This window comes from Lissotriton helveticus, chromosome 6 (assembly GCF_964261635.1).
Source record: "Lissotriton helveticus chromosome 6, aLisHel1.1, whole genome shotgun sequence".
NCBI classification, from domain to species: Eukaryota; Metazoa; Chordata; class Amphibia; order Caudata; family Salamandridae; genus Lissotriton; species Lissotriton helveticus.
The window spans coordinates 1010277480-1010349568 of NC_136067.1; positions in this window are offsets into that span (position 1 = coordinate 1010277480).

The following is a 72089-nucleotide window of genomic DNA, read 5'->3' on the forward strand; positions in this document are numbered from 1 at the left end:
TTATCTCGGGGTGCCCAGTCCCACTTGGGTACCCTTGCGTGTTCTCATCATAGGGAGCCCACACCAGACTGCCCTGCCGGCTTCCCTCACAGCCCGCACCTTCGCGTGTAGCCGTGGGAGCTGGCAGTTTCTTCTTCCCTGTCTGCTCCTTCAGGGAGAATTGCACTCAGTAGGGTCCACACGCTGCCCCTAGACATGAGCGCAGGGGCAGGCCCACCACCACTCAGGAGGGGCACGGCAGCACTCCTCCAATTCTGCTGGTCCTCTCGGGCCTGAAGTAGGCGGTCCAGGGCCCCTGGCTTCCCTCACGGGGGCACTACATTTCTCCTCAACTTACTCTGGTGCTGGGGACATGGAGCTGGGGACCCTCTTGGTTCTGGGGAGGAGGCCCCACGCACCGTCTCCCCAGGGTGAAATTCCCTAATTCCTCCTTGCCGCAACCCCTGGGCCCACCCCGAGAGTGTGTCAATGACCAGGCACTGGAGCTTCACATGCATTGGGATTGGTAGTGGGGGCTCAAAGACCATATCCTTTCCCAGTTGATAGCTCAAGCCTGTTAGGTCATTTTACATTCTTCGGGGCTCATTTTCCTCCTGATGGCGAGCCCTAGCCACCTGGAGCACTTTCATCTGGCTTCCTGGCCTCTAAGGTGATGAAATTTGCTGGGAGCTCGTTTCATTGGCTCCCTACATCAGCTTTGTCCTTGGTTTCCCCTAGATCTTCTCACCTCCTTGGCGCAGAAGCATAATCTTTGCTCCAGCTTGTCCTCAGGATGTGTAAGAGGACCAACCTCCCTGGTCATGCGGAGAAACACATTGGCCTTGGGGGCAACTGTAGTAAGAGTCCTGGGTCCAGATGAATGTCATGTGGTTCCACCTTCCAGTTCTCCATTGCTGTCACCGCCAGTCCTGTCGAGCAGAAATCATAACCAAGAGAGAGCCTGCTCCGTTGGGCAATATCTTTTAAGTGGGGATGATAATTTCCAGAAGTGAGGCACCTCTGAACTATCCAGGGGTGCCAAATCACCACTCTGCCCATCCCAACCTTTCCTACACAGCCCCCTAGGACATTTCAAAAGGGTGTCACCCAGGAGTCGCTTGCCACATATGCTCTGGGGGCTCAGGTCTCCCACTCACTGACATCACTGCCAAGGCCTTTCCCACTAAGTCCTAAATGGAAACACTCTATTGTGTTGGCTCCAGAGGTCTGGGCTCCCTCCCTTGTTCCATGGGCTTGGGTACGCCCATACCTGGTACAGTGTGACAGCTGATTGATGCAGAGCATTCCGCCCCACCCCTTTGGTCCTCCGGAGGTGAGTTACGCACTGCTCCCTTTGTATGGGAAATACTTTGTTTCTGGCCGCTGGAGGGAAATGAAATTAACTTGGCACAAGAGGCTAACAAAAGGCCTGAGCCCTGATCCTGAGCTGAGCAAGAGAAATATGACAAACGTGGGTGACCCGTAAGCTGTATAGATATCTTTTTGGAACTGGCAGCATAGATTTTCTCACACAGGTTACCCCCCAATTTGATATGTCTCTGTTCTCTGTAGACCAAAGGGAAGTAAAATTGTGCTCTAAGGCAGCCACCCCATAGTTATTTAATGGAGTGTCACTGTAGACAAGACAATAAACCACACTGACTTTCCCTATGAGTGGTCTACCTCACGTCAAGATCCAATAATGCCCCTCTTCTCCAGACTACTTTTTCGCAGTTACCGTGCTGTGCATGACAGGAGTCTCCCACGCACATGTTCATATGTAACCAGTCAAGTGCCCCTTACACTTGCTCCGCCGCATCGGTCTTATCTTAAAAGGTGGATACTGGTGGTAAACATGAGCAATCCATGTACAATAAGCTTACCGTGGGGGAGTCACAGGTTATGAGTCTCCTCCACAGTAAAAGGTAAAAAAAATTGTTGATCAAAAAGCCAAAAATCTGGGCAAACTACTACATGGGCCGAACACATCATTTCACAATTACTTTAGGTCCATCACAGAAATTGATGTTTTCCAATTTTATAAATACAGAATTACATGTACATTGACTAGACCTCAGCATGCTTTTATTGAGTAATTGGAGGAAAGAAGGTAAGATATTGAAATAAAGTCAAGAAGAGGAATTGGGGGGGCTTGGAGAAGGAAGAGAAAAGGTTGAAAGCTGCTGGGATACATCTGAAGTTACATTTGGATGGTCAAGAAGGGAAAAAACTCTGTTTTATGAGAAGGAAGGAACATTTTATGAATACTCAGATGGTGGTTTGGAGTGGGGGTGTATACAGAGGTTTGAAGTAATAGGTAAGCAGATTTTTGCTGGAAAGAATCCTGTTGTTCCTGGAATTTATTATGTTTCCAGGAGCACTGCTTATTTTCAACTTCCCACAAATTAGCTTTAGTGTTTCCTTAAGTGTACCATGTAGATGAAGTAGGTGATAAAGCTCTAGTCACTCATGGAAGAGTCAGATGTAGTGCATCACAAGTAATTGGTGACATCTTTAGTGCCTATGATTCCTTCTGTAGGAGTAGTTTTAAATGATCTGAAGATTAGAAAATTGTCTATATTGGTGGACTGTCTTGCCACAAGACTGCATGTGCTTACTGCTATTAATAAAGGACTTGTAGCAATGCGGTCAATGGTTTTACAAAACAGATCTGCTTTAGATATACCACCCACAAAATTGCATGCCACACATCCAACAGTACAGCACGTATATGGCTATTAAAAATAGTGAGATTAATACTTTTGATACTAATATATCAAATGTTTCCAAATATTTGAAAGAGTTGAAAGTACCTGGGAAGCCACACTGAAAGGATTGTCTGTGGTTGGGAGAAGGCTTAGTGGTATTGGTAATCAACTATTAGGAACTATATTGACCCCGATGCTAATCATTGAAATTTCATTTATATGCTTGATTCTTTTCATAAGTGGAATTAAACTAATGACTGCAAAGAATGGATCGAAATGAAGAGACGGCAGCAGATGATAAAAGGCATTGGGTGTAAAGGAAAGAGAGAAGAGGTGGAGTTTGAGGAGTTGCAGAGTAATATTCGATGAGTTGATGAGTTAAGGGATTTAGAAGAGCCTGGACATAGGGTCTCCAGGATATTTAAGAATGTAACGTATGATGACTTTTCAAGTCATTAGAAGGGAAAATGTTGGTGCTTTAACATTTTTAAACTCTTTGCATATACATTTACATTATTCTGCAGTATGCATACATAATGCACTGTGTGATTTTTACCTTAGAGTTGACCTTGTTTCATGTAGGTCCCAGTTTGAAATAACTCATGTCAGTTGTAATGTTTTCTCTAGTGTGTGTTTTTTTCGTCTTTCTTATTTCAGGACTCAAGTTGCACCAGATATGTTAATTAAAATGCATCATATTATTTTGGATTCCATTTGAATTTGTATCTGTGTATCTTCCTTGGAGAGCTGAATAATGACCCCCACACCTGCAAGTTGGAACATTCTCACCAAATTGTATCATCCCACTACAAGGGATCCAGCTGAAGGTAGCTAGGAAGAAGATTGAAACCTTGATATCGCAACATGATAGATCCCGATTGGTTCTCCTCATGGAAACTGTAGAGAGTGAAGATTAATGTGGAAGATGTTCTTGAACGATGCATTACTTTGTTACTTAGATTCAGATTTCCTATCCACTCTCCTCAGAGGAGACTGTTTTTTTTGCCCTTGTCCGATGAAGTTAGTCTATTGGATTGATTCCTTTTGCAATTACTTGATTCTGCATTTAGAGGTTTTGCTTGTGACACCTTCTGCCTGACATTTTGCAAATGTCCCAACTTCTCTAGTTTAGCAAATTAGGAATCTTTCCTTCATGGGAAAGTAAGTCTTCTTTGATTACTTATGACAACTTCAACAGTTTCTCTTTATATTTGCTATTTTGAAATGATTGGAATTATAGTGACTAGTACATTTGTGTATTAATTACTGACTTACAAATAATTTGAAAGATTTGATTTGCAACTGCTAATCTGTTAATAAACCTTCATGGTTTGCAAACCTAACACTCTCTGTCATTCTTGTGCGGTCAAATGTACTTCACAATATTGAATGTATTTGATTTATTGTGTCACACCTCAGTCTGGGACTGAAGGTCTACCCTCTTGAATGCAGCGTGCACTTGAGTGTGCGCCAGAGATCTGCTAGGTGGAAATCCACTGCACCACCTGTGAATGTGTGGTGAGATTAGGTGCAGCGAGGCCTCCCTAATAAAGGTCCCCCATGCTCCACTTCCCCCACCCCCGAAGCTATTATTATCTGCTTTTGCTCGCCATGCAGAATGGTGGTACATTGAAGGAATAGAACTAAACAACAAATGATCCACATCCTGAAATAAAACTCACAGAAGTCGGATACTTTTACATTGCCTTTCTTGTTCCTAAGTGTTGCCATGTTTACGAATTGTAATATTCTTCCCGATTTTTTTCTCTCATTTTCACTATTATATATTTGTGCAGCAGATTTTCAATTTTCCTAAGTTTATTAACAGGTAAAAGAAAGCGGGTATGTCTGGAGTTAGGGGCATGAAAATGTATAAAACACCCTCCTGCAAACCCATGCACTAGTGGGTGTTTACATATGTTTTTGTAAGGCCATTCTCACTGCCTTGAAATTGTTGAAAATCTACTTCTAAAAAAGATTAGAGTAACTGTGAATGGTTATGGGAATGGATGAGGAAAACCCCTAAATGTTATGGCAGTGTAGGGGGGCAACAATACACATGGCACGCCATGTGAAGCAAAAAAAAGAAAGTGTTAAATGTGCAAGTCCACCTTTCGTCCTGACTTTGGCGCTCATTAGAAGTGGAGTAGATAATAACAGAGCTACCAATACAGGGGGTATTGATAACTCCAAGTCACTTTATTTTTCAAAGGTTCACCTAAGCTTTGGCAGTTTGTCTTTTGAAATAAAAACTGCCAACTAGTTCATCATGCCACCATGCATCAATGCCCCTGCCATAGCAGCAGGCGAAGTTTTGGAAACCTCTAAATAATGATTATCCTTAGATTTAGCCCAAATAACATTTGCAAATTTGGGAATAATGGTTTATGAGATTGCCCAACATTTACTGGGTGTCTAGAGGAATTAAGTATCTACTAGGAAGAGTAGTAGAAAAAAAAGAAAAGTGGTTCAATTTGTAAGTGCTCTTGGCACCCCTCTTACTCCTGTGGTTTGTCTGTAATGTGGAACAGGTGCAGACAAGAAGCAATACATATAGACATCTTTGATTTACAGCGATTTGCAGGCCAACGTCTTTGGATTATTATGACATTTTGGGCAGTGCGCCATTAGAACAAGCACGAGGAATAATAAACCAACCCTACAATGTTTTGAAAGTCTCATTAACAAAATGTGCCAATTTTGTTGGAAATAAGGTAAACGGCACAAAATATTAGTGTTTTCTCTCTAAGACCCATTTAAAAAAGGTGCCCATTGTTACTGCAATATTGTGGTACCCTTGTTGTAGATTTTTCTCGCACCAGCTGATTGTAGACCTGGGGCCTCATTTATGAAAAGTGACGCATCGCTGCGTGAAAACAGCGATGCGTCACTTTTCACTGCGCCGTCCTTGCGAGACCAATGATGCATCATATTTACAGTATGACGCATCATGGCGCAAGGAGTTACAGATACGTCAGATACTGACGTATCTGTATGGCGCAAAATTGATGCATTACTGGAGTGTGTCACAAAAGTGACGCAACTCCAGCAATGTGTCCTTTCACATAGGGCAAGCCCCATGTGAAAGGGCCTGCGTTAGTCTTACGCTTGCTGTGAGGCAGGCGTAAGAAATTGACGCATTTGTGTCCTAGAAGTGGCGCAGTGAAATCTTAACGATTTCACTGTGTCACTTCTATTACCCTGTCTTACATCAGAACGCCCCCCCCTGCATACATTATACCTGGCGTAGGTATAATGTAGCGCAGGGGTTTACAAAGTGACGCATCTACCTAGATGCGTCACTTTGTAAATATGGTGCAACAAGGCACATTTTTTACGCTGCTGGTGCGTCACAAAAAGTGACGCACCAGTGGCGTAAAAGTGACGCATTGCCTCATAAATGAGACCCCTAGTTTCGAGGCCACTATAGGCAGCAGTACGTGCTGAAGGATCACATAAATTAATGCTGCATATGAAAACAAGTGCCTTACATTTTCAAACATCATTAACTTTCCACACAAAACTACGTCTGTTTTCTCCAGCACCCTGGGGCCTATTCACAATGGCATTCTGGAACACTTTACATAGTACTTCCTAAGTACTTTTTACACATTCTTACATTTCTTTGTGAATTCGCCCAAAGCATCTAAAATGGGAATATTCAGGAAAAATCCATATACAATTTGTACAAATAGAAAGGATTGTGATCTCTTTGCACGTCCGCTAATACAAAGCTGGACTTTTGTGACCGATTCACAAAGGCAGGTAACAATACATAAAAAAGTATTACTTCCAGTACTCATAGATGCGATTGATACTTTCATTTTTAAGTATAGCCAGACAGGCAGAAGCTAACAGTATTTAATGGGCTTTACATTGCTGCGTAAACGACAATATTGGCTGGCAGAAAAAAATATCTAAAAGGCAGAAAGGTGCAGTTTTTGATACTATGGGTCCGTAAAATATTGCATATCCAACTCTGGGTACACACTTTGCGTCCTGTAGAAAGAATCATGATTACACCAACCCAATATGCAACATTCAAATAAACCATCAGTGCGACTGGGTTGCATGGTTCTTGAGGGCCTCTGAGTAAATAGAAACAATGCCAATGCTAATTCGCCAACCATCTTGTTACAATAGATGACTAAACCTTTGCTCTGGAAGAGATGTTTGCTTTGTTGCTCTAATCATTCGAGATAGAATGTCAGAAAAGTTTTGTGATGTTGCATGTTTTGAAAAGCAATTTGCATCAGAGCCAATCATGGCCATGCATCGTCAACAATGTTGCACACGATTCCAGCAGGCATATGAATCTATTGTGGTACATGTGTATGAATTGAGCATGTAGCAGTCGCGTGTCATTCAGTGATGACCACATTATGGATCATGTTGGTGTGCACTGCAATGGTTTGAGGTTACAGGCACACAAAAATCCCACTTGAAAAAGATAGTTTAATTTGCACAAAAACTAAAACATGCATCCTTAAACAAGCATTGGCAATGAGAATATGTATTCCTTTAAAAGAATGATGTATGGTAATGTGAAGCATTACAGGTAAATATCCTGGGAATGGATATGTATTTGTGGGGAAGAAAAGAACTGCAGAATAATATTGGTGTAAGTTAAAATGCTGTCATAGAAAAACACCATAAGTTATCTAGTTATTTAAAGTACCTCAATTTCATTACAATGTCAAGCGTATGACCAAGAAAGCTTAACCACTGGTGGCTTGATAAATTAAGAAAATGATCACTTCAGTGTAGAGGGCAAGCATCTTTTTTTTTGGAAGCACTTAACTTCTGCCCAATCTAAGCATGTACTCCTGGCTCCCAATAGCCAAAGCTCCTCTCGTGGTGATTCTCACTTAATTGTTTGGTGACAGCCTCGCTGTCCAGCCAGGCTATAAAAAGACCAGCGCAGACCAGAGGAGATGAAACTGCTGTAGAAGGCGGGCAACGCCTATGAGGTCTATATGAATGCAAACGGAGACCAGATCAGTATTTTCACAGACCAGGTAGAAGGGATGGAGCTGAACATGAAGAATCTGGTGTTAGCTGTAGTAAACGAGAAATAAGACAATCTGGTGCATTAAATGTTAATACAGTTCACCACTATAATTCCGAGTTTATTTTGAGAGAAATAGATGAACCTCAAGTTTCCAGATTCAGGTATAAAATGAGGGTCTAACAGGGGAATTAAATATTTAAGATGATTTATTTGTGGTAAATACTGATAGGAGGTCACGGCAAACAAGGGATACGGTATACTTGCAGGAGAAGGGCATAGACATTGTGGGATAAAAACACCAAAGCAAATTTAGAAGAAAGTTATCAAAACCACTATTTCTAAATCTGTTTAACCTACTCTCTATGGGTAGAGAAACATCTAGCTTATTTATTATTAGTCTGGTGGTCCAGGGACCGCCAGACTCATGGGGGCCCACTGGTGGTGGTCTTCCGACCATCCCATTACAACCTGGGTGGTCGTGTTGCCCTGGGACCACCTCAACTGCCAGGGATCAAAGATCCCTGACAGTGGTGTGGCTGTATTGAGGGCGCAATATGCCTGGCGGGGCTGCTGCAGCCCCACCAAGCATATTACGAGTTTCCTCACTGCCACACTTTGCAAGTAAAAAGTGTGGCAGTGATGAAACAGAGTGGCCCTACAGGGCCCCCTGGTGCCTCACACCATGTGGGTGCACATAGGGGGCACAACATGTGCCCCCCCCCAGTGTGCATTCACACCAGTACCTGCATGGCATGGACTACAGCAGTTCATGCCATGCAGGTACTGCCTTCGACGTTACCATAGCAGTGCCTATTACATATGCATTGGTCTGGGAATGCCTAAGAACCACCCGCCAGACAGGAGAAAACTCCTAATCTGGATGGGAGTTTGTACATGGGTTTGGCGGTGCAGGAGCAGGGTGGTCCTGCTCCAGCACTACCAAGCTCATAATTAGGCCCTAAGACTTCCTAAAAACCCTAGAATAAACTTTTGTAATAGATTAGAAATATAACATGAGCTATACTACACATTCCTATGTAGATAAGTACCTTCAGTGAATTGTAAATCGAGTGTGTGATCTGAATGATTTCAATATACATACTCAATCAGCTGTAACACACTTAATATAAATTTGAATTGTGCTTTCAATCTCAACAATATACATACACTTCTACTCTGCAGTCCTTGATGCCATACGTGGCTCAAATAAAATAATAAAATGGGCAGATTTATCATTCTTTCATGCATTGTAATGCAACAAGCCACGTAGCTGTGCTACATGGAAGGGAAAAAGCAGGAATGTGCTGTATTTACCATTATACGGTGCATTCCTGTCCTTTCCTAGCACTGGCACACTTTTGACTGCCTGGCATCAACGCAGGGGCCTTTGCGTCATGTTACAAGGATGCCTGAGTTGTAGGCAGAATCATTTTTGTGCAGGAAGGGATATCTTCCGGCACAAAAAGCATACTGAGAGGCACTTTCCTCTTTGCATGTGTGCTACAGAATGCAGCACACGTAGAACAAGGAAAAATCTAGGAGAAATAAACATATTTGATTATGACACATTCCCAGTTCTACACTCAAGAAAAATCTGGAAATGCACCAAAATTCATGGGTGGATGTGTGGGAACACCCACACTCCACTCTTAGAACACCTCCCTGTCACAGAGTAACATCAAGCTGAATTCATCAAGCGACGCAGGGCCATGCTAGGTGGCCTTGTGTGGCTTGATAAATCTCACTCAGGTTTTGCATTGCCCTTGCGCGCCCTCACAAGGCTCAAGGGTGATGCAAAACCTCAGTAAATATGGACCAAAGACTGTAAACGTTGGAGAGAAAATGTATTGAATCCCAAGCATAGCATGGAGATAGAGAAGAAAGCCAATGACTTATAAGCAAAGTGTGGATGCAAAGCTCACTCTAGGAATATAATAAATGTAATAGGTTTGTTTACCAACAGACAGTTGAAGCTGAAAATAGTCCATTGTACCATTTAAAATGTCTGCGTGTGCCTCTAAGGATGAAAAACTGAATTTACTAAGGAACTTGAGATCTCGGGTAAGGGTTTGGGATTCCAGCCTTGCATACAATTAAGACAGAATGATCAATATGTAAAAAATTAAGGCAATAATTTACCATTGTCAGGAAGGGCATAATTGACCACAGTTTTGATTAGAGTACATGTAGATTAAATAATTAAACACAAGAGTAGTAGCAAGAGTGAGTTATGTGTGATTTTACAGAGTCTCAATGCCACTGTTTTTGCTGTCCGCCATGAACTGCCTTGTACATAATAACTGATTCCTACTCTTGAAGGAACAAGTGTTATTTACACGCTAGAGCCCCGATTTTCTCAATTTTGCACTTGGTTTGTGTTACAAGGGGTCTTTCTGTAGGTGGAACATGATGTAACTACACATGTTTTTTAGGCAAATCTACGAACATTTCTGGACAGGCATTTGCCCCAAATCCTTACATCTCCTTGAGGCAGGCGTATCAAGAAGAAATGTTTTCATTCCTCCCTGTTTTTCCAATTTTGCATGTGTTACATCAAATAGCACACATAAAAAGCAGGGCAAGTCTTAAAGGATAGTTTACGGTACTGGAAAGGTACCCTTCCAGTACAAAAATGATTCCTTACACAATGCACACCGCCTTGTTCTATGGCTCAAGGGTATGTGCGTCGGTGCTGACCTAGTCTCTGCCTTTCACACACTTTATCGAAGCACCATGCAGTCTACATACCCATCTGCTGAGAGAGAGAAGACTTCTGGTTGGCCCTGCAGGACGAACAACAATTCAAGACAAGCGATGCCAAGCTTGCCCAGCTGGCTATGGGATATCAAGAGAGTGTGGGATGCTCAGGAAAGAATTAGGGAGGACCTTTGCACCTGTATCACACCCCAGTTTCTCATCTTAGTTACTGGTGGGAACTATTGTACAGTGCTCCAGATTTGCCCAGTTGGGGCAGCATCTGCTTGATTGCCATAGGCCTGGAAAAGAAGTGCAATTGCTAGTTTGATGTTGGACCGGACAGTAGTTGGAAGTGTTTGATTGTCTTCAGCCCAGTAGAGGATTGTAACTATGTGATTGTGCAAGGCCTGGTTGAAGTCTACAATTGCATGAACAACAATCGACTGCCGTAGGCCTGGGAAGTGTCTAGCTGCCATAAGACAGCCAAAGCTGCACCTAACTTTAGAATGCGGCCTCCAAATCTACCACGCCCTGACCCTCAGAATTAATTTGTTTCAGCCCTGTTGAAGACCGGTGTGGCTGTGCCTGCACCTGCACAGGCCACAGAGCTGCATCTTCTTCACCAGAGGATGAGCAAATAGGCCTTTAGACATGGCCAAACCAGAATCCAACACACTAGCAGACTTGCCAGCTCTAAGAAACCCCAGTGGGGTATGTGGGAGGGGTAGCACACCATTAAAATGCAGTGAACAAGAGCCAGAAAAGTATCACCATTGTCAAGTAGAGGTAATTTACAATGCACACTGAGCACATTTGATGGGGCAAAAATATAAATTGCACTGATTTACAAAACCCCTGATTTCACCAAGCAGATTGAACCGAGATATTGGGGACCAACCTGAATGGTGTATTACAAGTAATGGGGAGGATGTAGTGCGTTCAGGGGTCCCACTGACTTGTGTAATTATCAAAATGTGTAGTATTTAGAGCAACTGAGTTGTTAAAGTACATTCTTTCTTGTAGACAAGCATTGAGCTGGACATTAAAATGAGTGTGTCTTTTGGTTGATCGTTAAGACTGTGAAGTCCATTCCATGGTGAAACTGGGGGTGAATGCACACGGGGGGCACATGTTAAGCCCCCTGTGTAAATTCACATGGAGTGAGGCACATAGGGGCTCTGTAAAGCCCCTTTCTTTCCTCACCGCCACTGTTTTCATGGAGGAAAGCCCTCCATGAAATCAGTGGTGGAGAGGAAAGTCGTAATTTGCTTGGTGGGACCGCAGCTCTCATGCAAGCATATTACTTCCTCAAGACCACCGCACCACCGACAGGGAACTATGATTTCCTGGCAGAGGTCCCAGGGCAGCATGACCGCCAAGGTGGTAATGTGGCGATCGGAAGACCGGTACCGCTGCCTCACCACGAGTCTGGTGGTCCTTGGACCACCAGACTTGTAATTAGGCCTTAAGTGCAACTACACATTCAGTGTTACACACATAACTTTATACCCCAGACAAATGCACTGAAATCATATTGGATTGCATTGTGAATTGTGCTTGATGAGGGGCTATATAAGACTGTAGGACGCATACTTCATACTACACAAATGACTGCCCTACTTAAAGGCACATTTCTCACTGCTCAAGAGAGGCAAAACATATATTTATCCAAGTTACATTTTCAACTATTATGACATCCCTTTTCTTCACTTTTTGCTATTTAGAAGATTATCACACCAGTTGTTTGGCATTTGTAATTGAGCTAATTTACATCATTGACAAAAAAGCATATTTTCACTTGAGCAGACATATGCTTGATGTTTTAAAAACAGTCACACATGTTTAAGTTATTGGCCACCTATGAATATGGACAATTTTCATTTTGACATCGAAATCCTAAACGTCCCAAACTGTCGCTTTTCAATTAGTATTATTCTGTTTTGGCACGTCACAACCGACACTCTGCCACCATGTATCCTCCAGCACCTGTCACATCCATTCCTCTATAGGTCTGCTGGATATCGGCTTTGCTCTTGTGGAGAGTAAAGGCATCTGTAGAGAGGGTTTAAGGTAGTCCCTGTGCTTGATCCTAACATATCTCTGCAGTAATACTGTACTGATATAAATTGCTATAAACATAGTTGAAAGACTATGCTTAAAACATAAGGTACAGTAGGAGCTCAAAAAGTAATTTCACTTTTTTCTTCAACAATAGTATTATTACAATGCTTCCGGCAAGGTCATATTATAAAGATATTTGAAAGACTATGATTATACCACGCGAAAGGCTAGACTCCATCTCACGCATGTTAGCCATTTAACTGTTTTCATGTGGGAGCACATTACACATAATAACTGCTTCATTGCCATGAACTGTTTATCTTGTGGCGGTCTGCCATCCCCTTGACTTTATAGAAATGTTAGCAATGTCTTTCTAGGTCTTCCATTCTTGCAACATTTTGTACAGCCCTAGGGTAAATTGTTGTCCTCTGTATTATTTTATGTAAGTGGACATAGCTGTCGCATAGCCGGTGGTGGTTTGTCAACGTCTACATTCTTTAAGGAATTCCACAACAATGCAGTAGCCTGCCGTAAGCAAATGGCAGTTAAAGAAATTGTTCTTACTACTTCTTAGTGAGTGGTAGAGATTTTTTAGTGGGCGAAAAGGGCACATGACTTCCTCTTGCAGTATAAATAAATAAAATATGGGGGATGTTTTAAGTGTATGAGCTGTGTATGAAATAGGAAGGTGAACAGACAACTGCAAAACTGGAGAGTGTCTGGCATTTCGGGGGTTGTTTTTTGTATTAGGATGTGTTTTTTGTACAATGATCTACAATATATTTCAGTGATTTATATGTTGATGTATATATAGGTCACTAATACAACCACAAATGTTCAAATCATACACCCATGTAATCACTTACATAAAATCTGACACAAAAATAACACCCTATACCACACATCCGGTGAATGAATGGTATATTCCCTACACAAGTTTAGCCCAGTCACCATGGAAAAAACTTTGCAAGTCCACCTTAATTGGAAGTCGGGATCCCCTTATGATCCTTGTTAGACCTTGAGTCCTTGGCTTGGTTCCTCTGACTTTTTGCCTCTACCTCCTGTATTTTTGATGCTGTGCTGGATTTCGTTTTTGCTGGATTAGATGCTTTGGGAACTTTGCCCCTGCTGATCAGTGTAAAAGTGTAAGTGCTCCCTGTGTAAATTGTTATTATGATTGGTTCTACCTGATTGGCATATTTGATTTACTAGTAGGTCCCTAGTAAAGTGCGCTAAGTGTGCCAGGGCTGGTAAATCAAATGCCACTAAAGGGCCTGCAGCACTGATTGTGCACGCACATGAGTAGCCCTGAAAAGATGTCTCAGGCCTGCCATTGCTGTGCCTGTGCACAGTTTGTTAACTGCCATGTCGACTTGGCAAGTGCACCCACTTGCCAGGCCCTACCCATTCCTTTTCTTCCATATTAGCCACTCCTAAGGTAGGCCCAATTAATCCCTTTGGGCAGGGTGCAGTGTATGTGAAAGGTGGGACATGCCATGGTGTGTGTGGCTTGTTCTGATAGTGAACTACTGCCAAGTGTGCTTCTAACATCTTATAAGCATAACTACCTCTGGGATCATGATAGGAAAACAAAGTTTAGTATGCCTAAACTCAGAATGTTAAAATGCATCTTTTAGTGAGGGTGATTTTCACATTCTGCCTTTTAAAATACCACGTTTAGAAAGTAGTTATTTTCATGCTTGCCATTCAGTGTGCCTCTGCTAGGATGTGTATTGACTGTCTGGCTTTGAAGTGACAGGAGCTGGAGATGTGGAGTGACTCCAGAGAATCTGGAAGAGTCAGGGCTGGGCTAAATAGATCTGGGCTGCATTTAGAGTAGGTGGAGGAGATTACCTTTCACATGAATGGCCTGGTCTGCCTTCCACAATGCTGTCTTCACCTCCCACCAGGAAGCTGCACCAGAGAGGACAGAACTAGTTTGACTTAGCACACAGCTTATCTACTACCAGAGAACAAAGGATTTTGTAGTATACATATTGGGGCCCAGACCCCAGACTTTAACATCATTCCTGGAATTCAATAGGACCCTTTGCGAAGGAGAAGAGCTGGAGAGACTGAGAAGAAGTACTGCCCTGTGCTGTCTGCTGTGAGGGGTTGGCCTGCAGTTGCTGTTTCTGCTGAGGAAAAGAGAAGGACTTTGCTGTATACTGACACCCCTGCTTGAAGGAGATCTCCAAGGGCCTGTGTGTGCTCGCCTTCTGTTCTGAAGTCTCAGGGACACAACGACTGCACCCCCAGCTGCCCTGAACTCTGTGGGTTCTGACCTTCCAGGATGTGCCTGTGCCAGATTGGGCCTCTGGAGGTTGTTGTTGCTGTTTGGGAGCTGGAAGAAAGAAGAAACTTGAAGAACTCCAAAAAACAATGCATCACTCTTCTTGTAGCTGTTTTTCTGATGCATTTCCATGGCGCAAGAAGAATTTTTGTCGTTTTGGTCTTGTTAGGTTTAGAAACAGATATTTAATTTATCTAAACTGGAGTGGTGTCTTACCTGCTACCCTTCAGCTGGTGTGGGTGGATCTGCACCCAGTTAGATTAACTACTTGGTGGATGAAAGATGCATGAGGTGGAATCAAGAATAAGGAGGTTAGTATTCGGCAGTCCTGATGTTTGACATTACGAACAAAAGGATTCTGAGAAACACCTCGGGCCTCGGAATGTATTATTTCATAAATGAAGCACTTTGTATCCCTAACTGTTATTTTAGACTCACAAAGTGTTTCCACATTAACCTTTTCCTGACCTGCAGAACGTTGTTGATATTGACTAGATTTCTAGCAGCAGTTTAGAATGCAACAGGTTATTTCTTCTCACTTTAGTAAACAAACCATAAAGTATCTTTGTAACTGAGACTACACTAAAACAAAACCATAGAAGATTCAGATACGGAATTCAGGACAAGTGTTTTCCTTTTATCGATTTCTGAACATAAACAGGCAGTCTTCCTTCGTATTGCTGGTCCACTATGTTTTTTTTTCCTACCATTGGTCTGGGAGTCTATAATGGGCTGCAATTTGACTCGTTCTTGATCAATTTGTGCAATGTCACAACGTTTTTCTCTTGTGAACGTCTCATAAGTATAACATTTTACTTTTAGTTTGCAACATTTTCTGTATGTGCGTTTTCACGCTGGATTTCTATTTTTAGAGAAACAATAGAAAAGAGAGGAGAGGAAGGCATTAGAAAAGTGGCTCAAAAGTTAATATATGAAAACATGTAATATTAATTTTCTGTGGCAACTTATGGGATCATAACTAAGTGGTGGAGCCTATTACCAAGGGCAATTATATTGTTAAAAAGCCCCAAGTCCAAGAACAAGAGTGAGGACCTTTAACAACTTCTGGACTCCAAAGCAGAAGAGCTATAACAGTATAAGAACATTTCAACCACTGTGGTAGAATGCTATACATTGAAAAGGTGAAACAGTAAATTAAAACTAATGTTGGTTAAAAAGTAAGCAACCTTGTTTCCTCTACATAGAAAAGCACCCAAAACTTGAAAATCTTTTTTAAAAAATCACAAAAATACCCACCCACACAAAATGAAGAACCCCATAAGCAGTACAGATAACTTGACATTAATTTTAAAATAACAAATCTATAATACAAATTAATAAACACATTGTAGTAAACCACACTGAACTCACTAAGGCCTACCACACTAAGTGACCAAATCTCATAGTGCACCCTAGCATAACATTACTAAACCATAACAAAAAATTATGCTATTCTGAGTTTACTATCCCTAAACATACCCTTACCACTAAATCTCCAAAAAGTAACTTAAAAGTAGTCTTAGTTAATAGATGGAGCAGCAGCCAGTAACCGTGACAACTAGAAACTAGGAACGATCCAAAATTATGTTAGTAGACTAAAACCGAAAGGAAGTAGTAAAATACCACTAAGTGGAATTGGAAATAAAAAGAGCCTATTCATAGAAATCAATGATATAAAAAAAACTGGATCATTTTTGTTATGAAAATTGTAACAAAATGTCTTGCAAATTGTACAAATTGGATGAAAATGTAAAAGTTAAATGTATTAAAAGTAATATCAAAACAAATTATTTTAATTTCTAGTACTTATTGGTGTATATTAACTATACACTTGTATGCAAAAATGCTTGAAAAATTTGAAAGAAACAAAATGTTCTTGATAAAATATTAGTGTTTCAAAATGTTAAAAATTGGTTAAAATGTAAAATGTATTTATTAAACATTTATCTACAAAAGAAAAAGAAGTGAAAATGTGTAATAATTTGAGTGTATGTAAATAGTCATAAAAAAGTACAATGAAAAATACATGACATAAATATGGTAATACTACATGTAAAAATATGGCTAATAATGTAGAAATATATATATATATATATATATTTTTTTTTTTTTTTCAGGTGCTCAAAAAAGTCCTTCCTGAGAAACCGTTGATAACATATCGACGCAGTCAATCTCTGGCAGATCACCTCATCCATAGTCATTTCTCCCCTAAGACTCAACCAATAAAACTATCCAAATCTAAAGGATTCTTTCCATGTCTACGGTGTAAGGCCTGTAAAGGTAGTAAAAAAGTATTAAGCTACCCAGGAAGAACTAATGAAAATACACCCAACAAAGAGATAAGAAAACTTTTAAACTGCAACTCACAGTACACAATTTACTGCCTAGAGTGTCCCTGTGGGAAACGGTACATAGGGAGCACCATTAACCCCACAAAGTTGAGAATCTTAGAGCATATTCGTGCCATAGCAAAACATGATAGATCTTATCCAGTGGCACGCCACTTTGCAGAATTACATCAAAGCAACAGGGATCTGTTGAGATTTTACTGCATAGATCAAGTGGAGCGCTCCAAAAGAGGGCGTGACAGGGTAAAGGCTTTACGTACTCTTGAATCAAAGTACATAATCGATCTCAAAACCATGGTACCTTGGGGGCTCAACAATGATGAAGAGATGTGGGTCGATTTGTAATATCTGTACCATTGTACGCATGGAAGAACTAATTGTAAACAGGAAACCATGGGAAGAGTAACAATGATTTGGAGTTATTAAGATTTATTTGATTTATCAATGAACTACGCATAATGAAAGACAGTCTACAACTGTAATATATGAGAAAATCTATGCCCATTCAGGGCCGCAAAACAAGCACACAAAAAGAAATACGTCCATTATGAGTGTAACGGACACAGATATAATGTGAAAAATGACCATGTATTTTATTTTTGTTCAAAGCCTGTATTTACTGTAATATGTTTTCAGTCTGCTGTCACATGATTTTAAAGAGGGTTGGCACTAGAGCACTTCATCAAAACCGCCACAAAAAGACCACATAAAACATATGTAGAGTAACATACTATAAGATGGCTGCCATAATGGCTAAACAAACACATCACACCATTTTCTATGTTGTTGAATGAGGATTACAAGGTGGCTTTAAAATGGCGTCACAATGTACACGCAAACTGACACTGACGAAGCTTTTTCAAGCGAAACGCGTTGTTAAAGAACAATGTTAAATAGTTATTTCTAAAAACACTACACTATACAGCACCCTATGTGGGAATATTATACATTTTAAAAACGGTTTTCTTACTAATTCAAATACAATTTAAGTTACATTGGGGAAGGTGGTGGATTTTAACAGGTGTAGATGTACCATTCCCACCCAAATATAAGCTACCCTGGTGAAGGTATTTCATTTTAACAGAGGTAAAGTTACTATTTCCACTCTATTCTAAGCTACATTAGGCAGGAATTGTCCATTAACAGGGTTATATTTGCTTTTCCCACTCCACTCTAAGCTATATTACAGAAAGTATTGGGCATTGAAGAGGCTACATTTAGTATTCCAAAACCAATTGAAGCTCCTTTGGGAAACGTGTTGGATATTGAAGGGGTTAGATTCACTATACCCACTCTAACCTAAGCTACATTGATGAAGATATTGGACTTCTAACAGAGGTAGATTTACTGTTCTCACTCCAATCTAAGCAACATTGTTGAAGGTGATTGATTTTAACAGAGGTAGATTTACTATTCTCATTCCAATCTAAGTTACATTGGGGATGGAGACGGACTGTATCAGGAGTAGATTTACTATTTCTACTCCGATCTAAGCTACATTGAGAATAATGCTATGTATTTGAAGGAATTTTCTCTTCCCACTTCAATGTAAGGTACATTTGAGAAAGCAATGTGTTTTAATGATTGTATATAATATACACCTAATTTAATGAAACCTAACATTAATAAGTGTAGCAATTAAAAAAAAGTGAATATGTTAACAAAAAAATAAAAAATATATAAATAATTTTTTTAAAAAAATTAAAAATATTTAACAAATGTAATAATATTATATATACATATATATATATATATATATATATATCAAATTACTAATGTATGTCTTTAATTTATTATGAAATATCAACATAAAAAATATCCACTCACACCAAAATAAATAATATAAACATTTTAATAGTTATTAGAAAAATGTTAATCATAAAAAACAATACAAAAACTAAAAATAAATACTATTAAAACATATCATATTTCCAATTTTCACATAATTTTCCAAAATATACATGTACTTTACAGTAAAACAATTAAGATTAAAAACACTGAAATACAAATCATTTAAAATATATATCATTACAATAAAAAAAGATATATTTCAAATATATTATTAATATTTTATAAAATATTTAAAATTATTTCAAAATAACTCCCCACACTTTCCCCACATAAATCCTACACCCTGCTGCTAAAAGAATAATGAAAATTAAAAACCTACATAAACAAACTACACAATATATAAAAATATCTTGTAATATAAACACATATTGTCAAAATATATTTTACACAAAAAGAACTGAAAAAAAAGATTTTAAATATACCCACTGAGTTCCCCAACTAAAACCAACCACCTGCTCATAAGAAAAATGTAAACGCTTTAACGAAAAACAATAAAAACCTTTAACGTATAAATGATACAATGATATTGATAAAACAAGATACCATACAAATATATTATATTCAATATCTTTAAAAAAGATAGTAATGACAACATGAGAAATCAATATTCTTACTTGCAATTTTCTTGCCTTCCATATTTTGATGTCACAATATAAACGTGACAATATTATGGCAAGCTGATATTTCAAATTTCAGTATTTTGGACAAATACCTTCCTTCCATGTGGAGAATAAAATAAGTACTTCAATCACTGTTTATATGTAGACCATACTGTTGTTAAGTACCTCCTTACACACTGGAATCCCAGATGCACCTTTTACTACTCTGAAGGTAGCTTGATACAAAGCAGATTGTCTCGTATTTTCATCAAGGAAGCACAGGCACATGACAGAACCCTTGGTATCATTGAAGTGGCTCCCAATTCAAATGAGAGGTACCCTTCAGATTGTTTGTATTATCCACAAAATATTGCACTCTGGGACATCAAATTATCTGGCTCATACATTGAGAAGGACACACACATACGGGGATAAGGCACCCTTACTGTTCAATACTGAACATGCAGAAAGAAAAGAACTCTCATTCGTTCTCCTCAAACATGATAGATATACACAAAAGGAGGTAAGGCGAATATCAGTCGCAAAATTTTACAAGTATAATATGTAGTTGTAAAGGGAGCTCAAACACTTCATTAAAACTTCCCTCACCCACAACAAGTTGTGTCATGCTTCATCATAGGGCTGCTACTGAATGCCTCTGCACAAACCAACAATAGAGGCAGTGCAATAGGAAGGGGTAGACAATACAAACAATTGGAATAAGGAAAATAAAAGGATCCTGCAAAAGTGCAGAAAGACAGTGATTTAAAAACTGACTATGAGATATCTTCATAATAGTTTTGTTCCTAGATTCCCCAATCAGATATATAAAAAAGGGAATAGAAATACCCTCAGATGGTGGTGAGGTGAGTGGTGTGTGTGGATTATGTACTCACCACCCCTCCGTTCTGCATAGATGTCAACATGTTTCTGCCGGGTTCTGATTCTTTAACCGGCATTCGTCAGGACAAACAGGATCCCTATGCTACTTCTCCAATTACAAAATCCCCTCTAGTATACCCACTGTACTAGGTATTATTCCACCTGTAAGTCTGGAGCATTCGGATACACTACTCATCAGATGGTTACTGTAAATAGAAAGAATGAAACACAGTGAAAGTAATTTGTACAGTGATGAGTCAATATATATACAAGATAAAAGTGAAAAAGTGTGCTCACTGTGCTAAACTACATAGAAAAAAAACATTAGGTGTGACTAGGGTGTTTCTGGGGTGTTTCAAAATTCACCAATAACCCACCCTGAATAAAGGGCACACAATGACCCTCTCTATATATATCATAATCACAAAGTGGGAGTGACATACATTCAAAACATAGCGTGCTTAAAATATTCATGCTGATATGGATCACATCTGTAAACAATAAAATGTGGAGGCACCGTGCCCCACATCGTACTCATAGTTTTAGGCATATCATTAAGTGTGTTCTCCCTCTGTCATATATGTCCCTTCACTCGGCACACCTTACCAAGTTCATTATGATGAGTTCTAGAAATGGCAATGGAGTAGAGGGCGACCCACTGTCGGCACACTCTGTGAGGAAAAATAGTTGCCAAGTAAGTATTCAACCCTCCAGGATCTACGTAGTCCTGGGGCACTACTACCCGGGGTAGATGTCAGAAATCAATGTTGCCCAGGCTCAGCAGTACAAAGGTATTGCCCCAAGTAAGTGGAAACGAGATTGACTGCTCATGTTCCGAGTGTGTGGCAAATGCACCCAAATCTCACTTTTTCAAAGGATTATAGCCCCCCTCCATTGCTCCTAACTTCATCAAGGGTGGTTCACCGCCACCTTGTTGGTCTCTCCGGGTGCCGTGAAGATACACGGACTGTGGAAGACCCGCGTCTAATAGGCAGGAATTCACTTCTCGTCATGTGGGCACTGTGTCTGATGTCATGTGCCCTGTAGAACAGGAGAGAGACTGCTAGAGTGCTGATCAATGTATTCATTGATGAGTGATAATAACGTTATTCCACGTGTGACCTACAAAGTTAGAGACTCCAATAGAGAGACAGTCTACAATGGCAAAACGGGCCAGACAATGAAAGTAATTTCAATATTGTGGCTAAACGGACAATAGAGGGAATGTTATTCTATTAATATTTGTCCAAGTAAATTACTACAGGGAAGTTAGGCAGGGAAAGCTGTCTGATATCGGTGTGACATTGCCTGGTTACGGGGAGCCCCAATGTGGGTAGGGGATATGAGAAAATTAAGCTGTGATGTTAGAATGCAAGTAAGCGTAAATACACAATCATTAGACTGTTATGTGACACTTCGAGGGAGCTTAACACAAAATTTTAGCGGGTGGGTCCCTGAGCCCTCCAGGTATACTAGAGGTGAAGCAATAGTAAAGAAAAAGATGTGCTCTAGTAATATATGATCTAGGGCTAGATGTAGATAACTCTAATTTACCGACTCATAAATACCAAATTTTACCGATTCAGTATTTATGAATCGGTAAATTAGAAGGAGGGAGATGTAGGTAATTTTTTATTTTGAATTACCGAATCTGTAACATTCGGTATTTACCGATTCGGTAAATACCAAATCGGTATTGCCCATTGATTCCTATGGGCCTTGAAGCCCATAGGAATCAATGGGCAATACCGATTCGGTATTTGCCGAATCGGTAAATACCGAATCCTGCAAGGGTGCAGGGGGTGTCACTTTGACACCCTCTAAATAATAATAATAAAAGGGGTTTTATCATGCGCAAACATAGCCCAATGGGCGTCAAGGCGCCTAATTCCAAATAAAGCTCATAACATAGACCCAGCAGCTCAACCTGTATAAGCTCTCGAAAAGCACCACGTTTTAAGGGCCTTTTTAAACAAGACTAAAGAGGGTAGGGTCTTGATCTCCATTGGCAAGATGTTCCAAAGCTGTGGAGCAACAACGGAGAAGGCCCTGGCTCCCCATCTGGTGAGCTTAAAGCGAGGGACAGCAAGTTGGAATAGTCCCGAAGAGCGCAAACACCGTGTGGGATGGTAACGGGTAAGCAAAGAGCTGATAGCGCCATTAGATCCATCCTCGAGTGCTCTATAGGTCAAGCACAGAATTTTGAAATTGATTCTGTGTTGAATGGGCAGCCAGTGAAGGTCTCTCCTCGCAGCAGTGGCAGAGGAGGCCCTGGGAAGATCCAGGACAAAGCGTGCAGCGGCATTCTGCACTATTTGCAGTCGGTGTATAAGGCCCTTGTTGGATTCCATGTAAAGAGAGTTGCAATAATCCAACCTGGAACCAACAAGGGCGACTGCAATCTGCTTGCGTGCTTCGAGAGACAAATAGCTGCGAATTCTGTTGAGCGTCCTGATCACGCCCCAGCAGGTCGAAACAGTCCGATTCACCTGAAGGGACATCGAGAGTGAGGTGTCGAACACTACACCCAGATTTCTGGCAGACTGAGAGGGAGTGGGGCAGATGCCAAGAGAAGGGGGCCACCACTCACTCGACCAGATGTCTTGGTCCTTTCCAAAAATCAAAATCTCAGTCTTGTCGCCATTTAGCTTCAAGAAGTTGGTAACCATCCAATCTGCAACATGTTGCATACAGGACCTGAAGCTAGAGGCAGATGTTATAACAGAGGACTGAGTGAGTGAGACCATAATCTGGGTGTCGTCGGCGTATGAAACCACCTCCATCCCCTGCGATCTTACTAGCCTAGCAAGGGGGGCCACGTAGATGTTGAACAGGGTCGGACTTAATGCCGACCCCTGTGGCACCCCACATTGCAAAGACTTAGCTGGGGAGAGGTGGTTGCCGAGCATCACTCTCTGTTCCCTATTAAGGAGAAAGGAGTTGAGGAGACTCAGGGCCGAACCGGTGACACCAGCCTCCCTAAGCCGAGATGTTAAAATGGCAGGAGACAAAGTGTCGAATGCGGCCGTGAGGTCCAATAGCACAAGAACAGTTGTTTGTCCAGCATCAACCTTGCGTCGGATGTTGTCGACTACAGAGGTGAGAGCAGATTCTGTGCTATGGTGTTTTCGGAAACCATGCTGGGTAATGTCAAGATACTCCGAAGCTTCAAGGAAAGAGGATAGATGGCGGTTCAAGTGTGCTTCAAGGATTTTTGCAGGTGCAGGGAGCAAAGAGATGGGTCTGAAATTTTTCAAGAGGCCAGGATCGAGTGAAGGCTTCTTAAGGAGCGGCTTCACAATGGCCTTCTTCCAGGTAGATGGAAAGATGCCTTGATCAATTACCCTGTTCATTACCTCAAGTAGGGGGGGAAGGAGGCTATTCCTACAATCTTTTAACTTTTTGAGAGGCAGAGGATCTAGTGGAGAGGAGGATTTCGTCTTGTCTAGAAGAAGATTCAGTCCCTCCAGAGACATAGTAGGAAAGACAGAAAGGAAGCTAGAAGGGCCAGTATTCAGTGCCTCAGAAGAGCTTATATCAGAAGGAGAATTTTCAACCAGGGAGAGACGTTGTACTTCTAAGGAAGTATGGATGTCATAAATTTTTGTGTGAAAGAAGTCTGCAATATCGTCACAAAGACGTTGAGAGCTAACTACGGGATCTGGAAGTTGGAGGGAGCATAGAGAGTCAGCTATTTTAAAGAGCTCCCTAGAGGAAGTGAGTGAACTAGTAAGGTTGGAAAAGTAGTCCTGTTTTTCCACAATCACTTTCTGCTTATACTCCCGTAGAGCAGACTTATGAGCCTCCCTATCCATAGGATCCCAGGATTTCCTCCATTTCCTCTCACTGCTTCTGCAGCCCTGTCTTAGAAGTCTAAGATGGTCCGAGAACCATGGCGCTGATGGTTTCCGCCGGGCTACATATCGCAGGGATGCAGGGGCAAGCTTTTCTACTGCGTTAGTAATGGAATCATGCAGAGATTGTGCTGCCTCATCAGCACCTTTTAAGGAAAGAGCCTCAGGAGTGGGGACAAAAGGGGCAAAGGCCTCATCAGTAAGATTTCTAAAATTTCTTCTAGATACGAAAGGGGTATTCCCTTTCTTAATAGAATGAGAAGTAGAAAAGGTTAAATGCAGCGGAACCGCAAAATGATCTGTCCACACCAACGGTAAAGGTGTACCGCTGGAGAGTCTAGGATCATTAGAGAAAACCCCGTCAAGAATGTGACCTGCTATATGAGTAGCATTGGTGACAAGCTGAGTGAGATCACAAGCTCCAAGAGATTCAACCAAGGATAGAGTATCCTTAGAGTAGACATCATCGAGATGGAAATTGAGGTCACCTAAGATGGTGAAGGAGGGCTTTCCGAAGTAGGGTTCAATGATTCTCAGCATATCAGAGGCGAAATTAGCTCTGTAACCAGGCGGCCTATAAATCAATATGCCCGTAAAAGAGATTGAGGGGGCGCAGGTAATACAGAAGTATAGGGCTTCAAAACGATCTTGGGGCGAGGAAAGTAAGTTGACCGTACACAGCAGGGAGGTTTTAAAAAGAATGGCAATGCCTCCTCCTCTACGTTTAGGTCTGTCCTGCCTATGTAGAGAATAGCCCTCTGGAATGGCTAAAAGAAGATCGTGGCCCGAAGAATCAGTGGCCCAGGTCTCTGTGATAAAAACCCAGTCAGGCTGCCTTTCATCCACAAAATCGTGGAAGGCAAGATTATGCTTAATTAGCGAACGCGCATTTAATAGAAACCCAGTGTTATGGAAGACAGTGGGTCTTAGGGAAGAAGGACAAAGGCTGGTATTAAGAATGGCCAGGGGATGAAAAGGGGAAGAGCAGGCCGTACAGCGGCAAGAGTGTAAAAACTCTAGCGGAGTGAAACGGTGTATGGAGGGGCACGCAGGAGGTCTGAGAGCCAACAGCGCAGATGGAACATAGCGCATAAATATCTTACCAGGGAGTAGTGGAGCGGAGGCCAGGTTCAGCCCGACCTGCAGCCCGTCCTCAGCGCGGACGGGCGCAGACGGGCTGAACTCTGGCGTAACTCCGGCGTCATTCTGGCGTTCCCGCAGCGCGTAACCGCTGCGCGTAAGCATGGCTCAATTTATGTACTGCTCGCCTCCTAGAGAGAGGACTAGAGCGTGCAAACAATCCCCCAAAGCAAGATGGCCGCCACCGAGACGTGGGCGAGGGACCCGCCTAAGGCGGTGATTCACCAATTAGAATGCGGGAGAGAGGGGCAGAGATGCAAGTGTGCGTGGCCGGCAGTTCTAAAAGCAAGGTAAAAGCTAGAACTAAAATTAAAATTAAATAGGCAAAAACGGGATTTTTAAAATTTCCTGTAAGCTGCTAGCAGGTCGCGCTGCGTGCTGCATGTAGAGCGCTGCTGGTAGCACCCCAAGTACAGGTTTGTGTGACATGTGGCACACATACATGTCCTAAGGCCATGTCTGTGTGTCACATTGCACAGGTGTGCATGCCCAGATGGGCATGCACACCTGAATTCGGTATTTTACCACCCAATTGGATTGGGTGGTAAAATACCGACTCTTAAGGGCCTGTGGCACTCTTAGGAGTGTCAGCTACATATGGATTTACTGAATCGGTAAATATACCGATTCAGTATTTTACCGATTCTGTAAATTTACCGATTCGGTACATTTACAGAATCGGTAAAATGTAGGCCCCCTACATCAGAAAACCCTAATACCGGTCGGTAACGGCCGAATTCGGCCGTTACCGACCGGTATTGGGGCTCCTACATTTGTTCCCTAGTGTCTCCCCAGGGCTGTCCATGGGATAACATCATTAAGCCCTGTCTCATGACTGAAAACCCTGTAGACCCACTTCTGTTCACGTATAAACAGAGCATGTGGGGGGTACCTCGTGTTGGGTGAAATTAAAGGTTTGTCCAACACGGTCCAATAAATTTCCTCCACAGTGGCCTTACTACGCATAGTGTGATGTGAGACGCGTAGTTGTCCTGTCACAGCGAATGTTGCTCCTGTGCTCCATTATTGTCACTTTTACCTTTCTACAGATCATACCTACATAAATCAGGCTACAAGGACACCTGAATGTGTAAATTACATTAGAGTAGTTGCACTTAGTATGCACTTGCCATCCTAATGGGGGCCTAAGTGTAGTGCCCACCAGGACACCAGAGGACAGTAAATCCTCTATGGCTCAGTGGCGGTGCTAAGTACAGTAAACCCAGAAAAAAGGGGGGAGTAGGACATAGCCCTACCTCTTCCTTCAAAACATGATAGATATATACAAAAGGAGGTAAGGCGAATATCAATGTCAACATTTTATGAGTATAATATGTAGTTGTAAAGTGAGGACAAACAGTTGCAAAACAGCCTGAGAAGAAGAACACCATCTGTGTTACAACATTTAACACTGCCTCTACTGCAATAAAACGTATCATCTTAAAACACTGGCGGATACTAAATATCAAGTGGCCTCCAACTTGAAAAACCATTGTTCTCTTTCAGGAGAGGTCCAAACATCAGGGACCACTTGGTTCACTCTAGAATGCAAAACTACCCCGGGGGGACCCTCAGGGTGCCTGTGACCTTCCGCCGGTTACAGGCCACACGCGGTGTGGCTGATGTGACGTGTGCAGATTGACCACCAACAGCAAGAATGTGGATATGGGCCATTAACCATCCATGTAAACAGCGAGTGCATACTAATTGCAACTCCTCTAATGTCACTTCCATATTCAGGTGTCCTTGTGGCCTGATTTATGTAGGTATGACATGTAAAAAGATGAAAGTAAGAATAATGGAGCACAGAAGCAACGTTTGCTGTGCCAGGACAACTGCGTGTCTCACATCATACTATGTGTAGAAGGGCCACACTGTGGAGGACATTTATTGGACCATTTTGGACAAACCTTTCATTTCACCCAACACGAGGAAGCCCTCACATGTTATGTTCATACATGAACAGAGGTGGGTCAACAGGATTCGCATTGATGAGACAGGGCTTAATGATGATATCCCATGGGCAGCCTGGGGGAGACACTAGATCATATATTACTAGAGCACATCTTTTTCTTCCCTATTGCTTCCCTTCTAGTATACCTGGAGGGCTCAGGGACCCACCAGCCAAAATGTAGTGTTAAGCTCTCTAGATGTGTCACCTAACAGTCTAATGATTGTGCATTTATGCTTTACTTGCATTCTAACGTCAATTTTCTCATATCCAATACTCCTATTGGGCCTCCCAGTAACCATGCGATGTCACACCGACATTGGACCGCTTTCCCTCTCTGCCACCCTGTAGTAATTTACTTGGACAAATATTATTAGAATAACATTCCCTCTATTGCCCATTTAGCCACAATAAAAAAAGTTACTTTTATTGTCTGGCCCGTTTCGCCATTGTAGACTGTCTCTCTATTGGAGTCTCCAACTTTGTCGGTCGCACGTGGAATAACGTTACTATCACTCATCAATCGATACATAGGTCAGCGCTCTAGCAGTTTCTCTCTGGTTCTACGGGGTACATGACGTCAGACACAGCGCCCATGTGATAGGAAGTGAATTCCGGTCTAATAGACACAGGTCTTCCGCAGTCCGTATATCTTCACGGCACCCAGAGAGACTGACAAGCTGGCAGTGAACCACCCTTGACAAAGTAAGGAGCAATGGGGGGGCTATAATGCTTTACAAAAGTGGGATTTGGGAGGATTTGCCACATGCTCCGAACACAAGCAGTCAATCGCATTTCTGTTTACTTGAGGGCAATAACTTTGTACTGCTGAGCCTGGGCAACATTGATTATTGACATCTACCCTGGTAGTAGTGCCCCAAGACTATGTAAATCCTGGAGGGATGAATACTTACTAGACAACTATTTTTCATCACAGAATGCGACTACAGGGAGATGCCCTCTACTCCAGTGCCATTTCTAGCACTCATCATAATGAACTCGGTAAGGTGTGCCAAGTGAAGGGACGTATATGACCCAGGGAGAAAACACTTAACGATACGCCTAAAAGTATGAGTATGATGTGGGGCACAGAGCCTCCGCCTTTTATTGTTTACTGATGATTTCCTTATCAGCATGACTATTTTAAGCATGCTATGTTTTGTATGTATGTCACTCACAATTTTGTGGTTATGATATACTATAGAGTAGGTCCTGGTGTGTCCTTTATTTAGGGTGTGTTATTGGTGAATTTTAAAACACCCTAGTTTCACCTAATGGGTCGTTTTTAAGTTGTTTAGCACTGTGAGCACACCGTTTCACATTTATCTTGTATATATATTGATTCATCACTGTACAGATTGCTTTCACTGTTTTTTATTCTTTCCATTTACAGTAACCCTCTGATGAGTAGTGTATCCGAATGCTCCAGAATTACAGGTGGAGTAATACCCAGTACAGTGGGTGTACTAGAGGGAAATTTTTTAATTGTAGAAATAGCATAGGGATCCTGTTTTTCCTGACTAACGCCGGTTAAAGAATCGGAACCCAACAGAAACATGTTGACCTCTTTGTAGAACGGAGGGGTAGTGAGTACATAATCCACTCACATCACCACCTTCCAAGGGTATTTTTATACCCTTTTTTATAACTGACTAGGCACTCTAGCAATAAAACAATATCTCATAGTCAGTTTTAAAATCACTGTCTGTCTGCACTTTTGTATGATCCTTTTCTTTTCCTTTTTCTAATTGTTTGTATTGTGTACTCCTCCCTATTGCTCCGCCTCTTGTATTGGTTTGCGCAGAGGTGTTCAGGAGCAGCCCTATGATGAAGCATGCCACAACTTGTTGTGGGTGAAGGCAGTTTTAATAAAGTGTTTGTGCTCCCTTTACAACTACATATTATACTCGTAACATTTTGCGACAGATATTCGCCTTACCTCCTTTTGTGTATATCAAATGCAGAGTAAGGCAACACAGCAACTTGCGCTGCTTTGCCTTAAGTCAACATCTATGAGGCCATGCAAAGTGGCTTTGCGTGACCATATAGATATGGTACAGAGGTTTGCGCCACAGGAGCTTTTGAAAAAGTGATGCTCTGGTGGCGCAAGACTCTATAAATAAGCCCAGTGGTTTGTCTATCATGCTGGCACCTGAGCAGAGTCTAAGTGATTGGCAGCACCAGGGAGGTGTGGTGGGCACTTCAGTATAAAGTGTGCATGTCACTTTTGCTGACATTTTTGCAATGAATAGTTTTCATGCCCTTTAAACCTCTCCAACCCGAGCTGGCTTAGGCAAAAGGGTAGAAAGCGGACACAGGTCCCCCAGTGCCTGAGGGAGCATCAAGCCAGTCCGCTCCAACCAATGCTGTCACCTCTCCCGTGCTGCTTAGCATTATCAGCAGCATGACACCAGCTTCAGGATTAGTAACGGGGATTTGGCTGAAGCTCTGGGAGCCTGTGATGGAGACACAGACAGCTGAGATTGGACAGAGAGAAACACTGAGGCAGTGGGTAAGTAGACTTTTTATTTTTATTTAAACTTTTCTGAATTACAGATTACTTCGACTCACTGATGAGAACGCTCTGAGACATTAAACCAATTTACCGCTGATCAATATACTTTGATGGTAGCCTCAGAGGAAAAGGGGCTAGCAGCAAATATGAATATTAAGGTACAGAATGATCATTAGGACCACACAATAAAAGTCCGAGTCAGTAACTTGAAGTTAAAAGGATTACTACAAACTCAAAGCAGACTAATATAAATCAATCTCAAGAACACGCTGTAAAGGTTCAGGATTATCAAACAAAGACCAAAGCGATGTACAATATTGGTATTCTACAGCAAGGGGCAAATAAGTATTTTAGCGGCAGCAATACAAAAAAATAAGGAAACAGATTTGATGACTAGAAGAATGGTTTTGATCCTTTTCCCCATACATGGAAAAGATTGTCAGCATCTACTAAACATTACAATAACCTAAGAATAGAGGAAACCCTATTGATTCAAGGAACCAAAAAAGATGTAAGCGTCAGAACCTCTTTAGAAGTTCTACAGGTAAGGAGTCATCTATAGCATAAAGCCACATAATCAGAGACGACAAAAGGAGTCTGTACCTCTCCAAGTCTAAAGGGAATCTTCCCAAACCCAATATGGGTTTACTACAATGCACAAAGAACATTTGAAAAATATGACCTCATACTCATCATAGTACTTTTATCAGTTCCTAAGAAAGAACTTGGCACCTCAAACACTACCCCATATTCCAGTTTCTGCTTCCAAGGCTTCCTTGGATTCCTCCCTTCATCTGAGAGTACCAACTGGTAACACTCCCTTTGATATTCATTAAAGTTATTCGACCTTACCAGTTCTTCCTCACCTCACTATCTCTGAAATACAATGTCCTTTTTACTAGCTAATGAATGCCAAGGCTGCACCTGCAGAAGAGAAAAACATGCAGAAAAACAACTTTCAAGTTGGTATTAAATGTCTCAAATTTAAGCTAGGAAACTCAATCATGCTAACCTAATAGTTTTCCTTGAGTGCATATTAATTCCACAGCCTACATATAATCCAATAAAATATATATTTAATAAAGGCATGAACTATATTATACTGTACTTGTGTATGAAGCACAATAAACAAATGCATGTATTATTATCCAAAAGAAAGCATTGAACATACGTGTGATTTATTTTCACTATTTCCTGACGAATGCACTGCATTAAATGCATTTTGGCGCACCACCTTACAATATAAACCTATAGAAGATTAACATCAGCAATCCATAAGGCCAAAGGTAAGTATATATATAGCTGAGCCAAACATAAAAATATGGAGTCAAAATGATGCTACTCAACTGGCATGCACCGTGAGAAACTAGCACTACCTTTAGCCTCAACTCCAAAGCTCTCAGTTGTGGGCCATTATAAACACTGTTTAAAACCAACCACGATTAAGAGCTTTGGCGCTGAGCCCAAGGGCACTGCTTTTTTTTATCAGTGCCTGTCACTGAGTCAAAATATTAGCCTCACCACTTTTATATGTTAGCAGCCGAGTCTGGTATAGCGTGCACCCACATGCCACAGATTGCCCCACTTCCAGAATTCAAGGTTTCCACATCCGCAAGGTGCAACACACCATCAATGTGCAGATGGTTTGTGAAACAGAGCTGGCTTTCATACATAGTTGTGCTAGTTTCACAACTTCCACTCATGATGGCATGTTCCTGAGGAACAGCTGTGCTCAGTAGTGCATAAGAGGCACATCATTCACACAGGAGAGAGCTAATAAGTGAGTTTTTGATGGCTGTCATGGGACACGCAGGCAAAGGCAATCTAGTATACATATCTATGTATGATGAAAAAATTGCCATTCCATCAGTAAAATGACTGTGTCCACACATCATGAATTTACAAATATTTTCAAATATGTAAATAACTGTTTATGCCAATGTGGATGTGTATTGTTAAACTTATTACACACATGTCCCAATCTGTGCATCCCACACAGGTGACTTTGGATATCTCCTGCTGCTATGCCTGATGGTGCATCTATTACAACCATTGAGTGCACAAGAGCACATATACATAAGGGCACATATCAGGACTGTACCACATTTCAGCATGAGCTTGAACTCCTGAAGGGACATTTTCAGTGTAATATTTTTCAAACTGCACAGCAATGGAGTGAGGAAATGTGTGTCTTTCCCTGGGTAGGAAAGATAGACTCAAAACAAAAATGATGATGGTGAGGAAACAGAAATGTCTGACATCACTGATTATGCCACTGGCATCAGAGACAACACCAGTGCTAATCACTTCTGAACTGACAAATAGAATGATAATTAGCTTTACTTTTAAAAAACACATACAAGAATATTAAGCAGTTGCAACATTTTTCTTTCCAGTGTCCACCATGCCCTGGAAGCTTCTTCCTTCAAGCAAAATTAACCCAAAATGGACTAACCTTTGGCTGCATTATTCTATCACCAACCGCCCCAGCAGCACCTTTCTACCTCCCTACCATCCACACTAGCCCTACCTGACCCATCCCATGGCTGCACTACACTATAACCCACCCATTCAGAAAATTCTGTGCACTTCAACAGCTCCATCCTAACCCCCACAGTAACCCCAAATTATCCTTTCCCTGACTGTACTATCATGCCAGTCCCTTAATCCAAAGAACCCAAACACCTCAACTCTTTCCTGACCGACTTCCTTAGCCCACCTGCCAGGATCTCTATCGTATCACTTACCCTAACCCTAACTGACCTATCCCCTGGTTGCACTAAAACACCAAACTGTGCCCTTCAGGATCCCTAACAACTACAACTAATTCTTCTTTGCTGATGTCTCAGCTGGTACCCTGAGAAGTCGAGAAGTTTCAGAGCACAGAATGATCCCTTACTTTGCCATCCTGGGGACATCTGTGAGGATGGGGAGGGGGAAGAGTTAGTTCAGTTTGTGTATAGAGTGGTAGCCTCTTGTCTAGTAAATGGTACTATTTGAGACAGAGTTCAAAGTTTGAAAGACAAGGCACTCTGTCACAACAAGATGGTGTACTGTGGTATCTTGTATTCTGTACCATGCATCTTTCCTACTTCCCTGCCTTGCTGCTCAGCCAGAGTGGATGAGTTGTGGAATGCTGGTGCATTTGATGTAATGGAATGTTGGAGATGCCTGGAAGATGAGTGTCAGTTGGGAGTATGGGCTGAGCAGCAAGGGAGCTGCTCCTGGTGGAGCTCACATATTAATCTACAGGCTCATCTTGTAATCTACATCTATCTTTCTTTCCATCTATAATCGACATCAATAAACCATCTTCATTTCATCTACACCTAGGCTACAATGGCTACATTTCCACATGTACCCTGCCCCCTAAACACTCATTCCGCCCGCCTCGTTTACATATGATCAGACCTTCTTTTTTCCATCAATGAAGCCCCTGTTTGATCTGTCAATAGAAAGCCTCCTCCGATGGCCCAACCGAGTAGGGCTATCAGAGGACGACAATACACTGCCCGCCCTATTTAGTGGGGATGTTATATACTTTTGTTTCCCTGTCCGTCACCACCAGGAATTCCCTGGTGCTGAGGGACAGAACAAAAAAAATGACCCCCAAACTGTGGCAGAAAGCTCTAGGGTGTGGGCCATTAGTTTTTTTGTTTTTCAGAAACAAGTTTAAGCTTAGGGAGATTGTTTCTGAAAAACAAAACATTTGAAACTGTTTGGTGAATGGCCATCAAACTGATGGTGGCCATCCACAAAACGTTTTGTGTAGTGAAAGGAAACACTGTGACAGTTGTTCCTTTCAATGTGCAAAAATGACCACTGGGCAGGTGGTCATCTCTAAAGTTGGCAGACAGTAGTCCAGCAGGGTGGCGGAGGTAATATTCTCTGCCACCCTGATGGAAAGGTTACCGTCTGTCAAACTGTAATTCAATCCCATAGTCTTTTTTCACTACAGCAACACGGTAAGGCAGCTGGTTGTTTTTTGTTTTTCGAAAACATTATTATAAGTTTTTCCCTTCAATAGCATAATTACATACAAGAAAAATGTTAAGAATTGCACAAGCATTGCAACTCAGAGCAGCATGTAGTTAAGTCACCTCGTGGGCAGCAGCGGCAAAAGCAATAAGTAGTGAAGAGCAAACTGGGAAACCAAAAAAGAGAAACAACATAACAGTAGGAAGTGCTTGGCTGTACTATGGAATTGTAAATATCACAGGCTAGTGTGAGAGGGTCCTCCACTTCACCGGCTACCTTCCCTTACAGCTACCCTCCTGTATGCAGGTCAAGCCTTCACCCTGGACGCTCATTCAGGGGAAGAGGGATGTCTATATGCCTATCCCACACACCTAGGAGCATCGCAGTTTCACGTTGGGGGTGCCATCGATGGTGCAAATGAAGCTGTCCTAGACATCAGGGAGGGAACTATTACGAAGTCCCCGATGTTCTTCAGATTGAAGGGTGGTACCTAAAGGTTTCAGCCACCTGCTAACCTCAAAGTTCCAGCGACCATGAGGGGGTCCCATGGCAGACATCCAGTGCATTGCTATGGCCCGGTGTGCCAACATGAGGCCCAAGTATGTGAGTCTGGCCTGGACTGCCCCGGATTGGGGACATGTATATAGGCCCAGTAGGCAGGCCTCTACAGTCAGAGCAGGATGTGTTCCCGCTACCCTCCCTAACCCTGCCACAACATCCCTCCAGAACCCCACCGCTGCTGGGCATGCCCAAGTCATAAGTAAGAAGTCAGCATCCGGCCATGTGGCACTGAGTACAGATGTTGACTGTCGACATGAATATGGTATTCAACCTGTAGGGCATAAGATAGGCAATGCACAAGTAATTGAACAGCGTATAGCGGCATCTAGTGTTTCTAGAGACCCTCCGGGGGAGGGCGTGTTTGTGTTCCCACTCCCTCTCCTGCAATTCCTGGCCCATTACACCCTCCCAATATGTCATCAGTTTCGCCAGGCGGGTGGTGGGCATTGCCTGAAGCACCTTATGCAACCAAGATAGGTTTATGGTCGACTCCGAAGGTCAGCAACACCTGTAAAACTTCATGGGACTTTGGTTCAGTGAGGCTGCCTCCCCATAGACCCTCCAGTGAGCGCGGGCGCCAGTGCCCCATAAATCAGGATCTGTGATTCCCCAAGCCTGTCCTCGTCAGAAATAGATTTTAGCTGTCTAAATCGTCCTTCAGTGCAGCAAGACTGATAGAATATTACAGGCAACAGTTTATCCCTTCATTGAGACTCCTCTGGGAGAAATCAGATAATGAGAAAATGACCGATTTAAGCTGTGATTCACGCCACAATGTCAATCGATGCCATTCAATGAGGATCTTTAGGAGTAGATCCCCATATCCCGTTGGTTTTGGCCTGCGTTTAATTTGGAAAAGTGTAGTACGGGAATCTTAATCAGGCAATGTGTTGAAGGATCATCTTTGTCAACCAGAAACCATATTTCTCTCCTTGTTTCCTTTTTTGATTTAATTTAAAAAACATTTCAAGACGACTAGAGGTCAGACAATTGTTTTAGGAACAGATTTGTCAAGAGACTTTCAGGAGGCTGATCGGAGCCATCTTCCATCATTTCATTTCCATTTCTTTCTGTAAGTAACATTTTGAGGAAAGACAATTTCCAGCCTCTACCAGTCAATGGAAATATGTCAGTATGCGTTATTAATAAAGACACTCTACAGTACAGCATCATAAGACATAAAATCAGTCTTCCCTTTTCTTTTTTTTTTTTAAACGAATCCAATTTCTTCACAGAGTTTGGAATTTATGAAAGCCAGACGCTGACTTAAATATGTTCCGCTTAAAGTTATATCTACAAACTGTGAGTGATAAATCACAGCCCAAATATATTTCATTAGACCAACCACAGCTTCTTTTCACACATCATTTCTGAAGCGCTGGCTATTTGCTGTCACATCTCAATCTCCTTCCAGTGCGGTGTCAGGCGGATGAGGATTGATAGCTACTGGCTCACCACAGCCACAGAGCATGGCAATTAGGTGCACCTGTCAAGAAATTCACCCTGAACTTTAAGTACGAATTTAGGCAAGTCCATTCATCAATTGGTTTACTACGCACACCCTGGATACATCTCCGCCAAGAATAAAAAGTTGGCAGGCGGAAAGTTCCTTAAGTTCACTGCGCCAGAGTGTTTCCGACTAAAACACTTATACGAGTCCAGTTAGAAATGTTATTGGATGGCTGTTTTCTGCTGGGCTTGCCTTATAATTGTTTTAGAGCAGCAGAACTGACTTCCCCTGTTATCTTACATCATGATCTAACGGAAACACAGTGCAAAATAACAAATAGTTAATTAAGCAATAACGTTTAGACGTTATGGGTTCCTTTCGCAAAGCTATTTGCAGTGCTTAACTTGCAAAATAAGAGGTGCTCATGCCCAAATATATCCTAGAAGCCCGCCACTGGCACTGACTAATACTGGGATTGCTGAATGCCAAGGCTGTGTAGTGTTTATTCCATCTCAAGGGTTCCGCCACCATTTAACCGGGCCCCTTAATATCACTCTTGAAGGTTCTTTTTCATCCTTGCTTTTTCCCACTCTCACTGTCTTTCCATTATTCTCTTCCTATCGTCCTCCTTTTGTGATTTTCTCTTTCTTGCTCTTGGTGGAAGGGTTTCTGCGTTGACGCTAGGCTGCCGAAACGTCACCATTGCAGGGTTACAGGGACAGGAATGCACCGTATCTCATACATATGGTGCATTCCCCCCTTTCACTTTGGTGTAGAGCAGTGCAGCGAGGGGACTTACTACACTGCCCTACGCCAAATTCCCATAAATGAGTACCAAGAGTTTTGTGAGAGTAATTGGGGGGCACAGTACTGACCACTGACACCAGTTTTGTGTGAAAAATGCTGCTTTATTGAAACAGGGCACATCACAAAACTAACCTCTACCATTGCATTACAAAATTATAACCAAACTATACAAAGTTATTCACCTATGCTAAGCGACCCCCAGCTCTAAATATCCCTCCTCCCACAACAACTTCATTCTGTAACTGTGTACTTGCTCTCAAGTTGATCAACTGCAATGGGAACCTTCAAACTCCTTTCCATTTTTTAGTACAATTATTACCTCTAACTAACTAAACTTGCTACATATACTGTTACCTCCTGGCTCCACCAGGCGTGGACTTGTCTACCCAGTCCCTTTCAGCCTGAATCCTCGCGGTCAACAAACCATAAACTTCGGTAAACCATGGTGAACTTCTCGCCAACCTCCTCGACACCTGCTTCAATGTGAATACCAGACCTACAGTTATACACTGCTAATGAATCAAAAAAGTTTTTTATATAATTCCTAGGACTTAATCCTGAAATAGAAAAACATCAAAGATAGCCAAATACGTTTCTGTACAAAAAAATCAAAAAGTGTACCCATCAATAATGCATAACATGGGGGCGTGGCTTGAGCGCCGAGGGAGATGGCGGCGTGAGCTCGGAGCTCCGTGCCTCTTCCCCACCAGAATCCTGAATTAAGGGCCGGAGAGCCCGTGTGTGCCCCGGCGCCGATAGCTTGACCGGCGGAGACCACCTGGACGAGGTTTGGGCGGCCGGCGGCACCGCATCGCCGAGAACGGCAGCCGATCGTTGTGGCCGCTGGAGAGGAGGGGAGGACGGCGCCGCGCAAGATGGCTGCCGCGGCGGAGCACTGAAGGACGGAGGGCTGTGCCGCGGGACACACTGCCGGCGCGCACAGAGGAGGCGCGGTCTCCGCCAGCGTCGAACCCCGCACAGCGGAGGACGATCCTTGGACCCGGCGGCGGTGAGCAGCGGCCTCGGAGGCGTGAGGTAAAGGCCACCCGGGTGCGCCGCTGCGGGAGAGCCTCACGGCCGGACTCCATTGCCGCGAGGGGTGGGTCCGGAGCTTCGACCCTGGCCGGTGCGCCACACGAGCCAACTGGTGGACGGGGGCCGCCTGGAGAGGGGGTTCACGGGGGACGGTGCGCGGCGCTGGGCGGCTTGCCCCCCCCCCCTCGCCCCCACAGCGGAGGCCTAAGAAGCACAAGGGGGCAAAACGAAGGCGCCCAGGGGCCAGTGGCGGGTCTTTGGCGGCATCAGGCTTCCGGTAGAGCGTCCAACCTACCGCGCCGCTCAGGGGGAGTGAGAACAATCCTCCACAGCACCCGGGGATTGTACGACATGGCGGACGCCACCTCTGATGCGCAGTGTTCGAACAGCGAGGCCCCATAGCGCGCAGGAGCTGGCCACGTAGCGGAGGCCCGGAGACATCAGACAGCCGAATAAGGCGAGGACGGCGAGGCCAGCTACTATGGGGAAGCCAAGAGCTAAGGCGGAGGAGGCGGCGACGTCGGATGTGGCAGAGGGGGGCCCTGCTGAACCGACGGAACTACAGCGATTGCAGGATCGAATATTGGACGCCATAACGGCCACTAGAGACACGCTACATAACGATATAGCGCAGGTGGCGTCGGGGCTGGGCTTGCTCCGGGCGGACCACGACAAACTAAAGGACAGGGTCAAGGATGCTGAAGCGGTGCTCAATGACCTGGCGCCGGCTCACAAGGTGATGGAGGGTAAGCTAACGGAGGCCCTGGACCGCATCCGCACCCTGGAACGGCGAGCGGAGGATGCAGAAAATAGGAGCCGACGCAGTAATGTGCGGGTCGTAGGCGTGCCAGAGACGGAGGGGACGGGGGACATGATTGCCTACATGGAGGAATGGCTGAAGACCGTGGTGGCGCCGGAAGGGCTTTCGCCATTCTTCACCCTGGAGCGCGCTCATAGAGTCCCCTCGGGACCTCCCAAACCCGGGCTCCCACCCAGACCGATCATAGCCAAGTTACTCCACCACAAGGACAGAGATCTACTCCTGCAGAAAGCTCGAGAGGATGGCCCTTACCAAATAGCGAACAGCAGAGTCACACTTTTCCCAGACTTTACTTTCGAGACGCAGAAGCAACGGGCCTCCTTCCTCACAATCAAGAAGGAGCTCCGAAATGAAGGAATTGCCTACTCCTTGCTTTTCCCAGCCCGGCTGAGAGTAGTAGTGGACGACAAGGCGATCTTTTTTGCAACGTCAGCGGAAGCCTGGGACTGGTGGGAGACATATAAGGCCGGGACTGACGGCGCCAAGGCAAGAGAAGAGCGGGAGAAGGTGCGGGAACGCTCGCCCAAACGGCTGCGGAAATCGAGGAGACTATGGAAACGAGGGCGGGGGAAACTGGGACCGACGGCCTCCCAGACTGAAGCGGAACGGCAGGCCGCGCTGCTAGAAGTAGAGAGGCTCGGACGGGCGGAAGGCACCGGATCTACAGGGGCCATGGACTCGGACACTCATGTATCGGCCTCTGGCTCGGAGTCGGATCTGTCGGAGATCCACCGCACTGAGGGACCGCTAGTGACACCGCAGACGGCGGACGAGATCCTGAATGTTTGAACTGCTGGCCTTGCTCAGTGGGTAATGTTTGAGGGGCTGGGTGGGGAACCATTGCCTATGCACATAGCGGGGGTCGGGGCACACCAAGGGGTTCGGGGCGAGGTGGTTGTGGGGATTTGGGGAGGAGGCGGGGAGCTGGGCGGCGCAGCCCCCCACTGGACGAAGCCGCGCTCCGTAGGCCCTTAAGGCACCCACAGCTACGGCTGTGTAGTTGAGACCTGGGTCATCAGGTGTGGGAGTTTGGATGGGGACTGATATCTCGATATTGGGGCCTGTTCTGGGGGAGGGGGGGGGCTCCACGGTTGGGGATTGTTTACCTGTTTTGAAGTTGTTGACCCTGGGTGTACCAAGGGATGGGCTGTTGAGAAGTTTTGTTTTGTTCTGGGGGGGCACCACCACCGTCGAAGGGCTGGAGCTGGAGGGAGTGTTTCGTCCGGATTACTGGGACAATGGCTAATGTGAATGGATTGACCTGTATTACTTGGAATGTCCGGGGCCTACACACTATGCAGCGCAGACACAAAGTACATGCCTATTTGGTGCGCAGGGGAGTACACATCGCGATGCTACAGGAGACGCATCTTACACGACAAGAGGGGGCAGCGCTACAGAGGCGATGGCGGGGACAGGTTTTTCACACCAGCTACTCGGCCTATGCGCGGGGAGTACTTATATGGGTTAGAGCAGGCACGCCTTTCCAACTCACGCGCCAATGGGTAGACCAGGATGGGAGGTATGTGGTGGCAGAGGGGAAGCTAGAAGGTAGAGATATAGTGTTAGCTAGTATATATGCCCCAAACACAGACCAGTTGGCTTTCCTCGCGACGCTTTCAGGGACGCTGGCCCACTCCCTGGCGGGCCCGGTCCTGCTGGGGGGCGACTTTAATTCCATTGCCGACCCCTTGCTGGATAGGTCCCACCCCCCTCTGCGTGACTCCCCAGTTCACAGGCTATCCAGGGGTAGGAGGGAATGGCAGGAGCGCTGGGAACTGGTAGATGTCTGGAGAGGGCAGCATCCGACTGACAGGGATTACTCATTTTTCTCTGGACTGCATGATCTGCATGTCCGGTTGGACACGATACTCTGCTCCCGGGGGGTGCTACCATGCGTCACTGGATCGGAGTACCTGTCAAGGACAATCTCGGACCATAACCCACTCCTGGTTCGGCTAGCGTGGATAGCAGAGAAGCCCAGGGTTCCGCTCTGGCGACTGCGGCCTGAGACCCTGGAGGACCCCCTCTTCGGGGAGGCCCTTGCGGAAGGAGTGGCCTTATATTTCACGGAAAATGAAGGGACGGTGGACTCTAGAGCGACGGAATGGGACGCCTTTAAGGTAGTGGTGAGGGGTATCTGTATCAAGGATTATGTAGGCGTGCGGAAAGTGTTGCTGGGCGACTTGGCTAAGGCGGATGCTAAGCTGAGGGAGGCGGAGAGGGGGCGGCCTGGACACCCAGAACTCCAGGAGACACTTTGTTCGGCCAGGGAGGCGGTAGCCGTTGAAGTGGAGAGGCTACGAGCCTTTGACTACAAGCGATATGTGCTGCGCTCCCATGTTGAGGGCGATAAGGCGGGCACCCTCCTGGCATGGCTCTCGAACCCCACAAGACGATGCGCTCCCATACTTCAACTGAAGGATAAGGCGGGCGTGGTACACCACACTCAGCTGGGCATAGTCGCCGGCTTCCAGGAATATTACGAGGGTCTGTACAAGAGTACCCCGGGAGATAGGAGGGGGCTGGTAGAACCCTTCCTGGCTGATCTACCCCTGCACCGGCTGGAAGCAGAGCAGGCGAAAGACTTAGGGTCGGACATTGGCGCGGGAGAGATACGATCGGCGGTGCGGCGCATGGCAAGGAACAAAGCGCCGGGAATAGATGGGCTCCCCATAGAATTCTATAGCAAATATTTAGACGTACTGGCACCACGACTCCTGACCGTATATAAGGAGGCCAAGGCGACGGGCCGACTACCGCAGTCGATGCGGGAAGCATTGGTGGTCCCGCTACTGAAGCCGGGCAGAGAGGGTAATGACCCAGCGTCCTATCGACCACTATCTATGCTCACCGCGGACTATAAGATCCTGAGCTCCATACTAGCGGCGAGGCTTCTGCCTCACATGACGGGGCTTGTGCACGACGACCAGAACGGTTTTATACCACAGCGCAACACCACAATAAATATCAGAAGGCTTGTCCGTCTCATGGACGGGCTGGACGGCGGGGCAGGGACGGAACTGGTTCTCTCGGTCGATATTGAAAAGGCCTTCGACAGTCTCGAGTGGGACTATCTATACGTTGTCATGGAGCGCTTTGGGCTGGGAGCTGGTTATATTAGTTGGACGAAGGTCCTTTATGCGGGGGCGTTAGCGAGGGTGAGGGTGGGACCGGCGGTGTCCCACCGCTACCCAGTGGAGCGGGGCACTCGACAGGGCTGTCCCCTATCGCCGCTTCTATTTGCGCTGGCTATTGAGCCGCTGGCGGCTGCGGCCAGAACGGGGCGGCACGTCCGCGGAGTGCGGGCCCGAGACGGGCAACATTTCATCTCGCTATATGCCGATGACCTACTACTGTTCCTCTGCGACGGGGGTGAGGACTTACGGAGAGCGGAGGCCCTACTGGAGAGCTTCGGAGAGATGTCGGGCCTAAGGGTTAACTGGCCCAAGACGAGTTTGTTCCCACTGTTGGAGGGCGCTGCCCAGCCGCACCACCGGTCGGAGGTGGCCTGGAACCCTACCTGTATTAAATACCTGGGGGTCCATATTTACCATAAGCCGGAGGACCTGCTTGAGGGCAACCTGGGGCGATGCATACGCGGACTGAAGGGCTGCATGGCCTTCTGGGCCACGCTGCCACTATCGGTAGCGGGCCGGATTTCCCTGCTGAAGATGGTCGCCCTACCGAGATTATTGTATTATTTCCGGACGCTCCCAATCTGGCTACCTAGCTCCTTCTTCAGACTCTTTAAATCTCAAATTACGACGTTCATTTGGGGAACGGGACGATGCAGAGTAGCGCTAGCCACGCTTTCTCGCCCGAAAGATGAGGGGGGTCTGGCGGTGCCGGACTTTGAGCTTTATTACCTTGCGGCCCAACTGCAAGTCTTCACGCAGGAGGTAGAGAGGGTGTTTCGGGGCCCTGAGAACGACAGCTTGCGAGGGACGCCCAGACACGTCCTGGCATATATAGTCCTCCGGCAACGGCTGGACAGTCGGGATCTGTCGTTGGAGCAGGGCACGTATCGTCAATGTTGGAATCGGGCCCAGAAGAGGGCGGGTATCCAGCGCCCATATGCGCCTGAGATTCCCCTGGGCATGCTAACGGCCTTGCCACATGGCGGCGACTGGTCGCGCCTACAGGAGTGGGAGGAAGCAGGAATACAGGTGGTTGGAGACCTCTTTGAGAACGGCGCACTGCTCCCATTCCAGGAGTTAATAGAACGCTTTGGCATACCGAGAGGGGGATTTCTACTTCATGCAGCGGTAACCAGGGCAATGCAAGCCCACTGGGGTACGGGACTTGAGGAACCTGGGACGGCAGCGGCGTGCCAGTACACCATGATGGCGGCGGGCACGATCAAGGCGGTGACGTGCCTCTATAATCGAATGATTAGGGAGAATATCCCTCCTCTCACGGCCCTGAAGGCCAAGTGGGAGGCGGACCTGGGTAGGGACGTACCTGACACGACGTGGGCACAGCTGGTCCGTAGGGCTCGCAACAGCACGAGAAACGCTAGGTTTCAACTGATCCACTACTATGTGTTGCATAGGGCGTACATGACCCCAGGTAGAATCAGGCGGTATTTTGGAGATGGGACAGTGACCTGTCCCCGATGTCCGGAAGAGGGGGCCGAGCTAGTGCACATGTTGTGGGCATGCCCGGCCCTGCGGGACTATTGGCAGGACGTTGGGGAGGTGCTGAATGAGGTGACTGAAAGATCAATAGAATATGGGCCAGGGGAATGTCTTTTGCACTGGTTTCCCCATACCCCCAAAAATAAACTCACGAGTAAGTTTATCGACATGGGTCTGATGGTGGCTAAGAGGGAGATCACTAGAAACTGGAAGGCGAGAGTGGGGCCAACTCCGCGGAGGTGGCGGCAGGAATTTCTAAAATGGGCTACGGCTGACAGCACGCATAGGTACCAGCTTGCGCGCAGGTCCCCCAGCCAAACAGCAGCTGACACTGCGACCTCATGGGAAGTAATGGTGCAGGCACTTAGGGACAGCGAGGCTGAAGACGAGGAGGGGGCCCCCGGGGCGGAAGGGGCGGAGGAGGCAAGCTGAGGCAAGCTGCGGCCCTAGGAGCAGCAGGTATGCAGGGGGGTTGATGCCAGCAATCCAGACATAATCGCAACGTGGCCTTAGACGGGGGGTGGTGTGAGGGACGGGATAGGGGGGGAGTTTTTAGTTTTGCGCAGGGAATGGGAGTTGGGGATTAGCGCGTAGGTTGGTAGGGATATAAAAGTAGTCATGCACATAATCCGGACACTATCCGCTCCTCAATATTGAACGTCAGGCAAGGATGAGCAGAGATAACAACGCCGCCCAACCCCCGGGTTGTGGGCATGACGGCTGTGTACTGATTGACGAAGCATATTGTGTATCTGCTAAATTTTATGGTGCTACTTTTATATGTAATGGCCTGCACATGCATGACTACAATAAAAATTATTTACAAAAAAAAAAAATCAATAATGCATAACATGCTGTTCAGTTTGTGATTTATTTTACATTCATATATACATATCAGTAAAAACAGTTTTCAAAAAACACAACGGGATGCTGCCAGGTATAATAAAGAGTGAAAAAAAGGTTTGTGCTCAAGTGAAAGAATAGAAAAATGAATTAGAAGGAAAATCCAATAATTTCAAAATAAGGTACAATTCCCTACATACGAGTTAAAAAATGTGTACCATAGAACCGAGGGGGGTTTTGCCAGCTAACAATACTAATCTTGTCATTTACTGTAACGTGTCCAGTGGCTCGTTAGATGCTTTAAAAAAAAACCTTCATGTGCACCACATAGAAAAGAGGAATCCTGCGACTGAATAGACAACTGGGATATTGACATCATACTTCAGTATCCTGAACACTTCTATACAGCGCCTACTGCCCAGGTTCCTGCAAATCTGCACTAGCCATCTTTTTCTCATTTTGTTATAGCCAGGGCAGCTGAAAAAATCATGCAGCTCTGATTCTTCTAGATAATCACAGGCAGGGCACCGGGTCTCATTCTGAGCTCTCCACTTCGTTGAGAAACAGCGGAGAGGCAGAACCCCAAATCTAAATTGTAAATAAAGTTTCCTAGCGGTGACAGGTTCAATAAGATCTAGGACCTTCTCATAGATGGAACTATCCTTTATTTCCAAAAAGGCTTTGATTAGTTTGCCTGTTTTGGTGCTGGAATGCAATAAAGCCATTCTATGGTTCTGATTATGAGCCTTCATTTGTTTCCTGGAGATTAATGGTCAGGCTAGCTCCGGTTCAGCTCAACACTCCCCAAGGCCCATATCTGTCAACAAATGTTTAATGTGAGAAAACCAGGGCAATCCAACAGCACCCCTTATGTTCAGAACTTCAGACAATTCTTCTTGGTACGGGTGGAGTTCAGAAGTCGACCACAGACGACGCCAATACAATAGTGTTCTGAGACTCAACACTTCTCCTAGAGCCATTAGTCCTAGATCTAAATGAAGTGGTATTAAACGAGTGCTGCGCGGCAGCCTAAATAGGTTCCTAATATAATGGTTCTCAACCTGTGATAGAAACTCGGAGTTACAGTGACCCCAGAGCTCCACGCCATATAGTGCGCCCCCTCGTGCCTGGGCCCTGTACATTTCTAGAGCCGGGCTGACAGCGCTCTTGTCTGATTTGTTAAAAACCTTCATGATGCCCCCTGTCGACTGGGCTAATTTTAGTGTTGACTTCACAATTTGAGCCCCCCCAGTCCATAGACTCAGTGATGGTGATGCCTAAGTATATAAAAGATGATACTCTTTCCAGGGGTTTACCGTTAAGTGAAGGATTTGGACGGGTGCTCTTTGGATTGTTAAACACCATCAATTTCATTTTCTGTAGATTTATCTCAAGACCTCTTTCCTCATTTTTGGGGGATGTCGATTAAACTAATTGGTCTATAGTTTCTCTATAATAGAGGGGAGCCCTTTTTAAAGATCGGAATTATCTCCGCACCAGCCCAGCTAGCGGGAATCTTCATACCCATCAGTATTGCGTTAAAAAAAAACAGAGGTATGGAGCCCAGATCGATGGCTCGCTCCTGAAAAGATCCCCACTAATCTTGTCCAGGCCTGGGGCTTTGCCTGGAGCTATTTTTGCCACTGCACCCTTTATTTCCTGTATGATGATGCTCGGTCCCGGACTACCATCGGAATAATGATCAGTGTCCCTATTTATTAGCGGGTGAACCACTGGTAGAGGGGATCCAGCTATTAGAGGCCCCTCTGGTCTTCCCTCCTCCTCGTAAAGGGATTCAAAGTACTCCCTCCAGACCTCTTCATCCAAATTTGGTTCTCGCGCTTGTTTGGGTATAGTCGAGCCAGAATTTACTAATCCCCAGAATGATCTCATATCTCTATCCCCTAGAGCTGTTTTTAATAAGTCCCAATTATCAATTTCCCACCTATGCTTTGCTCCATGGACAGCTGCTTTATAGGCCCTTCTCAGAATTTTTAATCTGAGGGCGATCCTTTGCTTTCATAGAAGCCACCAATGCACTTTTAGAATTTCGGCAGGATGCGTTGTACTATGGGTGCGGCGCTGGCCTAGCAGGTCTGCTAGGTTTATTGGAAAAAAATAAATTTAATAACATTTCGTTTAATTTATCAAGGTTTGACCCAATCGCCTCAATATCCATTAGATCCCTATGATAATTATAAAGGGTAGAGGCGTCTATAAATACGGGTAATAGAGCAACATAGAGCCTGCTCAGATTTTCCTGTGAGTGGTAAAATTACTCCAGCGCACTCGCCTCCTGCAATTTGAAACAATTAACTTAGAATCGCTAGGAGTGTCATCAGGGTGGGCTCTCTCGGGGCTTAATATTTGGAGATCTATTACTAGCGCATCATGGTCACTATTTACACGTGGAAGAATTCTGAAATCGGCCATCCTATCCCAGAAGTTAATATTAGTGAATATGTAGTCTAGTAAAAACCCTCGGTCCTTGCTGTGAAACGTGCATCCATGTGATGTTTTAGAAAGTGATCTTCCATTACACGCTCTTAATGAGTGTTTAAGGACCAGGCAATTCATCTGAATTACCAGGGGAGACCATTTGTTCACTGTTGGGCATCTGAATTCCGGTATATCAAAAAGGAGGTCCTTTTCAAGGAAACTGTCAAGATACAAGCCCTCAAGAGGCTCGAACTGGCAGTTAAAGTCCCCTCCTATTACGACCATATGTTTTAAATTGATGTTGGATACAAATATATCTAATTCCTCCACAGTAGAGGACTCCATCCCCCTAGAGGTAGGCCTTGAGTAAACATTGATTAAAACAATAGGAGATTTAAGAGGAAAATGCAGTTGGACACATAATATATCACTGGAACCTGTATCAAGTTGCACAGCCGTGCAACCTAGGTGGACACCTACCCATATGATTAACCCCCCTGATGGTCTCCCTACACCACCCGAAATTGCCAGGATGCTAAAGGAGGAGAATCCCAACATGGAAACCTCTCCTCTTGCCCATGTTTCTTGGAATATGCATATATCATAATCGCTAATAAAAGATCTCCAGTCAGGGCCATCTATTTTGTTATTGATGCCCGCAATGTTCCAAAATATGGTCCGTGTAGTCTGATGGTTGGGTATGATCTTGTTGGAAGTTTCTAAGGACTGGGGGTACCAATTCTGAGTTCCTATTTGTGTAACTACCTGCTCAGCTGTCCCTTCTATTGTGGGCTGATGGGGACTTTCACACAGGGCTGATCCACCCCTAATATGGAAGCTGCTTCGGGAGCCGCTCAGGCGCTCTCCGACCAGACCTTCCTCTCTATAGGGATGTAGACCAGACAAACAGCCCTCATTATCATAGTCAGTAGAAATAGCAGGATTTTCTTCCTGAGCAGTTCCAGGAACTTCCACTAGTCAATCCACCCCTTCAAGGGGACTGAACCTGTTCCCAATGGGGATATTGAAAATGGGTTGGTTTCTCCAGTTCTGGCCTATATTTCGAAATACATAATTGTTTTGAGCAGGTCTCCTTCCCAACTGCTGGCAATAACCATACTGCTCGGGTGCATTAGGAGGATAAAAAAAACCAAAGCGAATAAAAGAATGTTACCCATATTCCTCCCAAACTCTGATGCTAAAACTCTTTCAGTTATTACTGGATTTATAAAATTAATGACTATGCAATTTCCTTGGATGTCCTTATGTCGTGCGCCAATCCAACCCACCCTTCTGGTAGATAAAATTTCTTCAGTATTTTCATATCCAAAATCACTATGATTGATTAACCAATGAACACTTTTGTTCTTTAATTCTTGGTGGGATTCTGTCTGTCCCTTTCTTAGTTCGGGTACCCCTGCCAGAATTAATACATAGGGAGTTGACGCCGGGGGAACATTTATAATTGGTGGGCAGTATGTTTGGTCATTGTGCTCAGGAGTTGGTTGCGTTACTTCCGAGCCCTGGCCTTGTTTGTTTAAAATTTCCCCTGTGCTTTTGGTTGCTAATGGGTAAGTAGTGTTGTATTCGTTTGATTTGTAGTAAACATTTCTGCGCTTTTTCCCTTAGACCTCCTAGCCTGTTGTGGGCATTCTAGAGTTGCATTTGTTTTTGGTGAAGGGGCTCTTTCATTCGGAGGAAAATGGGGTTTAACTACCTGGTAGCTATTGGTGGCCTGATTACTTGTCATGGTCTTAGAGCTGGAGTTAGCCTCGATTGTCTCCCTTGTTTTTAGCCCTTCATTCATGGCTGCATTCAGTCCCTCTATCCTTTATATTATGGGTCTGAGCTCCTCTTTGATAATGGCTCTCAACTGAATCTGTAGATTTAATACCAGAGTTGTCACCCACCCAGGCTGATCAGTGGCTTGAGATGTGGAGTCTACCACTAAGCTATCCATCAAGGGCTGCTCTGTTTCTACAGCGTGGCCCTGTATTTTTTTCCTTTTAGCTGTTGGTTTCGCTTTGGGTCTTACTTTGGCTTTAGTATTTCTGTCTGACTGAGGAGGAGCACTTGAATTCGGGGACTCCCTGCACGTCCTGTCTAAATTTAACAATGGGTCATTGGACAACTCAGTGGGTGTTGCTTCTATTTCACATGAAGGGCTGGAAGTCAATAAGTCAGATTCTAAGTTTGGTGTGATAGATAAGCGCCTTTCGGTCCGTTCTATTTCAGAGGCCACAGCTCCAAGGGCTTTCTCCAGCATCCTATCTATAGATGTAGGTTTGGCACTAGGTTTGGGCGAAGATGGAATTATTTCTTGGTCGCACATACCCTTTTTCCCATCTTGGAGATATTTCAAATAGTTTCGGTAATTAACTAAGCAAACCAATATAATATACAGAGTAAAACTTCATACAAGAATAATAATTTTTGCGTCCTTAGCAGGACCTTATTGAGGACAGGTGTAACAGTGAACCACACCTCAATGCGTTAGTTCTTAGACAACCAGAAAGCGAGTAACAGTACCTTTATATCCAAGTCCCTCTTGATGGAGATTAGGGGGGTGGCCCGGCCCGGCCTCTTCTGGCCCCTGATGGTCACAGACGGCCCGCCCTTTGCCTGGGCTTCGCCCGGATCGGCCCACACGGGGCCCGCGTGGTGGGGGTCTGCAGGAAATTAAATAATCCTCCGTAATGAGGGGGAGGGGCTGCAGGTGTGCTCGCGGCCCCCACTGCTTTCTGGGCCACGGAGTCCTTGGTGCTGGCCCCTGCTACTTCCCACAAAGCTGGCTCTGCGACGCGTCTCCCGCAAAGCGGGAGGCGCTAGGAGTTGAAGGAATACCCAGTGATGAGGGGGAGGGGCTGTAGGTGTGCTTGCGGCCTCCACTGCTTCCTGGGCCACGGAGTCCTCGGTGCTGGCCCCTGCTACTTCCCACAAATGCTGGCTCTGCAACGCGTCTGCCGAATCAATTGCCCAAGTGGTGCCAGCAGCATATTTAGAGCATTTATTCATTCCAGAATTGACAATATTCTCTACTGCAGAGGCATTTGTTGAAATACCAGCATGCACCTGTTTGACTGACCTGTCCCTTACTAGACACCCCCACCCCTCCTCGGGTGGAGCATCCCAGAAATGACCGATAAACTATTGGCAAACCGCTGGCCGGTAAACTATTTTGCCGAACTTTGCAGGGCCCATAGTGGGTTGCCATAAATCAGTGTCAATCTCCCCCACTATGCTTCCGAATCTACCTCCAAGCGGGCGCTAAATTCCTCATCGATTGTGCCCATGCATCACCTCCATAGTTTATTTTAGCTTTCCTGATAACATCCATATATTTAAATAGTACAACCGACCTGTCTGGGTACTTTTCTCAGTACCTATCAGCATAGATAAGGAAAACTGCTGTCCAATTCTCAATAGTTACTGGCACTTTCAGTCTCTTGGACAGCTCAAATTCTTCCTCCTTCGACCCTTGTTTTGCCCTAAGCTTTCTATGCAAGTGTTTCAGCATTTCTATGTACTCCCCTTTCCAAATGTTGTCCTTTGTAGCCAACATAAGTTGAGCCCCTAATGGCTTAGCGAGACCCATATAAGGCAGCTGCTTGACTTTTAATTCTTTACTTTCTCATTTTCCTGTCTTCCCTGTTTCCTACACTTTGTATTCCCCTTTGCCCCCCAAAACTAAGGCTGAAGACCTAGACTGAACTTTGACCACTTTTGAGTCCGCTACTATCCCTAAGGCTTCCTGTCTGTGTCCAAATGCATCACCAGAAGTGGGTTCTTCGGTGCCTACACTAGTATCTCTCAAATAAAAGTATTTTCTTTAAGCGGGCCTCCTTGCTCGCCTGAAGCTCCATCGTCTCCATATTTGAGGCGTATGCCCCGCAAAACCTTAACTTGTGCCAAGGTTGGTGCCTGCACATGAATCTGCTGCTTTGTCACTTTGTCTTGCCGCCATGTTCCACTTAAACGGCTTTAAGGGTGTCCATCCCTTGTCTCCTGTGGAAAACTCATAGCAGATTGACTAGTGGCTCACCACCCCACACCGTCTTGCCAACATCTTGCTTCCACATCCTGCGCGTCCTCATCATCCCACACTACCCCTTCTTCCAGACTCTTGTCGTCATAATCAAGCCTTGTGACATCCCCTCCTTCATATCGACCCACCTCTGCTCATCCTCAACCGCCCGAACTTTGGCACTCAAATCATGCCATTCAAATGCTGAATGAACTAACAAACATCGAGGGGCGGTACCATGCCCTCCCAGCACCACTGATGATGAGGGACAAAATATCCCATGTGCTGTACCGCTGGGAGTTGCACTTAACCCTCCGGCCCACTGCAATGCTGAGGCCACACTAATCCTTCGTTAGGCAATGATTTTGTCATTCACTCTTGGTGTCCAGCTGGCCGCACAGGGCCTCGTCTACCCTTCTCCTCGGCACCAGTGAGCTGCTCGCGGTTCTCCTGAGTCCACTACTCCAGTTCTGTTGCTGCCCTGCTGAAATTAAGAAAGGCTAGATGTGCTGGTAAAACCCCTATTCTCGTAAGAGAGTAAACCTGGCCCGTTAACCGAACCTCTTAAATCTAGCCGCTGCTTAGCTTATGATCTAAAACAAGTGACGGACAAGTGAAGTGAATCCCATGCCCCTGCTTGTGACCCTAAACCCCTCCCCATTCATGTCCTGGCAGGCCTCCCATATACTCTTAAAGAAGGCCACCCTATCCTGCCTGCCTAAAAAGATTCTCCCTTCTGACGTCTTGCTCCTCATCCTCCTGATCACTCCACACCAGGCTGGCCAAAGACACGGCCGACATTGCCCCCCTACTTAGCCCCAGCCCCACTTGCGCCCAAATATCAGCACACACTGCAGGCTGTGTTCCCTCACAGACAGCCCCAATGTCTATACTACCCTGCTGGGAATGCACCCCAACTAGCCCCTTATGGAGCCAGCTGTTCTTGTCCCAATCAATGGGGTTCCAGTGCCCTCACATTACTCTGCTGGAACCCCTCTTCATTGACCCTTCTAAGACAGATGGGCCCGCTTCTTCTCCCAACAACTCTTTATATACCTCCTGAAAAATCTACCACCTCCCTGCTGATATCCCCAACCAGGAGGTCTACCAAGGATACATCTGTGGTATCCCCTCCCACCTCCCTGCCACGTGCACTTTATCCTGTTTAAAATCCTTTTGCGGAGACCACGCTCGTGTGAGTTGGCCACGCCCCTTTTTGGTAACAGGGAGGCCTGCCCAGACCCTGTGGGAGCCTCGCGTGCAGTTCCTGGTGCTAGCCCCACATCACGGGCTTCCTGTCAATGCACCTTGGACCCACCCCAACTGGAAAATGCCAAGGTCTATTGCAGTATCTGCGGCTCACCTCCCCTTTCACTGAGGCCACTCTCCTGACTTTCCCCCTTTCATTTACCTGGTCCTGTGACCCCTCTGCAGCTGTGCGATTGGGCCAACGCTCATCAGCTGTGCCCCTTCACGCACCAAATCTAACTGCCTAGACTCATCAAGGAGCCGCAGAGCCTGGCCACCTAGTCAAAATTGGACTCAATGTCAGTAAATGAACAGCGTATAATTCCACTACCACCAATCATCAAAAATGCTAACTAAACTATAATCAATAACTGCCTTAACAAAATTGCTTACTAACTGCCTCACTAAAAACGCTACCTAATGAGAATACTGGCTAGAAATGCCCTGAATGGCTGTTCCGGCAAACCTATTTAGACAGTTATGGCTTGCATAGTCTTCTCTCCTTAAAGTAGGACACTTGCTGTTTATTTGCCCACTGATTGCTTCTTAGAAAACTGTTGGAGATTTACTCATATAAAAGGCTGGAGAAAATCCATTCCAAGAAGGAACGGTAAGAAAGAACTTCAAAAAATTGTTGTCAGTACATGGAAACGATTTTGTGGAGAAACAATATGCAGGTATTTAAGGGCAAATGCATTTTCGCATGTGCAATTGCACTATGCACTGTATGTCTATATATAGGCCTGTATGCCTTATGTTACATCAGTATAACAAACTAAGGTGTCAGGCACACCTAGCAATAATAGTGCCAGAAGTCTCACACTATAGAGGATGCAATGCAGCTTCAGGAGTCATGAAGCAGCCAAGGCAGCATGTGCTCTTTGGCACAAAGTAAATAACATCAACATAATGTGCCCGCAGCATAAATTATCACCCAAACGTGTTATTATTAATAAACTTTGGGGGAGATTTAAAATAAGTGGCACATAGCTGGCGCAACACAGTGATGCATCAAAAACCAATGCACTGCAGTGCGCCAATGCAAATATTCACGTTTGCGCCATATTTACATCTTGCCAGGCCGTGGTGCAACGCTGCATCAGAAAAAATGACGTAGGTGCCACAAAAGCACTGCAAGTCAACCTGACACAACTGCTGAAAAAGTGACATAAAGCAGAATTGCGTCACGTAACGCCAGTACGATCTTCCTGCGACTGTCTCCACTGAGTGAAGCGGCAAAAAATCCCTCCCAAAAAAATGCATCTTCCCCAAAAAAACTTTTTGAGGGTAATGGGGCAGGGAGAACAATGCAGTAGTCAGGACACCGAGCCAATCAACCCCAACAACAGTCCGGATGCACACGCAGACAGCCAGGCAATCAGGATGAGGAAGTCTAACTTCAGTTATAAGGAGAATGATTTACAGGTTACTGAGGTGACCAATCATCGGCACCAGCTGTTTGTGAGTTCCATGTTGCCACTATGTTAAAAGGAGGCAATATGACAGTCGATAGTGCAAAAAATAAACTGTGTCGGACAAGTGTAGAGGACAGTCACCGACTGCAAAAAGTGCTGGCACGACTACAAGCGCAGAAAAAGGCCAAATTAGCAGCGAACCTCAAGGCAGCATTGCAGAGTGGATGAGGACGCCCAGCAAACAGGAGGAGTTGGATGCTCAGGAGGAGCGTGTGGCAGCTGCCATCCCAGAGGAGTTGGTGACTGAAATCCTGGAACAGGACAGTGCAGCACATGAAAACCAACAAGAGTCATTGGGTAAGTCACAACAAGTGCAAATATGTGAGTAATGGGTCATGGTGTTGATCACAGCTAGATATGTATCTGTGCCCCAGTGTGCTGTATGCATTTTGATGTATTTGGTTCAGTCCCCAGTTTCATGTATCCAAAATGAAAGTAAATGACAGAGGCCAATCACACACTGCACTTGCCAAAACAGCTCTGTCATGTCCAGGGCCGGACTGGGAACCAAAACTGGCCCTGGCAAAGTGCTCGGCCGGCCCCTCGGATTGTGGGGGATGGCCGAGCTGTTTGCCAGGGCAGGTTTCAGCCAATTTTGTTACAGGACCGATATTGCAGGTATGCTGCAAAAACGTCCCTGTAACAAGAACGTCCCACCATAGGCCCAAGACCGGACCCCACCCTGGCGGCCTACCGGGGAAGCACCTGGTGCCCGCTGCAGCCATTCCCGCCCTAGTCATGTCCCTAGCTGCCATGTACAAAGTACTACACCAGTCCAGGTCACACTTGTTCAACGGCCTCCTCTTGTAAACCCTGTTAACCATATCCACTATGTTCAAATCGGAAATACTTTGGGGCTCATAAACAAGTCAAAGAAAGCAACGCAGCACTGTGCCGTGTCACTGCAAAAGGAAAGTGATGGGTCACCTTCACAACAATATGACATATTCATGACCTCTCCCCTGCATTTGTGCAGATTTGGATGTCATGTCCTAACACAGGCACACTTGCACCATGGTGCAAGGGTGCATGTGTAGCAGGACAGATTGATTTTGTGCTGGCAGGTGCCCCTTGCTGCATAAAATAACTCACAAGAGCTATTTCCTGACCCCTATGTGTGTTGCAGAAATGCAGCATGCATTGAAAAATGAAAAGTAACAGTAGCAAATCCACAAAATATCTCTTTTCTCACATGCATATGCCTCCCCTGGGGAGCCTAGAGGCCAATGACGCATTCCCAGCTTTAGGAAGTCTTTAAAAAATGTAAATGCTACAGAAGCCTTAGCTGTTGCATGTAAAAACACACAGCAAGACCCATGGCATGGACCTTTCACACGAAGGGGCATCTTCACAAGCCCTATCACCACCACAACATCACTTTTAAAGAAGGTGTGGTGGCAATACAGTCTTTGACTCATTTAAAAGGCAGTGTTGAGCCACTTCATGAGGCTTAACACTGATATGTAGATAAGGCACCCATTCACGCAATACTCAGTGAGAACGGTGGGGCAAATGGTGTTTATGTGGGCATTTTACTGCAACACCCATTGAGTGTTGACCCTGCCCCATATTCACAAGGGTTGTGGAAATATGGTGCAGAGCAAAAATGAAGAATAGGTAAAACATGGTCTTGCCTTGGAGAAATGAGGAGAAATGTTCAAATGTGCAAATATTTTTTTTGCTGCTGCCTTGTGGGCTGTATTGTGCAGTACACATATAAATAGCAAACTGCCTTTGATTGTTTATGTGCAGGAAAATGTCCCTTCCTGCACATGAAAAATATTTCCCTCGATGCAGACAACCTTGTATTATGGTGCAAGGGTGCCTGTTTCGGCACTATGCAGCGAAATTTAGTGCCTCTGAAGGGTGAAACTCAGGGATGCACCATAATGTTGTAACTATGTTGCAGGCCTGCATCTCAGAAGTGGAGTAGCACGATCTTAAGCCAAGGAGGCTAATGCCTCACTCCACCACTTCCTAGTAAATGTGACGCATAGTGTTGCCTGCAAAGGGTACATACCATCAAGGAAATTAAAAGCAAGGTAGTGTGGCTTCATGTGTCCTTGAAAATATGGTCCACGACACTAAACCGCTAGTGCATCAGAGAAAGTGGTGCAGTGCTGTAGCAAGGGGGCATAAGTCTTGCCCCTAGTTAAGCATCACAATCTGGATTTCAGGCTTGCCCTGCAGCAATCACATTTGGAAATACCCATGTGAACCTTTAGAGCAAAATCTAACCTAAATCAACATGCAAACAGCAGTAACACATGTCTATCCCTTTGCATAGGATGCACCTACAACATCTGAACAGATTGTTGAAAAACCTGATTTTCAAGACCACCACCATTAATCAGGATACCCTCCACCAAATCCTGTCTACCATACGGCCAACTGCTCCATTTGCCGAGAATGTCACCAATGTAGTTGCTGCTCAAGATGAACCCCAAACAACTGCAACCACTGCATCTGCCAAGGACACATCCCCCAGGACTCTCAACAAACTGCTGCTGGACTACAGTGCAAACTTGTGAAAGAGGTGCATGTGGGGATGGATAGCATGGGAGGTACACTACAGACTATCCTCAGATGCCTCAACTCAGATGATGACAACCTTGAGGATGCCCATGACAACAACCCTCAATGCCCTGGCCTTGTTCAATCCCTGGCCACCATCTATGGTGTGATGAGGCAGAGGCATGAACAAATGCCTCCTCAAAGTGGCACCAGGGAGGTAGGGAAACATCTTGAGGAAATTGTAGACATTCTAAGGACATTGCAGCAGAAGCAGGATATCTATCTCGCCACAATGGCTGCCTACCACACGGATATAGTAGCTGTCCTGAACGATCAGCAGAAAATCATCAATGCTTTGATGCCTCACCTGTTGTCACTGGGAAATGTTGTTGCAGGAATGGCTCTAATATCCTCAGGACTTGCTGTTGGTGTAACTCATCCAACACAGTCAGCAACTACAGAGCCTCCAGAGCTCCAAACAAACACATCTGAGGAAGATGACTTCTCAGAGACACAGTTACAGTGCAAGACTGGACACTAACATATTCCTGTGTCACATGTGTTGTGACCAAATAGCACTTTGTCCATACTTTTTCAGGAATGGAGCCAGGGGGTAATGTCCTCCTCTTGCTTCCTACACATTTAACATTCTCACATTGCTGTCCTTTTGAGTTGATGAAAATCACATTGTACCACTCCCAATCACGTACTCACTAGACCACAACTTGGCCACATGATTTGTCACTTATCTCACCCCTGGAAACATGACTGCATGCAGCTTACAAAGTCATGCTCCCAGATTAATGTCTTGTTCATTTGTGTATAGCCACTTACCCTTTGCTTTTTGTGAGATGTGTAAATAAATCTGAACACCTGTGCTAGTGTGTGGAATGACTCGATATGTGTCTTGAAAGAACTGCAATGTGTATGCTGCAAGACCATGTACAACTACAGCCATTTGAATCAGAGATCTTACCATGTTCTCTTACAACATAGCCACAGCATGTGTAAGAAGTCAAAACCCCTGTATTCCCTTCTTGTGAACACACATGCCTTGACATCACTAGCAATGGCAAACCAATATTCTTTCTACACACCCTTTATCATCCACCAGGTGATAACCTCACTTTTACCGAACATTTAATGGACATAGTCTCTACTAATGCCGGACACCAAAAACCCCAGATATTTCTCGGAGACCTCAATCTCCACTGGAATGACCCCAATGATGCAGTGGTCAATAGTCTCAAAAACTTCCTCTCTGACCTCGACCTCACCCAAATTTGCAACAGCTCTACACACGATAAAGGATCAATGCTTGATTTAGTCATCTCTAAAGTTGATTCCATACAGCTAGATACAATCCATCCATGTGATTGGTTTGATCATCATATTATCACCTTCTTCATCAATGAAACAGTGAAATTTAACTCGGTTCAACCCACAAGACCTAAAGTATGGAAGAGGGATCTAAAAAACATTGACACTAACATAAGCACAACTTTCAGCTACAACTTACTTCTTCCCCCTGAAGGAATATCCGATGTTCAAGAGCTGTCCAACCACTACTTCAATTCCATGAACATGATACTAAATGAGATAGCCCCCTTCAACTAAAGAGAGTCTCCACAAAAGATTCTAAGCCTTGGTACAATGGAAGACTCAACGAGGACAGACAATCCCTAAGAATAACTGAATGCAGAAGAAGATCAGCTCCATCCGCCAATCATCTCAAGATACTAAGAAAGAAGAGAAACGCATACTACAGAAAGATCAAGTGCACTAAAGCAGACTTCTTCAGCCACCAATTAGATCATTCAAAAAATCGTCCCAGAAAACTTTTCAAGTTAATCAAAACTCAATCTAAGGATGCACCTCACCGTCCCCAAGATAAATTTGGCCCACGACCCAACTGTGAAGAATTTGTTTTCTTCTTCACTCAGAAGACCGATATCATAAAGAAGGACCTACACAACAATCTAATCACACTCACTGTCTCACATACAAACCCCTCACCATCCCTTCTAAATGCCCCACATCGAAACTCATCAAAGTTCGACCTAAAAAATTATGTATCTTGGTCTTCGTTCAATACCTACAATGAAGAATCTATTCTCAAAATGTTCATCACCCTGAACCTTGCCAATCACTTCACTGGCCCTCTCCCAGCAAACTTCATAAAAGACTTCACCCCGCTTCTGCTGCCTCTCTGGACCAAGATCATTAATAACTTTTTACGCCAAGGTTGCATCCCTGACACCCTCAAAGTCGGGCGGGTATCCCCCATTCTAAAGAAACCTACAGCTGACCCTGCAGACTTAAACAAATACCGCCATATATCCAACATCTCTACCTTGGCCACACTCTTAGAAAAATGTGCACACCTCCAGTTGGAAAGACATATTGAACATTTTAACCTACTCAACAAATACCAATCAGTATTCCGTGTAGGTCACAGCACTGAATCAGCAATGACCCATATCATTGATGATGCTCTACAAATCCTTGATCAGAACTGAGCCTGCTTACTCATCTTGCTAGACCTTTCCTTGGCCTTCGAAATCATCAAACACTATAACCTGATAGACCTTCTGAAACACAGAATGGGATTATCTGGATCAGTTCTAAATTGGTTTACTTCATTCCTCCAAAACAGATCGTAAAGATTTAAGGTCAACCACTCCTTGTCCAAATCCGTCCCAGTCACTTTAGGAGTCCCACAAGGATCTTCACTTTCTCCGACACTGTTCAATATTTCCATGGAACGACTCACTGAAATTCTCTACTCATCTAACATGTAATGTCACATGTACGCTGATGACACACAATTATACCTTAAGATCCATACCCTAGAAGACATCAAAGCGCTCAACACAACTCTTGGAAAAACTCAGACCTGGCTGGCCGAACTTCAGCTAAAACTGAATGCCCTCAAAACCGAATTCTTCCTCATCGCTCCTCCTGCCCAAGTACCCATAATGCAAGACTGGATCAAACACCTTACCGCACTCAACTGCCAACCTCTCATCATGATTCAGTGAAATAGCTGGGAATAACACTGGACAGAAATCCCAATATGCAAAAATACATCAGCAACGCAACAAAAGGAACAAACTTTCAGATAAATACTTTGAGTAAACTGAAACCTTTCCTGCCAGAAAAGGACTCAATGGGCAGTACAAGCTCTAGTCATCCCAAGAGTGGATTACGGGAGTGTCTCTCTCTGCGGCCTGCCCAGAGCTGCAAAGGCCCCTCTAAGAGCATCAATCAACGTCGCAGCATGACTTATCACTGGCTCCAAAAATAAGTTCTTACATATCACCTGACCTAAAATCCCTTAATTGGCTACCTTTTGAAGCCAGAATTCTTTTGAAAATAGCATGTACGGCACATAAAGCCTTTAATCACAAGGCACCCAGTTATCTGGCACAGAAACTGGCACCTTCATGTGGGGTCAGATCTTCAAGAAGTGCTAAAAACCTTCTACTGAAACCACACAGATTCAACAAGAAGAAAACATATAACCAAACCTTTTCAGGGATGGAGCCAAGAATATGGAATGCTCTACGCCCAGAGACAAGACTTAATCCCTCTACGGCATCTTTCACAAAAGAAGGGAAATTGCTTCTCATGGTTAAATTCACTTGAGCATGGACTACTATTATTATGCTACCCAACATATCTTCTACTTGGAATCTTAGAATGTCTTCCGTTCAGCCATGTTTCCTGGACATGGTATCTATATTATGCTTGATAGACATTGAACGTTTTGTTATGTACCATATACCCATGTATCTATGATAGGATGTTTATACTATCACTGACCAGCATTGAACTTTATGTTATTCACCTTGTACCTACGCAACTAAGACAATTACCTTGTAAAGCACTCTGATCCCGCAAGGGTCTGGTTCGCGCTATATAAAACTTTCAAATATTTAAATAGGAAGAGGTGTGGTGCCAGGGCCAGGGCGACTGACTCCGGAATCTGAGGATCACGGTTCGATCCCCGGTGGCAGATTAGCCCAGCACCATGTGACTCTGGGTAATAGCTTGCTTAATCTTCCCGACGGCCCCCAGTGCGTAGAGACCCTTACGGGTGATTGTGCGCTTTATAAATGTCGATTATTATTAGTAATATTATAAACATTATACACCAAGATGCATGCTAAGTAGTTCCTTTGAATACCATATTCGGATGTATGACATTACAACGCATGCTTTTACCATGCATGCCTTTACAACGCGGTATTTACAACGCAAGCCTTTACAACACATAGCGCTTTGGGGTGCTGGATAGTGAATAGTTTAATTTACTATTCCAACTCCAGTCCACGTGGATAGTAGGGAAGGTGTTCGATAGTAAATTAAATCTATTCGCTATCCTAGAACGCCCCCCAGCGCTATGCGTTGTAATGGTTTGCGTTGTAAAAGTTGCGTCGTAAAGGCACTGCGTGGTAAAAGTTGAGTTGTAAAGGATGTTTCCCCCATATTCCATCACTGCTAGTCTACATGTCTTGTTTGTATCTATTGTGATAAGCAGTGGCATTAATTTACCACTTGTTGTACAATATCATGTTAAACATGCTCCTAACCTGCCAATGTGGAGTGTGCATGTGCTGTTCATCTGTGTAAGAACTAACACCTAATGACCCAAATACTAGAGCCCTCAACATTAATGTCACAACATCTTTTTCAAGCACATGTGCATGCTCTTAGAATTGCAAGGTGCCAAATGATAGTATAATGCATGCATGACAACTCCCAACAGTGTTTGTTCAAAACTGTTGAGTCACACGTGTTAAGTCACAAGTGTTGAAATCACATGTCAAATGTCAGACAAATGATGATGGTTCATACCCAAAGTGCTATACCCACTCACACAGGATCATAATCAAAAGTGCAATGTATGGGCCCAATCAGCCAAAAGCAGATGTATGTGAACTGCAATGCTGCCCAACAATGAACAAGAGTATATATGACTAAAATGTTCATTTTACTGACAATAACAAACAGGAGCTAAAATTACTCGCAAATCTATAAAGCTTACTTAGCATAAAACATTTACTGAGCTTTAAATATCTATCTAAAATTAAGCTATCTTAACTATGGGTTACCTACCTAACTCAAATTAATTCAACATTACTGTCACAAACATGTTTTCAAACACATGCACATGTTCTTAGAATTGCAAGGTGCCAAATTATAGTATAATTCATGCATGGTAACTCCCAACAGTGTTTGTTCAAAACTGTTGAGTCACAAGTGTTGAATTCACATGTCAAATGTCAGCCAAATGATAATGGTCCATACCCAATGTGCTATACCCACTCTCACATACACACAATCAAAAATACATTGCATTGGCCCAATCTGTCAAAAGCAGATATAGGTGGAATGTAATGCTGCCCAATAATGAACACGATTATATATGGCCAAAACTTTCTTTTTACTAACAATAATAAACAGGAGCTAACATTACTTACAAATCTATAAAACTTACTTAGCCTAAAACATTAACTGAGCCTTAAATATCTATCTAAAAATTAAGCTATCCTAACTATGAATTACCTACCTAATTTAACTTATCTCATCCTATGCTACACATGTATCAGTTAGACCACTAAAGCATCTGCCCCCTTAACACATCAATTCACAATGAACATACACATACGTAACCTATACACAAACGAAGTAAACAAGTTATCACACACAAATAATACACATTTTTTCCCTTTCTTCTTTTTTCCTGTCAAGTATTAAACATATAAAAGATCCCCAACTCACCCACCCACCCCAGTTTAGATGAATAAAAAATAAATATGAAAGGGAAACCTACATACCTGATAAAAATTCTATTTAAACTACTTAAGCCTACCTAATCTAACCTACACTACACCTACTCTATAACTATTACTAAGTATAAAATAGAAGTGCATAAAAGACATGTACACTCAATGGACACTACAGTACGGCCAGGATGTGGTCCACAGATTGCTGCAGTGAGTCCATCTTGCACAGCATTCTTACCATTTTCAGTTCCAAACCAGCAAACAAGTTTAAAAAAATCAACATCTTGTGTGGCTATCCTCTGTACACCAGATTGCCCTGCACTGTAGTGCGCAGCTTGTCCTTGGGCCGATGTTGGTGCCGATGAAGGGCCAGCCTGCTTATCATGTCCACCTCCATTACCCATGTTCTTGTAAGACTGTCTTGTCCTTTCCATCAGCTTTCTTTTTTGCTGGAACAGTGGATACCCTGGTCTTCGCATTCTTCTCTATGTCATATTAACAAGCCATTTTACGGAACTCCTTTGCAATTCGACAGATGTGGCTATAACGTGTCTTGCGTGTTTTTAAAAGCATTCATGTTGGACAAGAATGACACGTGTCAGTCATTGTGTACATATCTGACACTCAATGCCGGTCAATGCATGAGTACATTGTAGATGCTGACTGTGGATCTTGTGCCAAGCATCTGCTCACTGTGTGAGAAACACACTACAACAGCACAGATCAAGGTTGTTCATCACATCCCTTGTCATCACCTGAACATCATAAATATGAGATGGTGATTAGATGAAATGGAAGTGACTTTCTAAAATTACACTGAGCCATGATAAACTAGTAACCCTTCATTGATTTACCAAACATTTTACCCAAACATGTACGTACTATGCCACACTATGATACCTCTAGGTACTCAGGGGCTCCTTGAAAAGCAACTTGCCTGTGCTTTTAAAGTGCCACAGCCTGGCACTAAGTGCTTTGTGGTGCCACGCTGAAGCACTATATTTTGTAAATGCCGCACTCAATGTTGAATGATATGTAGAATGCCAGGATGTACTAGCAAGGGGAAACAACCTAGGAATAAAGGATGTAGTAACACATGTCCCTACCTGGGATAAATTATCCTTGTGCATTGGGTGCATTGATCACCATTCAATAGATTACATCTGTACAACTGTCATGACTAGTGCTTCCTGTCCAGACACTCACGTCCTCTGTGAAAAAACACATGCTGATGCCCCATCCAATCACTTGCTGTTAACAATTCCATTTACACACAGGCAGGACACTGAAGGCAGAGAGATAACTCAGATGTGCATTTACGGACTCAATACACATTTTGCATTTGTACTAAAACAATGCACAATAATCACATCATGACATGCCATAAGGCTAGAAGGCATTCACAGAAATCTGTGGAGTACTATTTGTACTAGACTTATTTTTGCTATTGAAAATAAATGATTGGTACAATGTCACATCACCCAACCAGTATAGATTGGTGGATGAGCCTGATCTTAATCTTCTACATGTGAACTTGCCCACATTTGATGTAGCTAAAATCTGTAACATAGATGTCCTGTCAGACTTGACAAGATCATGACAAGGGATGAACGTTCACATTGTTCCTAACATCATGATCTTCGAGCTAATGCTCCAAATCCAAATACATTTTCTGTTGGACATGGTTACTGCGCAGCCATTGCTCTGATAGTGACTCCACACACAGACACCAAGATGCACAATACTTTGCTCAGGGCCCAGCTACTGGTGACCACATAGAAGCATTTGGAAATATAAAGTAGGTTTGGATTTGGAAATCACACAAGTTTCTGCCCTTGCCCAAGCTACAAACATGTTTTCGCATACATATCATGTAAAGTCCCATCCATTTACACTAAAAAATACTCTGAGCTTGAGCTGTCATAAATGGCACATGAGCCCACTAAATCTAAAATGTTATCACGTTAAGGTGTAACAAGATATTGACATGTGTCACTGCAGACAAGCATGCCCAATGTTGGAAATATATCTGCATTGTAGTACACTTTGTGTCAGTGTGGGAAGGTAAAACTTCCAGCTCATGAGCAAACTGTGATTTCATTGTAATCTTGCTATGTGTGCTGCACAATGCAGCACATGTTGAAATAGCATTGTGGAAGGAGAAGTGAGACTAGCTTCAAGTAACGTCTGTTGAAAAACATGTTTACTCAGGGTACATTTTGGGACATGAGCCACACATGTAAGAATGGTTGTGTATGAGAATTGGAATATGCACTTCAGCAGCTGGAGGTCACTGTGTATAATTACGCGGATGACCTCCAGCTCATCTTCAATCTCTCTTCCTCACCCCTCTCCATCTTAAACTTCCAATCTATTATGACTTTCACCAGGGACTGGATGAACCACAACCATCTCAAATTGAACCCGGATAAAACCGAGTTGGTTCTCACTGGTGGTTCTTCCAGTCCCTGGAATTCTCTCTTCTGGCCTTCTTCTTTTGGTATTTCCCCCACTCCTTCTTCCACAGTCAAAACCCTGGGTGTCAAAATGAACAACCAACTCACTCTACACTCACAAATCAGTTCAGTTGTCTCTTCCTGTTTTCTCACTCTTCGAACCATTCGCACTGTCTCCCGTTTCTTTTCCCCCCAAGCACTTAAGTTGATCATGTCCGCATTGGTGATTTCGCGGCTGGACTATGCCAATGCCATATACAACGGCATCCCTGCATACAGCCTGCGGAAGCTCCAGATGATCCAGAACCAAGCGGCCCGGTTGGTGTACGGTCTCCCCCGCTTTCACCATTCCACACCCCTCCTAAAGGAACTTCACTGGCTCCCTGTTAAGGAACGCTCCCTTTTCAAAACCAGCTGTATGGTTTTTCAGGCCCGCCAGGGCACTACCCCCGCCTTTATTTCCTCTCTGATCCACGATTATGTCCCGATCAGAGAGCTTCGCTCCTCCTCTAAATCTTTCCTGCAAATTCCACGTTTTAAGCGTAAAAAATGGGGTGGAGCCAATTTTTCAACTTTGGCTCCCACTTTCTGGAACTCCCTCCCTGATCACCTACGCTCGGCCACACAATATTCATCCTTCCGCAAAGATTTAAAAACGTTCTTGTTTCGACAGGCTTTTCCCTTGTAACCTGCTCATTTTTCTGTGCGCCTGGTTCACTCCGCCCTCAGTTGCTGGACCTACCACTATAGCGCCAAGAAACCGTATGGTGAACGCTGCACTCTACAAATGTTTTAAATTCTAAATTCTATGTGTCAAATGTGTTTTTCAGCTGCATCAGTCATTGCACAGACAAACAACACAAAATGCTGCATGAGTAGGGGCATAACCTACACGGTGGCATGTTGCCTTATAGGCTGCCTTTTATGCAAACTTTCAAATCATGTGACATAGTCAATGCCAGAACAACATTTGATACAGTGATGTAATTTGTTAGCGACTCACTGTGCATTTTGTACTTTAGTTTATAGTGGATTGGAGTCAAGCACTGTGAATTGAAACATTTGACACAGATGTGTACTTTCATGTGACACCTAGAAAGATATCATTTCAGGGCACATATATGTTAGTATTTCATGGCATATACTGCTGTCCATTGTCGCGTATTTGATTCTTAACAGTCCTAGTACATTTTTGCATTGGCTATCATGATGACAATCATTGCGAATTCATACTCACTGGTAGCACTGGGGTCCACGAACCAGTCCACCTCATCTTGTGTGTATGGCAGGGGTCCACCTAGGAGACATACACAGAGGTACAATGAGCTGTGAGTGCTGGACTTGTATATAGGGTATATGCATTGAGCAACAGACATTGACATTACACAAGCATGGAATTATGGAATTTTCAGACAATGAGCCACATTTACAAGAAAGTGATACAGTGTGGCACCGCAAGCCTTTGACTGCGCCACGCTGTGGCACTTCCAAACCACAGGGATGCAACAAGTTCAGAATAATATGTTGCAACGCTGTGCTTTCCCCTGTATAGGCACATCATTATCTTCCATGCGCTGACACAGGCACCCTTGCACCATGGTGCAAGGATGCCTGCGTCACAGGGAGGATAGTTAATGTGCAGGAAGAGACACCCTCTTGCACATAAACATTAAACAGTGGTGATTTCCTTGTACTATGTATGCTGCAGGATGCAGCACACAGAGTAAGAGGATATAAACAAGGAGAAAAGAATACATTCCTCCTTGTTGTGCCTCTCTACACCTCCCTTGTGGAGGCGTAGCATTGAGACATGTTTACAGGTTCATTATTCCTCGAAAATCTGGAAATGTGTCAGGTTCCATGAGTGTTGCATGGAAACACCAGCAAAAACACACATGGAACATCCCTATAACCAAAGTGATGCATGTTATGGCCCCATATGAACAAGGACAGGAAAATCCATGCAGGGTGGCTGTTCCTGTCCTTGAAAATATGGGGCTACAAAATGCGCCAACGGTGCCTCACAAAAAGTGATGAACCGTCGGTGCAGGGGGCTTGTATATTATCCCCTTGCACCACCAGTGTGTTGCATTTAATATTGGAGGAAGCAACGCACGTGCCGCAAGGGACTTGTAAATAAGCCCTATGTGTGTTTTGGGGTGGTATTGACTTATTAATAGGGCCACTGATTTCCAGTTCCAGATGGTCCAGCAAGACTGCCTCTCTGCTGACAACATCCTGCCAGGGGTGGTTTACCTGGTGGACTGTCTGATCCACATCATAGATCCTTGGCATCTGCTGCTGGACCCTCTACCGCCTTTGCCGGCATTCCTTAGGTGATTATCTTTGCTGACACATACCCCTGTGCTAATTAACCTTGGCAGGAAATGGAAAATTAGCCAAAGAAGGCCCCCAAACTCACTGTGTGAGAAGTTTTTGGCCCAAAACACAATGATGACCTGGCCTATTTTCTAGAACAGATCCAAGTGGACCTAGTAATTTGTGTGTTCCTTTAAGGTACGGGTGTGCTGATGATAAGAACCTGAGTCCACTGGTGAGAACCAACCAGTGGACTCCCATGGTGTTACTTCCGTGAGGCACCCCGTACCATTGCACATTATTTTTGCACTCTTGGCACTTTATTTAGTTGAGTTGGTAACTTTTGGTGCAGACATTTACATGCGTCCTGGGATAAGTCTCAAATATTTGTTTCACATCCAAATTGTGTGATGTTTGGGGCTTTTTACAGACACCTTACGCCACAGGCGGGTCACATTGCATGACTTACCAGCAGCCCAACCGGTTACCAAATTCTTACAATGACTCAGAAAGCAACCCTGTTTGGCTTTACGTCTGCCTGAAATATTCCCACTTCTCAAACAACACTTTGCGTGTTAGGGGTGTGACATGGGTGTTGATGTGGGTGTTTCAAACCAACACCCAGGTCCACTGTTGCATTTCCAGATTTACAAGCAATCATGCATGTGGACATACGTCAGACTGCTACGCTAGTCCAGCATTGGTGTAGAGAGGCACAACAAGAAAACATGTTTTTATTTCTCAACCACTTTTCTTCTTTTTTTTTTTTTTTTATTATATTTTTATTTTCAAAAGTTAGTCACACTTTATACGTTATACGTTATACATTATACATTGTTTCACATTCAATTAGTGTCTTATATCAAATATAAAGCATAACTATACTAACCCAACATATCAAACAATTTATTACATCAACCTATTCCCTCCTTCCATCTTAGGATAGGATCCCAAATCCTCAAACCCATCAGTCTCCCTCTTTTTCCTTTACGGGCATAGATATTTTTCTCTATGTTGTAGGCTGCTAATAAGTTGGCCAGCCAGCACTGTAGCGTTGGTGGGTTCTTATCTAGCCAGGCCCTAGCTATCATTAATCTGTAGACCGCCATCGCCACAAAAATAAATTCCTGCTGTGTCCCGTCGTTAGCCCTACCTACTCCTAGTAAAATCCAAGATGGGGTAAGTTTTATCCAGATCCCTATTGTGTTATCCATAAACCTTTCAATATCTTTAAGAAGCGTGTGGAGTTGCGGACACGTAGCAAATATGTGTAAACTATCTGCCTCTGCAGCATTGCATCTCGAACAGGACGTTCCCTCAGTACCTCCCCATTGTGCAATCCTAGCAGGTGTAATATACAGTGAATAAATCGTTTTATAGTGTTGGGATTGGAGGGAGGATGCACACAGTAATGACCGACCTAGATCCAGTGACTCCTGAAACCAGCCACTTTCTCCCTGTAGTAATACCTCCCATTTATTACTATATTTTTCTAAGTCATCAGATTTCTCTTTTATCAAGCTCGCATATATTGATCGAATCAAGCGATCCCCTGCTAGTGTTATTTTTCCCAAGATTTCATTCATATTAAAACCTCCTATTCCTCCTTGTTTACCACCTAGAAAACTTCTAATCTGGAGGTACTTAAAGAAATCTCTATTAGATAACTCAAATTTCCTTCTTAAATCCTCAAATTGTAGCATTCCCTCCGGCCCCATTACATCCCCTATTTGTACAATCCCTTTTGCCATCCAATTCAGCATAGTTTGATCCCCAAATATCTCCGGAGGGAGTGACTTATTTTTGTACAATCTTACATATCGATTATATCTCCCCAATTTACACTTTTTACAAAATGCATTCCATATTTTGATAGCAGCCAGTAATGTCCTGAATCTCGTTCTTTTATAATATCCATCGTTTACACAATTTAAAAAACAATTTCCCACATCCTCCCCTACTACCGTTGTGTATATTTTTGTAGAAAAACATTTGATCCTCGGGTCAACATTGTACCCACCAATTAATCCCTGCATGTATTAGAGTGCCACAGCCATATAATATAGCCTAAAATCCGGGGCCCCCCAACCCCCCCGTTCTCTAGGTAGGGTCATAAATCTATAGGCTCTACGTGTCTTGCCATGAGCCCAGATAAACTTATTACATATTGCCTCCAAAGTCTTAAACCAAGTAGCCTCGAAAAATAAAGGAATTGATCTAAAAAAGTAAAGAAACTTAGGTAAAATTAACATTTTTATGACGTTTGTACACCCCACCAATGACAAATGCAAATTATTCATTCTTTCCAAATCCCCTTTTACTTGTGCAATTAGCGGTGTCATGTTGTTGCCCACCACCAAATCTAAATTTGCCGTTATTGCGACCCCCAAATATACTGCGGAGTCGACAACTCTGTTATCGTGACAAGTGACACTGCTATTCACCACAATCTGGGTTTTGCTTTTGTTCAGGCTATACCCTGAAACCAGCCCAAAGCACTGTGCTTCCTCCTCCACCTTATTGATAGCCACTCCTGGATCAGGTGTTAATATAGCTACGTCGTCTGCATACGCCAGTATTTTAACAGTGCTGCTATTTAGGCTCATTGCCGGAATTTCCGGATTACGCTCTAGCCTACGCAAATAGGGGTCCAGATATAGGGCAAATAGCAGTGGAGATGAGGGGCAGCCCTGTCTTGTTCCCCTCTTTATTATGACTGCTTCAGAATATCCTCTATTAACGTTTATCTTGGCTGACGGATTCATGTAGAGAGTTTGCATAGCCTTAATAAATCTGTCCCCTATTCCACTCCACCTCATGACTGACCATAGAAACTCCCAGGAGACCCTATCAAATGCCTTTTCAGCATCTAGAAATAACGCGGCCATAGGGTCTCCCAGGGTATTTGCTGCATCCAGCATCGTTATTACCTGCCTTATGTGTTGAGTTGAGCCTTTTCCTGGAATAAAACCATGCTGGGAAGGGCAGACCATACTTTCTATCACCCTTGATAACCTTTTGGCCAGTATTTTGGAATAGATCTTTACATCCGAATTCATCAAGGTGATTGGCCGATACGAGCCTGTGTTAATCGTGGGTTTTCCTTTCTTTGCAATTACAATAATGGCTGCCCCTCCCCATGATTCCGGCACCGACTCTCCTTTCTGAGCCTGCAGCATTATATTGAACATGTCTCCCTCCAAAGTATCTTTAAAAATTTTGTAGAATTCCAGCGGTATCTGATCTGGGTCAGCTGCTTTCCCCGCCGGAAGTTCCCCTAATGCTGCCCCAAATTCCTCAAGTTGGATAACCTCCTCTAAGGAGGCCTTATCCTCCATGGATAAGACTGGAGGTGGTATGTCGCTCAGATATCTTTCTACCTCCTCAGGCCCTGCTGCAATGCCCGTATCATAAAGGTCTGAATAGAAGTGCCTGAATACCTCTCTTATCTGTCCTGGCTCATGAACCGTATTCCCTTGTACATCCTTGATCTCCCTGATATCTAATGTGGCCCCTCTCTGCCTTGTTCGAACAGCCAAAATGTGCCCAACCCGTTCACTAAGTTCATAAACACTCTCTTTTCTTGCCAGGTATTTCTCTACTGTCCTTTTAGCAATCCCTTCAGTAGCCTCTGCCTTAAGTGCTATTCCCTTTAGTAATATCTGGTCTAATGGGGTTTTGTGTTTAATAGCCAGCTCTAATTCCCCCTCTACTCTCAAGATATTTCTATTAATCTCTTCTACTTTCAATTTTTTGTCTCGAGAAGACGTAGCTCATTGTCTCCCCCCTTACTCCCGCCTTGAATGTGTCCCAAACTATGCCTGAGGATGCGGTGTTTCGGTTTATCCCCCAGAAGCTCGTAATCCAGTTTGACATGGCCGTTCTATATTCAAAGTCCTGAAGGAGAGCTCTTTCAAAAGTCCACTGTGACTCTTTCCTTTGGGACTGCCCTAATTTAATTGTTAGTACTAGTGGACTGTGACCTGATACAATCCGTGGGTGTTTTTCTATTTCCGACCCTATTGCCAAGCTGTTTGAGATAAGGAAATAATCCAACCTGACTAAGATCTGATGTGGGGCTGAATAGAAGGTACTTCCATCCAGATTCGGGTGGCATTTTATCCATGGATCCATCAGTGCATTATTTATCGCCATGTCTGACAGGGCTTTAAAAGTTTTTTCCTTTCTACCTTGATAATGAGACCCTAGTTGTGTAAACGAACTACCTGGATCGTGTAGGTTAAAGTCGCCGCAGCATATGATTGGTTCCTGCCATTGTGCTAGTTCTACGTCCAAATATTGGAAAATATCCGGATCGTCATCAGTAGACCCGTACACTGAAACCAACGTTATTGTCTCTCCTTTAAATGTAAGCTCCAAAATTACCCATCTCCCCAATTGATCTTCCTTTTTCCTCTTTATCTCCGTGTCCTTCTTTCTACCCATCACTGCCACCCCCCTAGTTTTTGTCCCCTGATTTGTTTTTGCCAGCACCGCAAAGCCCAACTGTTCCATAAGAGAAGCATTTTTGCCTTCTATATGTGTTTCTTGTAAACAAACCAAGTCTAATTTCAAAGTATTTAACAATGCAGCTACTCTGAGTCTTTTATTTATATCATTCAGCCCGCACACATTTATGGAGCCTATCCTACATGAGATTGAAGTTTAGTTTCAGTGCCGTTCCCGTTCCCAGTGAATACCTCTATGTATTTACTTGCACATGGGGGTGCTAAATCTATGATTGTTGGGTATGTCTGTTTACCATATATATTTTGTCCAGCTTGAATGTCATACAAGTATTTGTTCATGTCTGCTCCTGTCCCAGTGTGATATACCAAGCTTGAAGCTTCCGTCCTTCGAACCTCTTTCCCCCCCTCCCTTTAATCTCCCCAATCCTTCCCTCCCTCCCCCCCTTTATCTCTCCCACCCCGCCCTCCCCCCCCTTTACAGGCAAATAGGTCTGCTGACCTATATGTGGCCGAGTTGAGTTCTGCTCGTCGCCTCCCCCTCCAGCTAGGTCCTACGATCCTTATGCTGCTGTTTTAACTTAGGTACAAGCTTAAATTTTCCCCCTCTTGAAACACCGCCCAAAACAAACAAAATGAAATTCCCTTATAAGTTGAAATGGATCTGTCTTGCAGTTAATCCCCCTCTCTACTCAACTTTCTTATCTTTCAGTTGTTCCAAAAAGTGTTGGGCTTTAATCTCCGAGTCAAACATCCAGACTTTCCCTTTTAGTACCACCTTAAGTCTAGAAGGGTAGAGGAGGTATGCTTCTGCCCCTAGACCCTGGAATGAAGCTATCATCTGCCTCATTTTCCATCTGCGCTCTACCGTCGTGTGGCAAAAATCAGGTCTTGTAAAGAAAGTAACATCTTTGAATGTACGTTTTTTGTTGGGCCTTGCTTTATCTATGAGTTCCTGTCTTAAAAGATAATTACCAACATTAACAAGTATTGCCCTAGGTAGGACCTCTCTTCCTTCACTGGCCTGCCCTTTCCTTATAGTGAAAGGGAACTGATGTGCCCTCTGGACCTCCCTCTCCCACTGCCACTGGGATTCTGGAAAAGCCCCCTTTAACAAATCCACTACGAATTGTCTAGTATCCTGCCCTTCCATCCCTTCAGCCACTCCCAAAATTCTGACATTACTCCGTCTCTGCCTATTTTCAAAGTCTTCCATTTTCCATCGTAGATCTTCTGTCATTTTCTCATGCTCAGTTTTAAAAGAATGCCATGTCCCAACGTCATCCTCTAGCTTCCCGGTGCGTTCTTCTACTTCCGTTACTCTGTCTACTAC